At 44.2% G+C, this 72,089-nt stretch overlaps 1 protein-coding gene and 1 long non-coding RNA gene across 2 annotated transcripts; both read left to right on the forward strand.

The window, feature by feature from the left end:
• Positions 1 to 14,268: 14,268 nt before the first annotated feature.
• On the forward strand, positions 14,269 to 17,163 carry LOC311237581. Its single transcript, XR_014620292.1, has 3 exons — positions 14,269 to 14,378; positions 16,791 to 16,852; positions 17,076 to 17,163. It is a non-coding gene; the product is annotated as an uncharacterized lncRNA (long non-coding RNA).
• A 524-nt stretch (positions 17,164 to 17,687) lies between these two features.
• On the forward strand, positions 17,688 to 36,716 carry LOC311237578 (large ribosomal subunit protein uL13-like; the record flags this gene model as incomplete). The annotated part of the gene is made up of 3 exons (XM_084338421.1): positions 17,688 to 17,707; positions 19,603 to 19,636; positions 36,513 to 36,716. The coding sequence occupies 3 exons, from the start codon at positions 17,688 to 17,690 to the stop codon at positions 36,714 to 36,716; spliced, it is 258 nt and encodes an 85-aa protein (XP_084194547.1).
• Positions 36,717 to 72,089: the final 35,373 nt, after the last annotated feature.

Here is a 72,089-nt window from a genome sequence, read left to right on the forward strand (position 1 = left end):
CACCGTGGGTGCGCTAAAAATGAACTTCTCCGGGTTGAGGACTATTCCATTCCGGCCGCATATGTCCAGCCACTGGACTGCCTGGAAGTAGCTCTCCTCAATCGTATCTGACCATAGTAGCGTGTCGTCTATGCACTTAGTTTTGTTGCCTATGTCCGCGACAACCTCGTCATACCGTCGCGAGTAACCGTCCCCCGATGCCATGTACCCCTGCGGGGCCGACAGGTACCGGTAGCGGCCCCATGGGGTTATGAACGTCGTCTTGTGGCGATCGTCCTTGTGTAATGGGACGCTGTGGTAACCATTCCAGGCATCGAACACAGTCTTGAGTTTCCCGTTAGGCACACATCTCGCTTGGTGGAATGGAGATTGGGTGTGGTGGGTCTCGCGGAGTGCATACTTGTTCAGGGCCTGGAAGTCGACAGTGCGTCGCGGTTTGCCTGTCTTCTTCGCGCAGATCACCATGCGATGACACCACGTCACCGGTGTACCGATTGGTACTTCCTCCAACACACCGAGGCGGACGTCCTGGTCGAGGCCTGCCTTTACCTCCTCTTGCCAGTGTAGGGCCACGGGGATGGGGGTGTGACAGGCAACCGGTGTCGCATCCTCATTAAGCATGAGGCGGAGTGGTGGGCCGGTCATTTTCGGTAATGTCTGGTGGGGGCATGTGTTAAATGTGCTCTGAGCGTACAGTTCTAACAAGTGTCTCCGTAACGCCTTCCTGTTAGCCTCGATCGCCAACATGGGGAGTGTGGTTGGCCTGGTCGGCGGCTCTGCACGCCGCGGGCAGTCACATACTTCTGATGTCGCCAGATTCACCTCCCCGAGTGTTGGGAACTGGGCGGAGATCATTCCCAGGTCCACGCAGGCTGCGCGGGAGAGAAATATGCGGTCTGAGGTGTCCGTCACATACGCGATTTGGCGTGTCTCCAACCTTCGAGCGTCACCACTGTTGCCGGCGAATCTGACTACCGCAGCTCCGAGGATCCGAATTCCCTTATTGTTCGCAGCTTTCATGGTCATGGATACAGGGATGAGGTCCTCTGTGCTTAGGCCCATTTGTTGAGCGACTTTAATGCCGATCAGGCAGCTTTGGCATCCCGTATCGGCCATAGCAGGCAGGGATACTGCACGGGTGCGTTTTAGGAGGTCAAAACCCAGAGCCTTGTAATCCTCGTGCTCGGTGGTGAGAGTGAGGTTGACGTATGGCTGCGGGCTGGACGCACGCTTCATCCACTTGTCTCACATATCATCGTACAGGTGGTGAGCGAGTTTTTTTATTCGTTAAAAAAAAACGAATAAAACGAATATTCTCGTGATGGGCATTCAACCCGCGGGGGGTAAACCCGAGAAATCTCGGGTGTGGCATGCAAAGTGTTAACGTGTGTTGTCGGGACTTCCAAATAAATTTGATTTGAGACAACTAATAATAAACAAACTTCTCTCCTCCACGTCGCCTGTGGTGCTTTTTTTCTTATTGCTAGGTTTTTCATTGGGGAAAGTCTGGGAGTGTCGCATATTTGGATTTTATGGTGGATTCTTTTTCTTGATTTATTGTGATGTTTCTTCTTGACTTGTTTAACACTTTCAGTGCCAGCCATTTTATCCATCCTTATGTCAATGGGCCACGCTTTAAAAGATAGGGATTTTCGTGGCGCCCTCGTGGCGCACCGCATAGTGCCTCGCACACCTACGCGGCCGTCCCGGTGCGTGAATATTAAAGGCAACCAACTTGCGTCTAGCCACGCCCCCGCATTATGCAGCTGTAATTCCCCCTCTTTTAACATCGACGACTAGCTCAACTGGTTTGCCGCCTTGCTGTGGATCCTGCGGTGCGGTGGTGACAAGTTCGATTCCCTTCATTATTTATTTTTTTTATCTTATCGTGCATTCTTTCGCCGGTTAAGTTTAGGCATTGTTTCGGAGTTGGTTAAGGTTAGAGTTTGTCTTAGAGCATGGCAATATTCTTTCGGAGTTGGTTAAGGTTATGGTTAAGTTTAGGCATTGTTTCGGAGTTGGTTAAGGTTAGAAGGGTTAAGTTTAGGCACTGTTTCGGAGTTGGTTAAGGTTAAAGTTTGTCTTAGAGCATGGCAATATTCTTTCGGAGTTGGTTAAGGTTATGGTTAAGTTTAGGCGCTGTTTCGGAGTTGGTTAGGGTTAAGGTTAGGCATTGTTTCGGAGTTGGTTAAGGTTAGACGGGTTAAGTTTAGGCGCTGTTTCGGAGTTGGTTAAGGTTAGAGTTTGTCGCAGAGAATGGCAATAGAATGCAGCCTATTTCCGCACTGCAGCTCTCTCACGCTGCCGCAGTCACATGGGCGTAGTGGCCAATCAGAGAAACGCTGAACACAAGTTGGTTGCCTAAAATATTCACGCGTCCCGCGTTCGCCTCCCGCTCCTGGGGGATAATTTGTTGTGTAACGGTCCTTCCTGTGGCTCTGAACCGGGTTGTTTTTTATTGGGACTGAAGTCACTTGGTCGTACACCTCAGAGTAGACTGGTTCTGGGTGGTCGCCATGGAGACGGGGTTGTGGAGGAGCAGGGTAGGAATGGGGAGGGGGTGTGAGAGAGAATCCTGGCCGGATCCACGTACACTGGTGCTGCTTCTGTATGGACACAGTCCACCGGGTTGGCATACAAGGGTTCTGATTGGCCACTGTGATGACCGATGTGCGTGGGGACCAATGGGAGTGGCAGGAGCTCTGGCAGGTGATATTTTATCTACCGGTTGGGAATACACACCTTCCTTCTCCAACGACGAGCCAATAGAATCTGCTGGCTGTGCGTACACATCTTCTTCTGAGCCAATAGAATTCCCAGAATCCACTTTCAATTTGTTTTCCAAAATAGCTGCCAGAGTGGCAGTTTCTGGGATTTTGGGCAGAGGAGATTGAGGAAATATATTGGTTAACAACATAACCCCCGCCCCCTCAACCTCCTTGTTGCCAGCGGTGACGGCAGAATCCTTCTGTAGTTTGATGGCGGTCTCAATGAGTGAGAAGATTCCATCTGCTTTCCTGGTCTCGATGGTGAAGGTACCTGGACCGGAGTCACAGCGCCGCCTCGAAGGTGAAGGTACCTGGACCGGAGTCACAGCGCCGCCCCGCCTCGATGGAGAAGGTACCTGGACCGGAGTCACAGCGCCGCCTCGATGGAGAAGGTACCTGGACCGGAGTCACAGCGCCGCCCCGCCTCGATGGAGAAGGTACCTGGACCGGAGTCACAGCACCGCCCCGCCTCGATGGAGAAGGTACCTGGACCGGAGTCACAGCGCCGCCTCGAAGGTGAAGGTACCTGGACCGGAGTCACAGCGCCGCCCCGCCTCGATGGAGAAGGTACCTGGACTGGAGTCACAGCGCCACCTCGATGGAGAAGGTACCTGGACCGGAGTCACAGCGCCGCCCCGCCTCGATGGAGAAGGTACCTGGACCGGAGTCACAGCACCGCCCCGCCTCGAAGGAGAAGGTACCTGGACCGGAGTCACAGCGCCGCCTCGAAGGTGAAGGTACCTGGACCGGAGTCACAGCGCCGCCCCGCCTCGATGGAGAAGGTACCTGGACCGGAGTCACAGCGCCGCGCCGCCTCGATGGAGAAGGTACCTGGACCGGAGTCACAGCGCCGCCCCGCCTCGATGGAGAAGGTACCTGGACCGGAGTCACAGCACCGCCCCGCCTCGATGGAGAAGGTACCTGGACCGGAGTCACAGCGCCGCCCCGCCTCGATGGAGAAGGTACCTGGACCGGAGTCACAGCGCCACCTCGATGGAGAAGGTACCTGGACCGGAGTCACAGCGCCGCCCCGCCTCGATGGAGAAGGTACCTGGACCGGAGTCACAGCGCCGCCCCGCCTCGAAGGTGAAGGTACCTGGACCGGAGTCACAGCGCCACCCTGCCTCGATGGAGAAGGTACCTGGACCGGAGTCACAGCGCCGCCCCGCCTCGAAGGAGAAGGTACCTGGACCGGAGTCACAGCGCCGCCCCGCCTCGATGGAGAAGGTACCTGGACCGGAGTCACAGCGCCGCCCCGCCTCGATGGAGAAGGTACCTGGACCGGAGTCACAGCGCCGCCCCGCCTCGAAGGAGAAGGTACCTGGACCGGAGTCACAGCGCCGCCTCGATGGAGAAGGTACCTGGACCGGAGTCACAGCGCCGCCCCGCCTCGAAGGAGAAGGTACCTGGACCGGAGTCACAGCGCCGCCCGGCCTCGATGGAGAAGGTACCTGGACCGGAGTCACAGCACCGCCCCGCCTCGAAGGAGAAGGTACCTGGACCGGAGTCACAGCGCCCCCCGCCTCGAAGGAGAAGGTACCTGGACCGGAGTCACAGCGCCGCCCCGCCTCGATGGAGAAGGTACCTGGACCGGAGTCACAGCGCCGCCCCGCCTCGAAGGAGAAGGTACCTGGACCGGAGTCACAGCACCGCGCCGCCTCGATGGAGAAGGTACCTGGACCGGAGTCACAGCGCCGCCCCGCCTCGATGGAGAAGGTACCTGGACCGGAGTCACAGCGCCGCCCCGCCTCGATGGAGAAGGTACCTGGACCGGAGTCACAGCGCCGCCCCGCCTCGATGGAGAAGGTACCTGGACCGGAGTCACAGCGCCGCCCCGCCTCGAAGGAGAAGGTACCTGGACCGGAGTCACAGCGCCGCCCCGCCTCGATGGAGAAGGTACCTGGACCGGAGTCACAGCGCCGCCCCGCCTCGATGGAGAAGGTACCTCTGCTACTGCTACTGCTTGACCTTACTCCTAGAACCCACCTCACCCCTGCCCACTTTGACAACCTAGGATGGCTTAGAGTAGACGACAGAGTACAGCAACTTGCAATGGGCCTGGTCTACAAGATACACTACACGACCAAGGTACCCATGTACATGTCAAAATACTTCCCAAAGGTCAGTGAATACCACGATCACAACACCAGAGGGAGCTCCACAAATCATGTTAAACCCAGATTCGGCTCAAACAAGGGACTAAACACGTTTTGCAATTATGCCACATCAATGTGGAACGCCTTACCCAAAGCTGTAAAGGAATGTGAATCACTACCCACTTTCAAAAACACTCTCAAAAAACACCTACGGGAGACTGCAATTCGAAACTGGCCCCTGTAAATGTCCTAACACAACCCCCTCCAATGTACAGTAAATTACCAAGTATGGTCTTGTCAATATTCCAATGTACACTTTTGTTTGTACAGTTGTACAGTGTCCCCCACCCACCCATCCTACCCAACCTCCCCCCCCCCCCCCACTCCTACCCAACCTCCCCCCCACCAACCCAACCACCTCCAATGTACAGTCAACCCCCCCCCCCCCCCCCACCTACCCAACCTCCTCCGATGTACAGTTTCTACGTCAAATGTATATACTTTTTCTTCTGGACTCTTTCTGTATCACAAACTACTGTATTTGCAAATCTGGTATGTCATAAATGTATAGATGTAGCAGTACTGTCTATCTGTATGTCATGTATGTCATATATGTCATTATGAATTGAAAATGGGGGACCCTGATGTAAACAAGACGAAAGTCTTTCTCTGGTCTGCATCCCCTTAACAATTGTATGTATTGAGCTGTACTGTACTGTACCCATTCTGCAATCTGTTAATAAAGTTTTCAATCAATCAATCAAACCTGGACCGGAGTCACAGCGCCGCCTCGAAGGTGAAGGTACCTGGACCGGAGTCACAGCACCGCCCCGCCTCGATGGAGAAGGTACCTGGACCGGAGTCACAGCGCCGCCTCGATGGAGAAGGTACCTGGACCGGAGTCACAGCACCGCCTCGAAGGTGAAGGTACCTGGACCGGAGTCACAGCGCCGCCCCGCCTCGATGGAGAAGGTACCTGGACCGGAGTCACAGCACCGCCCCGCCTCGATGGAGAAGGTACCTGGACCGGAGTCACAGCGCCGCCCCGCCTCGATGGAGAAGGTACCTGGACCGGAGTCACAGCACCGCCCCGCCTCGATGGAGAAGGTACCTGGACCGGAGTCACAGCACCGCCCCGCCTCGATGGAGAAGGTACCTGGACCGGAGTCACAGCGCCGCCCCGCCTCGATGGAGAAGGTACCTGGACCGGAGTCACAGCACCGCCCCGCCTCGATGGAGAAGGTACCTGGACCGGAGTCACAGCGCCGCCCCGCCTCGATGGAGAAGGTACCTGGACCGGAGTCACAGCGCCGCCCCGCCTCGATGGAGAAGGTACCTGGACCGGAGTCACAGCACCGCCCCGCCTCGATGGAGAAGGTACCTGGACCGGAGTCACAGCGCCGCCTCGATGGAGAAGGTACCTGGACCGGAGTCACAGCACCGCCTCGATGGTGAAGGTACCTGGACCGGAGTCACAGCGCCCCCCGCCTCGATGGAGAAGGTACCTGGACCGGAGTCACAGCGCCGCCCCGCCTCGATGGAGAAGGTACCTGGACCGGAGTCACAGCGCCGCCCGGCCTCGAAGGTGAAGGTACCTGGACCGGAGTCACAGCGCCGCCTCGATGGAGAAGGTACCTGGACCGGAGTCACAGCACCGCCCCGCCTCGAAGGAGAAGGTACCTGGACCGGAGTCACAGCGCCGCCCCGCCTCGAAGGAGAAGGTACCTGGACCGGAGTCACAGCGCCGCCCCGCCTCGATGGAGAAGGTACCTGGACCGGAGTCACAGCGCCGCCCCGCCTCGATGGAGAAGGTCAACGAGAGAGAGAGAGAGAGAGAGAGAGAGAGAGAGAGAGAGAGAGAGAGAGAGAGAGAGAGAGAGAGAGAGAGAACACAGAGTTAGACTGACAAAACACTGAAGAAACTATCTGTCTCTAAGTGAAACTACTGCCCACTATCCTTTACAAATGAAAAGTGTGATTCAAGATTTAGTTTAGTGTAATTTATTTTGTACTTCCATACTTAAAAAACTAAATATTGTTCCCCCAGCCCGGAGAAATTCAACAAGAAAGCTTAAAATAGAAACTAAAATGTATCTGCATATAAAAGTCGACATATAGTACATACAGTACCTATAAGACACTCAATCAGTGATTAAATAAAAACATAAATCGACATACAAGACACTCAATGATTAAATAAAAAACTAAATTTTTTTATGAATTTTGTGACCTTCAATGTTGGCATTATGTTGTCTGTGTCTGTCTGTTACCTTATCTTTGCCATATCTCCTCAGCAGTCTGTAGGGCCATCCCTGGACACTGTGCTTCTTCTCTGGTTGATTTGATTTGATTTGAAATCTTTATTTTTCGAACATGCAATGAATACAAACAAACAATAACAAAAGCAAAACACAACTCAATCTACATGTTCGAAAAGGAGTAGGAAGAAGTATACACTTATTTAATCCTACCCCTTTTCCACTAGTGTACTATTTTAAAACATAAAAGAAAATGTATATATATATATATATGCAAAACAAAAAAACAAAAACTATATGTAAAACATGAAAGAAATTAAATAAAAATGTAAACACCCGTGAATATCAAGTCCCTTCCTCATCCCTGTACCTTGTGTGAACATCATTTCCTTATACATCAGTTTGAATTGTCTCATGTTTGGACATTGCTTTAGCACCACATTTAGACTGTTCCACAGTTTCACTCCACATATCGAGATGCAGTGTCTTCTCATGGTAGTGCATACATTTAGCACTTTTAAATTGTGTTCTCCCCTCAGATTATAACCCCCCTCCCTATCAAAGAACAATTCTTGGAAGTGCATGACTTTTTGCTTTATACATTAATTGTGCCGTTTTAAATTCCACAAGATCATTTAACTTCAATGTCTTTGACTCCAAAAACAATATGTTAGTGTGATCACGATAACCTGCAATGTGAACTATCCTTATGGCCCTTTTTTGGAGTATAAAAAGTGGTTGTAGTGTAGACTTATAATTGTTTCCCCAGACTTCAGCACAGTAATTTAAATATGGTAAAACTAGTGAACAGTAGATAATGTAGAGTGATTTTCTATCCAGAATGTGCTTTACTTTACTCATGACTGAAATGCTTTGTGAGAGTTTAGACATGTTTTATGTGAGGTTTCCAACAGATTTGGTCTATTATTACACCTAGGAATTTATTTTCATAAACTCTTTCAATAATCACATCATTTATTTTAACTTGTACCTGAGTATCCAATCTACAGTTTCCAAACAACATAATTTTAGTTTTGCTCAAGTTCAATGATCATTTGTTTCTATCAAACCATTCCTTCAATTTCTTCATTTCAGATGTGATGACCTCTAAAAGCTGCTGGACATTCTCACCAGAAAAAAAAAGATTAGTGTCATCCGCAAATAAAATACATTTAAATATATTGGATACTTTACATATCTCGTTAATGTACAAGATGAATAGTTTTGGACCCAACACTGACCCCTGGGGGACACCACAAGCAATGTCCAAACATTCAGATTTATAATCTCTCATTGTCACAAATTGTTGTCTTTTATTTAGATAGCTTCTCACCCAGTCCAATACTACCCCCCTGATCCCATATCTCTCCAATTTCCTGATTAATATATCGTGATTAATAGTATCAAATGCTTTTTTTTAGGTCAATGAATACTCCAGCTACATGTTTTTTTTGTGAATTTGTGATTTTTTTTCAATGAGTTCTATTAATGCTAGTGATGTTGACCGGTGTGTTCTGAATCCATACTGGCTATCGGTGAGTAAATTATGTTTATCAATGAATTTATCTAATCTGTTGTTGAAGAGTTTTTCTAATATTTTTGAAAACTGAGGAAGTAGAGAAACAGGCTTATAATTTGTGAAGTGGTGTTTATCTCCAGTCTTGAACAGAGGTATGACTTTTGCTATTTTCATTTTATTCGGAAATCGACCAGTTTTGATGTGCGTGAGTGGTTTTGAAATCCCACTAATGACATTTTTTACTATTTTCATATCTATTTCATTACTGTCTGTAGATGTCTTGTTTTTACATTTATTAGTAGTTTCTATAATTTCATTTTCATCTACCGCTTCCAGAAACATTGAACTAGGATTTCTTTCAATATAATTGTCTTTTATGCCTTCAGGAGTCACTGGATCTGGGATTTTTCCCGCTAACTCTGGTCCAATATTTACAAAACATTTATTAAAGTTGTTAACCACATCATCCATATTGCTAATAGTTTGCTAATCAGTGTCTTCCTCTTTATATACTATCTCCCAATTTTGTAGTAGCAAATCATTTTTGAAAGCGTTCATTGATTCTTCAGACCACATCATCCATATTGCTAATAGTTTGATCATTTTCCATAAAATACTGAGGATAGTTTATTTGTCTTGATCCATTCCTGATAATACCATTTAATATATTCCAAACACCTTTTAATATTATATTTGTTGTTATCTAATATTCTACTATAATGATCCTTCTTAAATCTTCTCATAATATTAGTCATCTTATTTTTATATTTCTTATATTTATTTTCTGCCTCTTTAGTTCTATGTTTTATAAATTCTCTATATAGTGTATTTTTCTTTTTACATGCATTCTGTAATCCCCTTGTGATCCCCATGGGCTGTCTGAGTGTTTATGTTTACTGCTATATTCTTTTATTGGACAATGTTTGTGATATAATAAGTTAAATATAGATAAGAATGTTTCATATGCTTTATCAGTGTCTTCCTCTTTATATACTATCTCCCAATTTTGTAGTAGCAAATAATTTTTGAAAGCGTTCATTGATTCTTCAGTCCTTACTCGTTTAAATTGTAGTTTATTGTCCTGCTTGTTTTCTGTGTAGTTGTTGTCATAAACTGTAAAAACTGGTAAATGGTCGCTGATGTCATTTATTAGTAATCCACTCACTGTATTGTTTTCTATAATGTTCGTAAATATATTGTCTATCAGAGTGGCACAATGGGATGTGATTCGGCTGGGTCTTGTGATTTTTGGATAAAGGCTCAAACTATACAATGTGTTGATGAATTCCTCAGTCATTTTATGTTTGTTTGGATTTAAAAGATCAATGTTAAAATCCCCACAGATGAAAATAGCCTTTTGATTATTTGGTTGATTTTGGTTCTCTCAGCACCAGGCCTTCCTGGCCCACCTGGAGCCACTCCGCCCCCTGCAGGCCACACCGTGTCGCTGCATCTGTCTGGTGCACCACCACCCAGAATTCACTCACTGAGGAGAGGAGGGAAGGAGGGAGGGAGGGAAAGAGGAGGAATGAGATGGATGGAGAGAGGGATAAAGGAATGAGAGTGTCAATTAGGGATGCATGAAATACCATAACTACTTAACATGTATACTGGTATGAGATATCAAGCTATAGACTGTTTCAACTTGAGAACATGTACAGTATACTGGTATGAGATATCAAGCTATAATAATATCATTTATTTGGATAGCACCATTCATACAGGAATTCCAGTCCAACCCCACAATTGACTGAGAGTACAGCGTGGTACACCAGTACCCCTAAGTACACCGGTACCCCTAAGTACACAGTACATCACAGCAAAACTACAGACATCCAAAAATAAATGGATTTGGACTTAATTCATCGTCCCGTACCCATGTTGGCCACTCCCAGTTCTTAGAACTAAATTGGTTGTCAGTTGAAGACAGAATCAATCATTTGAAGCTGAGTATTATCCAAATTTTTTTCCAAAGTATTTAAAAGATGATTTTAAACTCGTCAGGGAGACCCATGGCCATGCTGCCAGCAGAGCCAGTGGAGCGGATAGTGTCCCCTGTAGGATTAACCTGTTCCACACCATGTGAAAATCTGCCTAAAATATATACCTAGGTAAATGGAATATTGCTCCACTTCTACAAGGGCTATTTGCATGTTCTTGGTATCTAGGTACATCTATGGACCTCAGGGAATGTATTCACAGTGTCAGAAATATTGTGTCTATTACTAGGCTTGCTTAAATTGTGATGAAACAAAGGAGAATATGAATTATGATTTTTCTTTGCATCTTTGACAGTGAATAACACCATGATGGTAATGACCAAACTTAAAAAACTGCCACTGATCTTGTTCATTACCCTCTTGAGATCATGTGTACAAAAAAATCTAAGGAAATTAATAAAGGGAAGATGATTAAACCGAAGGTTCTGTGGATACAGTACTGAATTCTCCCATCCGGACCAATGCAATTTGAAATATTATTATAGAATATGATGCTTATAAATTACCTTATTATAGCCAATTCGCACATTTATATATATATATATTATCTTTCAAATGCCCGAGTTCAATTTGGATTTAGTATCACCAGGCGTGTAATAACAGATAATGAAATCTACTGTAATCTAGTGTACTTTTTAATTTCCCCCACAGTGCAACCGTTTTGAAACTAATTTCAGATCTAATTGTTCCTACATGCTAACACTAGGGAAGAGAAACTAACTGCGTTTCAATATTTGTCAAAAACGTTATCTTTTGTGGCTTATTATCGCGAATCATAACAGTTATTGATATGATTAATTCAGAACGCTTAACTTTGAACCCCCACAGTATTCAATCAATCAATCCTACGTGTATTCAGTCATGGTCCCGGGTAGTCATAGCAACGAGGACGCCTTGGTGATGACGTCATCTTCAAGCGTCATTGTTTACAGCAGCTGGGGAAGCACGCTGGATACTTGGAGTCAGACAGTAGCTACTGTAGCTCCTCCCGAGCTGAGCTGAGCTGGGATTCCTGTACATAGTTCCATCAATTGATTGATTGATTGAAAAGTTTATTAACAGATTGCAGAATGGTACAGTACAGTACAGCTCAATACATACAATTGTTAAGGGGATGCAGACCAGAGAAAGACTTTCGTCTTGTTTACATCAGGGTCCCCCATTTTCAATTCATCATAACATATATGACATACATGACATACAGATAGACAGTACTGCTACATCTATACATTTATGACATATCAGATTTGCAAATACAGTACTGTTTGTGATACAAAAGTGTCCAGAAAAGGAGTGTATATACATTTGGCATAGAAACTGTACATTGGAGGAGGTTGGTTGGGTGGGGTGGGGTTGGGTGGGTTGGGTGAGGGCTGTACATTGGAGGTGGGGGGGGGGGGGGGGGGGGGTTGGGAAGGGGACACACACACATTTTACACTGTACATTGGAATATTGACAAAGCCTTACTTGGTCATTTACTGTACAACTAGGTTAGGACATTTGTAGGGGCCAGTTTCGAATTGCAGTCTCACGTAGGTGTTTTTTGAGAGTGTTTTTGAAGGTGGGTAGTGATTCACATTCCTTTACAGCTTTAGGCAGGGCGTTCCACATTGATGTGGCATAATTGCGAAACGTGTTTAGTCCCTTGTTTGATCCGAATCTGGGTTTTACATGATTTGTGGAGCTCCCTCTGGTGTTGTGATCGTGGTATTCACTGACCTTTGGGAAGTATTTTGACATGTACATGGGTACCTTGGTCGCGTAGTGTATCTTGTAGACCAGGCCCATTGCAAGTTGCTGTACTCTGTCGTCTACTCTAAGCCATCCTAGGTTGTCAAAGTGGGCAGGGGTGAGGTGGGTTCTAGGAGTCAGGTCAAGTAGTAGTCTGACTAGCTTGTTTTGAGATGTTTGTAATTTGTTTTTTAGTGCCTTTGAGGTGCTTTGGTACCATGAGGTGCAAGCATAGTCGTAGTACCCTTGAATGAGTGCTCCTGCTAGAGTCTTCAGGGTATTCTTGTTTACCAGAGAGGAGATCCGGTACAAGAATCGCGTTCGTTGGTTGACTTTTTTTATTACATTGGATGCCATTTTGTCACAGGAAAGATTAGCCTCTAGGATGGAACCCAGGTAGGTAATTTCATCTTTCCTTGTGATAATATTGTCACCCACTGTAACCGAGAAGCCGTCGGTCTTGCTGAGTTTGTTATTTGAACCGAAGAGAATGGACTCTGTTTTGCCCATGTGTAATGATAGTTTGTTGTCGGCGAGCCATATGCAGATTTTGCCTAGTTCCGAGCTGAGGGCTTTTTCAACCTGTAACTTGTTCTTGTCAGAGACCAGCAGGGCTGAGTCGTCCGCAAACAGGAACAAGTTGCAGTCACAAGCTGACGACATGTCATTTGCATAAATTAGGAATAGTAGCGGTCCTAGTATGCTTCCTTGTGGAACACCACAGCTCACTGTGAGGGGGGGGGGATAGTGTACCGTTTACTTCCACCATCTGTTCCCTCCCCTCCAGGTAGGATTGTATCCAGCTCACTGATAAACTATCAAAACCAATTGCTTTTAGCTTGTCAATCAGAATGGTGTGATTGACAGTGTCGAAGGCCTTTTGTAGGTCCAGCATGACCATGCCGCAGTATTTGCCCGCGTCCACCTCTTGTTTGATGTGGTCGTTCAAGTAGAGAAGGCATGTGTCAGTGGAGTGGGATGTTCTGAAGCCAGATTGGAATTCGTAGATTAGATTTTTTTCCGCGAGGTACTTTTCGATCTGTTCGTATACTATTTTTTCCATGACTTTCGAGATGGATGTAAGGATAGAAACAGGGCGGTAGTTACCCGGGTCTAATTTGCTGCCCTTTTTGTGCAGGGGTGTTACTCTCGCAATTTTGAAGTCCTTGGGGACGTGTCCCTGTTTTATGGAGAGGTTTATTATGTGTGTGATGACTGGGGTGATGGCTGCTGCTGAGTCTCTGAGGAATTTGGAGGGGATGTTGTCATGGCCAGTGGCCTTGTTTGGTTGGAGGGCGCTCAGTTTTTTGAGTACCTCATCTGTAGTTACTATTTCCAGTTTGAAGTCGTCTTTGTGGACGCCTAGGTTCTTGTAGTATGCTACTATGTGTTCTACCCCATACTGCCCTGAGTGGGAGGGTAGTTTGTTTACCAGTGTTGTGGCTATGTTTGTGAAGAAAGTGTTTAAGTAATTGGCTACATCCAGCTTGTCTGTGATGAGCGTGTTGTCCGTCTTTATGTTTATGTTTGAGAACCTGGTTTTGAGTTTTTTACTGCAGCCTAGTTGATTGTTGAGTAATTTCCAAAGTTCACGTGGTTTATTTTTGTTTTCCTCGGTTTTGTCATTGATGAAATTTTTTTTAGCAGTTTTGATCATGGAGTTTACGTCATTTCTTAGTAATATAAAGTGTATCCATGAACATACGAGCATTCCGTTTGTTTCTCCTCGCATCCGCCATGACCGGGTAGAGCAGCCTGCGTCTACTCATGATCTCTGAACTGGTCACTGATGGAATCTTATGATCCTTTCAGCTCTCTACCGTTGGACATAATAGCAGATTTCATCTTTGAATCGATGACTGGCCACGATGGGACAGGGCCTCTGCTGGTCGACTTCGGCTTTCCCCAGGCGATGGACTCTGGAAAAGCGGATAGCTTCGGTTTCACCCGACTTCATGTTCAGGTTATCTGACAGGAATAACCTAAAAAGTTCCTCGGATTTCTGGTGAGTTTCATTTTTAGTTCCAGGAAGTCGTGAATTATTATGTTGTCTCTCATGCTTCTACATTGTAGGTCAAGAATGTTATTAGCCATGTTGAAATGTTCTTTTTGGAGATCACCCGTCAGACTGATTGATTGATTGATTGAAAACTTTATTAACAGATTTCGTCTTGTTTACATCAGGGTCCCCCATTTTCAATTCATCAGGACATATATGACATGAATGAATGAATGAATGAATGAATGAATGAATGAATGAAAACTTTATTTAACAGATTGCAGAATGGGTACAATACAGTACGGCTCAATACACACAAATTTTGTTAATGGAATGCAGACCTGAGAAAGACGTTTGTCTTGTTTCCATCAGGGTCCCCCATTTTCAATTCATATAGACATTTATGACATACACAACATACATGACATTTATGGCATAGGGACATACAGGTATTTAGTACTGATACATTTGTGACATAAACGGTATTCAAATATACAGTACTGTTACCCCTAGATCCTGACAGAGTATATACATATGATGGGGAGGGGACTGTACAATTAGGAGGGGGTGGTTGGGGGGTAGAGAAATATACATACGGCGGGGAGGAGACTGTCTATTAGGAGGTGGTGGGATTTTGGTGGGGTTTTGGACATTTACAGGGGCCAGTTTCGAATTGCAGCCTCCCGTAGGTGCTCTTTAAGAGCGGTTTTGAATGTGGGTAGGGATTCACACTCCTTTACAGCTTTGGGTAGGGCGTTCCACATTGATGTGGCATAATTGCGAAACGTGTTTAGTCCCTTGTTTGAGCCGAATCTGGGTTTAACATGATTTGTGGAGCTCCCTCTGGTGTTGTGATCGTGGTATTCACTGACCTTTGGGAAGTATTTTGACATGTACATGGGTACCTTGGTCGTGTAGTGTATCTTGTAGACCAGGCCCATTGCAAGTTGCTGTACTCTGTCGTCTACTCTAAGCCATCCTAGGTTGTCAAAGTGGGTTCTAGGAGTAAGGTCAAGCAGTAGTCTGAACAGTTTGTTTTGAGATGTTTGTAATTTTGTTTTTAGCGCCTTTGAGGTGCTTTGGTACCATGAGGTGCAAGCATAGTCGTAGTACCCTTGAATGAGACGTTGTAGTTTGTTTAAGTCGATCCTGAGTGAGGCATTGTCTGCCTTTAGCACCTCGATGAGTGAGTTGTTGTACTCTACAAATGTATTGTGCCAAAGAACATTTACAGTAGCCAAAATGTATATTGCCTTAAATTGTATGTGTACTCTTCCCTGCCTTGCTTGAGTTGATAACATGACTACTACCCGAGACTGGTGATCATAATATACCTAAAGTATTGACTTGGCTTTGTTGGGCCATCAAAATGCAGCGTCACTACGTCTGCCACAACGGCTGCCACAACGGCTGCCCCTTGCTTAGCGGTGATGACATTATCCCCAAACTGATCATCTCTTGATGAGACATCACTTTTCGGATCTGATTTCTGAGCCAAGTAGTTTATGTTTATGTTTATTGCTATCTGCACTTACAAACATACATTCTGGAATAAAAGAAGTCAAAGAAGAATAGTTTAAAATGTGCAGGAAAGGTAAAAAAAACCCAAGGGCTTATAAGCGCCCTCCCCTCTTAAACCTATATATGATAACTGCACAAATCCCCCCCCCCCCCACATTATGCACAAACACATGCGCATATCCCTCTCTCATACACAGATACATACAATACAGCATTATACAACTATTATAATGTTGGGGGAATTTTTTTTAAAGACTTTACACAAATACACATGGATACTATCGACACGATCTGTAGTTCTTTTTTAAGCTTACTTTTTAAATATATAAAGTGGAACATGTTTCTATTAGATTTTGTATATCATTCCACATCACTGCACCTTGATAAACAAATGAGAATTTGGCAACAGAGGTCCTACAGAAAGGAATGTACAGTTTCCAGCTATTGTAATTTTGTTGAACCAAGCAATTTTGGACAGTTGGCCCTTACATTTATTTTGCAATCGCAGTAAAAGTCCTGTGCCTTTGTTCCAGAAGATGTCCTTTGTGTTTCTAAGTGAAGTAGGCTATTTAACCAGCTTAAATACCACATTATAACATGGACATGAGAACTTGCCGGAAGTTAAGATGACAACGTTAATATTTTGGGTGTGCTTGCGATTATGAAGATGTGGGGTCATGGAGGCGGCAGAGCATGTTATAAATGGAGGATTCTGATTACATAAATGTAATTTTTACCTTGTGTTTGTTCAAACTTAATTTGGGGGAAATGACAGTCTCTACCGCTTGACATTAGAAAACCAAGTATTTTGTGCGTTGTGAAGTGCTAGCATCTCTTGATAACATCACTACTACCTGAGACTGGCTATTGAACAGAACAAAAATGTTTTCCTCTCAGGAAAGGCGTCGTGGTGAGATGCGAGGGGATCAACATCTCTGGCAATTTCTACCGCAACAAACGTGAGTAAATGTTGTCATATCTCCGGGTTGCAGAGTTGCTTATCGTCAGTGATGTTTAACCACAGTAAATTATTCGAGTCTAACAACCATGATAATACTTTACATGCACTACCATCTGAGACATAAGCATTGCATACTAAATCAGTGTCTTTCACATTACTGGCTGTTGGGCATAGCTTTAATTTGATTGAAGTAGTCTTTTTGTGTCCATGTGTCTGAACAGTGAAGCACCTGTCCTCCCTGCGTAAAAGGATGAACACCAATCCTTGTCGTGGACCGTACCACTTCAGAGCTCCCAGCAGAATCTTCTGCAGGTAACTGTCCGAGCTAACATTTTAAAACAACCACCCACCCCCAAACTGTAGCAAACTTTTATTTTTATAAATGGTAGGAAAAGGTTTCCCCTTCCAAAGCAATCATGGACTAGGCAAATGACAACATCATGTTTATATTTTTGCTGCATTTAAATGGATTTAATGTAATTTGACTGAGGAAAGTAGCAGGATTTTAAGATTGGCATGGAGGGATCAAAAGATACTAGATATTATGAGGATAAACGAGGCTTTTGGACCTTGTTGCAAGATTTATTCATTCAGAATTCATGTTAGCCGGCACATTTGTCCAGTGCTCTACTGTGATGAGCACTTTATCCCAAAACTGATCATCTACTGATGAGACAACGGATCTGATTGCTGAGTTGAGTTCAGGACGTAATGTGCTCGGGTCAAAGAACATCACCACTGTAACATCATGCATGCATGGTATTGCTATTGAATTTCTAACTAGCGATTTAGAATCCTAATCTTGTTCTGTTCTGCGTCTGTACAAACCAGGCATGCTCCCTCACAAGACCAAGTGAGGACAGGCTGCCCTGGAGGCGTGAATATTTTAGGCAACCAACTTGTGTTTAGCGTTTCTCTGATTGGCCACTACGCCCATGTGACCGCGGCAGCACGAGAGAGCTGCAGCGCGGAAATAGGCTGTCTATTGCCATTCTCTAAGACAAACTCTAACCTTAACCAGCTCCTTAACAGCGCCTAAACTTAACCCTTCTAACCTTAACCAACTCCGAAACAATGCCTAACCTTAACCTTAACCTTAACCAACTCCGAAACAATGCCTAACCTTAACCTTAACCTTAACCAACTCCGAAACAATGCCTAACCTTAACCTTAATAACCAACTCCGAAAGAATATTGCCATTCTCTAAGACAAACTCTAACCTTAACCAGCTCCATAACAGCGCCTAAACTTAACCCTTCTAACCTTAATCAACTCCGAAACAATGCCTAACCTTAACCTTAACCAACTCCGAAACAATGCTTAAAGTTAACATGCCTAAACTTAACCGGCGAAAGAATGCACGTTAATTTTTTTTTAACTGTTGTTTGCCTCTGTGTCTGATGTTGATTTCTGTTCCACAGAGGAAGCCTATAGTGGTCCCAGCTGCACTTAACACTTCCGGCGCCAACAGCAGAGGGCGCTGATGGCCCTTCAGCGCCAGTGCTTTATCCAATGTAGGATAGGACTTATTTGCGAGTGCTTAAAATTAGGGATGCTCGATATTGGCTTTTTTACCGATATACCGATATTGTCCAACTCTTAATTTCCGATACCGATATCAACCGATACCGATATATGCAGAGTTCCCCCCCCCCCCCCCCCCCAAAAACGGAATAATTTCAGGTAATTAACATTACATATCTTTCGTCGTGTAATTAACACAACATTATGCATACTTTGACAATAAATAAAATAATAATTGGTTCTTACTTGCTTGCCTGGGTAAATAAAGGTTAAATAAATGTAAAAAGAAAAAAAACCCGATACCGATATTTTCCGATATCACATTTTTATGCCAATATCGGCCAATAATATCGGTAGGCCGATAATATCGGACATCCCTACTTAAAATATATGAAATATAATAGCAATAGATCTAAATAACACAGTGATTGTCAGTGAGTTGCTTCCAGTCAACATGCACGAAACAGATAATTTTTTCATACATACATTTCCGTTTTATACCGTGATGAATATGAATATATTTCTAGAGCGTTCTGTCTCATCTCAATAAACTCCAGCAAATCGAGCTTCAATGTATTTAGTTAGAAATCGTGCCATTTGTCGCTTGATTTATGATCGTTTTCAAATAAACGCTAGATTATCAATATTATATGTGTCATCATGGGCGAACAGAAGCGGGGTCTGAAAAATCGCTTCTCCGTACTTTGGTTGGCGCGAACCTCACACACACACACACACACACACGCTCTGATGGCGGTGAAAAGAACATCTGATTAACCCAAGATTGGTAACATAGATTCCTTACCTGACATCTGATGTAGTGCAAAAAGATTAATCCAATTCCTGATCGCCATTCCAAATATTGATCGCGTTTATTGATCCAACGTTATATGTCCAAAACACATAATCCACGCTGCTCCGATTGTCCCCAGTCAATGTGTTATATGCCCGAGAAGGAAAACCTTGACCGGACTTCTTAGATTGATGCACAGCCCCAGCCAGAGGGATTCCAATGATGTGCAATACCATCAGGGAGACGTTAGGCGGCGGTATTTGCGCTTTGCGAGCTCAGACCCATTCCCAATGATAACGTCAGGCTGGATGGATGAAAAAAGAATGGATATAGCAAAAAAAGAAATATTGATTAAAACCCGGGATTTCTCGGGTTTGGCGCCCAGAGCATGGCGAGTTAACCCGACTTATCTCGGGTTTGGCCTCCAAAGGGTTAAAATAGTGAGTCTGAAGCCCACTCGCAAGGTGACATCATAATAGACAAAGTATTTACTTGGTTTTGTTGGGCCATCAAAATGGAGCGTCACTACATCTGCTACAACGGCTGCCCCTTGCTTAGCGGTGATGACATCTTTATCCCAAAACTGATCATCTCTTGATGAGACATAACTTTTCGGATCTTGATTCCTGAGCAGTCTGGGACGATGTAGTTTCCAGCTATTGTAATTTAGTTGAACCATTAAATTGTCCAATCTTTCGCCGTCGATTAACACATTCCCGGCCAACCACGGACATGTCCGTGTTTCGGATCCAACGGTTGAGGGCCAACCACGGGTTGTTTTGGCTTTTATTCCATTGTAATATCCCACTCAATGTCACCCTGCAGCACTGCAGATTTACCCTACTCTTGGAATTCGGAAAAGTGCATTACCGGCCAGATCCTCGTAGGGGCGCTGTCTCAATAATGCAGTGTTCCCTGTGGCAGAACAGATGAAGTTTTTTTTCATCATGCAGTGAATTTTCCTGCTAGCCTGAAGCTATGCCTGTAGCATGTAGCTTGGAATACCTTTTGCGACGCCGAATTCAGTATGCAGTAAAGGAATATATCATCAGCCAATGGACATATGGATCTACCAGGCGATCGATAACTGGGAAATCCTTTTTGCAGTCCAACCGGTCACAGGTAAGAGCTATTTGACGTCAATTACAGCCCAATCGGGCCTTGCTTTGATAGCCATCCACCCGGTCAGCGAATTAGGCTACTGAGGCTAATGCCGTTATTGGTAATCAATAATCAGAAACGACGTCCCCCGCCCCCACCCCCTTTCATGCAGTCATGGTGGACCATGATACCGATCAAATGCATTTAGATTTTTATCTCTAGCTGGTCTATGGCCGAAATGCCATTCGATTTAACGTTATTAGCTTAGCGCCGTGTAACTCGCCTTCCAGGAAATACCCCAGAACATTTTGCTATATAGTTCATATTCACAACGCTATAAAATGGGAACGTATTGATGAAAAAATTATTTGTATAAGGCATATTGAAGGGACGGTTTATAGTGTCAATTGACAATGAGAATGGACAGATAGCAATACTATAAAGTATAAATTTAGCTCTACAAACAGCCTCACGCACAGGGAACAAAATAAGCACCCGCCAAACGCCAATGGCGTGTAGATTTCCTCTTTGGCTGGTCAATTACAGAGGCTACTCAGCCACTCTGGCGTGTAAAATAATTGGGAGCCATATGAGCATATTAGAGTATTATATCAGGGCTATACAGTGCGAGCATTTCACTCGTATTTGCCTCTAAAAATAGATTTGTGCGAACCGGAAAAATCATTTAGGAGCACAGTGTGCGAGTAATAGTCTTGCGTAGTTGGCGTGTCAACAACTGCGCAATTGTCATTTCATAATAGAGACGGAGCAGCGCGGATCAGCTCTGTAACAACTCATCTCGAGGCACGCTATGTGCAACAAAAACTCAGCGAGCAGCAGTTCCAATTGTCTAACATGCTTTGCATCCTCGCCAGTTATTCCCACGTCGCACTAAAAAACAATAACTACTGTAATGTTATCTGCTAACTGAGTACTCTAACTAAGCTAACCTGCTACCGCTAACTACTGCTAACGCTAATCACTGGGGACGATCAGAGGCATAGTGAGGGAAGGGAGGGCTGAGAATCTGTCTCTCTCCGTCTATCTCTGTGTGTGTGTGTCTCGCTCTCTCTCCCTCTCCCTCTCTCCATCTCTCTCCTGAACCTATTTCATTAAAAAGGAAGATATTGATGGACAGTAGCTATAGTATATAGCTCAGTAGCTGTAACAGAATAATTGTATTATGTACTATTGATTAACTATTATTCAATAGCGTTTAAATTATAATGAATTAAATAATTGTATAAAGAATTTTCCATGTTCTGTCATCTAATAATATATTCCATTACCTTTCCTATCTGTATCAAAGTCAAAATGTTGGTATCGTGACAACAGTACAACATACAAAAGCAGCTTGACAACGGATATCCTTTGTGTCTAGTAGGCATGTGGGCCAATGTGTGATTTTGGTGATATGTGCTATTGCACAGATGTTGACCCTTAGTATGCACACGCACGCACAGTATAATATGGATGTAATAAATAGTGTGTTAATAAACTCTGTTACTTGAAAAAATTTCACTGTGCTCCTAAATTGTGCTCCTAATTTTTTTTTTTATTTAGGAGCACATGTGCTCCCTGGGGAAAAGGTTAGCATAGAGCCCTGTATATAGTAATAATAATAACACATGGCGATATACTAAAAAGCTATTTCGAATTTTTGGTTGGTAAAAAAAAAGTTAATTTTGTTCCCTGCTCACGCACAATGAAAGTTTGTTTTGATTTGCTGGCCGTATAGAGTGGGATTAGACGGATCCAAATGGCCCCGAATGTGTTAAAGACGCACTTCTTCAATCATTATCTGAAATAATAATAAAAGAAAAACTAGTGCTGTCAGGTGATTAAAAAAATGTATCTAATTAATTACAGGATTTGTAATTAATTAATCGCATATTTTCTTATTTAAAAAAATAAATCTTTTTCCCCCTCCTTTTTTCCGTTTTTCTCCCATCCCAATGTTAATCGTTATGCCAATTCCCAATCCCCTTCCTGGTCGTTGCGCACCTACCCCCATACAGTCGGTCTGGGAGGGGGCGGAGACTGTCACATGCTTCCTCCGACACATGTGTAGCCAATCAACCGCTTCTTTTCACCTGGCAACGCGGACTCTCACTGAGAGAGTGTAACGTGTGGAAGGATCACACTACCTCTCTTAGATCCTTCCCTCGCTGAGCAGGCGCCCCGACAGAACTGTAGGAGTCGCTGTTTACAACGACCCGGACCCACCCTCTAACACTGCCAATTGTGTTAGTATGATGGCCGGCCAAGCCGGTAGCAACGCCGAGAGCTGGGCTCGATACCAGTATCTCCTGCGTTGGTGACGAGCGACTTGCCCACTGCGCCACCCAGCCGCCCTTAATTAATCGCATTTTAATCGCATAACCATTTTAGGCCTGATATTCTATATTCTATAATCATATTTCAAATTGTAGGGCGGCTACGTGGCGTAGTGGGCAAGGCGCTCGCCACGAATGACGGAGACGCTGGGCTTGCCTGTTCGAGCCCAGCGCTCCACATTGCTTTCAGTTTAGCTGGCCGTCCGTACTAATACACATTGGCCGTATTAGGGGGTGGGAAACTGTAGGGTGGGGATCGGGCGTTGTGGACAGCGACTCCTACAGGTCGGTTGGTGCGCCTGCGCAGTAGAATCAGGAAGTGTCGGGGGCAGCGTGAGCCTCCCACGCGTTACTCCTCGCCACTGAGAGATCGAGCTGCGCAGGTGAAAAGATGCGACTGCTGTTACCTCAAGTACCGGAGGGGACTTGTGCTATGTATGACTTAGTCCACATTGCAGCCGGCTTGTGGGAGGCAAGAAACAGCGTTCGTGACAGGGGAGGGTTGAATTGGATGATACGAAATTGGGATGGGAGAAAATATAGAAAATGGGAGAAAAAGTGGATCAAAAAAAATAAATCATATTTCAAATTGCATGTGTCCGGATGGCAGAATTCAGTACTGTATCTACAAAACCTTCTGTTTAATCATCTTCCCTTCATTAATTTGCTTAGATTTTTCACGTCTGGTAAATTTTTGCATGGTGTTCTTCACAGCCAAAACAATTTAAAATTTAAATTGAATTGATATTCTTATTTGGTTCATTACAATTTACTCACGCCTAGTAACAGTGTCGTATATTTATCTAAATAAAACCTGTAAATTAAACAATAGAAATTATGCACATATATGAAATAGCAAAGAACTAGGTTATTTTCTCTTAGAAAAATAGAGACTCACAGCCATGCCAAATCACCTGTTAGGTTAACCATACATTTGAGTCAACAAGAAGGCTGTTAACTGGCCTCAGTCGAAATTGATCAAAATGACCCGTATAAGCATTACAGGAGGGATTAAAATCATCTAGCGGTTTCTGGAAAAGGCCACAGGAGAATTCAGTCAAAAGCTAATAGTGCAACCCTTCACCCTTCACCTAGCAGCTATAGGAAAAAGCCCAGAGTGCCATAAAAATAAGAACAGATCAAATGGCAAACAGATGACACATCTTCCTCCACAACGAACAGGGATGGTGCGCCAAATAACTAAACTTTTAAGTCAAGAAGTGACGGCCTGAAGGCCAACATCCGAGTTCTGTTTACTTTAGCTAAGCAGACCAAACAGGCCATTCTGTGATACCCACTGTTAGGTTGAATGGGTACTATATTTCCATCTGTATGAGGGTCGCATTCAGGGACACTTGGGTAAATCATTCTAAAAGGAAACTAGTTCATATCCCCTCTGTAAGGTCACCTTGTAACGCTGTTTCGCAAGACCCAAATCACTGAGAGGGGAGACCTTCTAGCCAATAGGAAAGCAGGCTCTCTGGGGTGACGGCACTGGATGGCGCAAGGGCTGGGGGGGGTTCTCTCTTCTCTATAAAACCTACAGGTTGAATGATGGAGGTGACACAGAGACACCGAGACACCGAGACGCAGAGAGACACGCAGGGAGAACGGAAAAGCAGAGACGGAGAATCCACCCCACCAGTTCGAGAATAAGAGACGCCACTAAGAAGCCCTCCGGGAAAAGCTGATTAGAGATAGAAAATAATTGATGCTGTGAACCAGATAATTTAAGCTGTTGGATATTCCAATAAAACAACGGTCAGAACCGTTTTCACCCGCAGCGCTGTCTCCGCCTCCACGTGATTTCCAAAGGACCACATTTGAATGAACTGTTACTTTAACGGGAAACACAACGAGCAGAGTAAGCTATTCCACTATACATTAGAGAAAGATCATATAGCTATAACATAGAATCATTGAGAAGATACATTAATCTGGCGCCGTGACTACCGGTCTGTACATCCGAACGGGACCCAGGACAAGGACAACAGAACTTCAAAAACTCTCAGAGCAGAGCAGCGACGCCTGACTACACCATCCTCGAGCAACAACAACCAGCAGAGGCCAAACGGTGAGTTGAAGATGTGTCTGTATTGTCGGGGTTTGTTTGGGCAGATTTCGAACAGGGGTAGAGAATGGTTGCATTGGCGCGATCGAATTAAAACGATTGAGCGCACAGCCGTATCGGCACTAATGAAATGAAGGGGATTGGCGCGATCGGGTTGGACAATAAAATAGTTCAGGTCGCGCACTGCTGAGGGGCTAGAGGATTGCGCCAGGTTAGGCGACAGATACTCTTGTTTAGAATCGTAGGTTCAAATGCAATGACAATAACTGGAGACGTCTGGTTTGTACGTTGCTAAAGACAAATCGACGTCGTACGAATCCGTTTAGTTCTTACGGAACAAGAGCTCTGGAGCGCGTAAGGTAGTCCTCTTAAACCTCGGAAAAATTAGCACTTGTGCACTGGGGGGTTATAAAGATCTGCGCTTATGTTCGAACTAAAAAACTGCACTTAGAAGCGATGAGGCATTATATAAGGACTTTAGTATGTAACAATGTATATATGTTGTTTAGATGAAATAGGATGACACATGTATGGTATCATGGCTATAATCAAACGTACGTCATCATAACGCTAAACGTCGCGGATTACTATATTACAACCAATACGGAATAAAGCCGTTTTATACCCGGGAAGCTACTGCTATACAAAGCAGGGCTAATACATGCTAAGCTACGTTGCAAGCTAACGGGGAATGCTGGGGGTTACTAATGTTTAGTACGACTGTTGTGTTGAGATGACGGAAATTATAGCTTCATCCATGGTGGCTGAAAAAGGCTACCAAATGATGCTACATGATGTGCAAGGTTGACCAGTGCTAAGAATGATTATGTTGCTGAATGGAAGTATGAGTGTAACTGTGTGGATGAGAGAGGATGTGTGTGAATGAGTCTGCTAGAGGTTATGGAGTGGATGCCGGTATTTTTTGTATTATTATGAACCAGCTGGTGGCCAAGGCTGCAACGGAGAAACCACACCCCTGTCCTGCCAGCATTAGCTGGCGCGACGGGACTAGCGTGTGGACGCTGTGTTGCGTTTTCGAGTGAATTGAATGAATGACATGTGAGATGGAACCTAGGAGATGTGTAATGTGCGTTGAAATTTTTCAAATCGGGGCTGTAGAAGTTTAAAAGTAATGTAGTAAAGATCAAAGAAAACGGGGATTTTAGAGCTGGTGACGTCATAGGGAGCGTCGGAGCTTGGGGTGCGTTAGATTTGTAATACGGGGCTAGATCGGGAGCGTTATATTTAAAATACGGAGCCGGCCGGGGCCGGACGGGCGTACAAACGAGAAAATGATACTGTAAGGTTTATGAACGAATGCTTAATAAATTTAAAGTTATGTTACGGGGTGTAGCTGGGGTTGTGTAAACGTCGCGATGTGTTGTGCCGCTCAAATCAACAGGATAGTGGGCCGTATAGGAAACGCTATTGTAAGGGGCTAGGCTAAGCTAACTAGCCGTGCTAGGCTAATCGAGCGATAGCAACATTGAGCTAAGCTAATTGGGATAACAGTATTAAGCTAATGGTGTTAGCAGTGGACAGCTAACTATGCTAAAAATGCTAAGCTAACTATGCTAACATGCTAAAGCTACCTGTGCTAACAATGTTGCATGCTGGGAGTCTCGGGGAATATCGCGTGATGCTATTTTGGCTGACAGCGGGACCTTGTGTGTGTAAACGTGACGTAAGCCTGTGGCGACGTCTCGCGGGAAGCCATCCTTAATGCCGGACTACGATTCGGTACAGGGAATTCTGGGAATTGGGGTTCATGTTGTGTGAGCACGTCGGCTGACGTCATGGGAGGAGTGGCTGCGTGATGACGCACTTGTCGAATAGAGACAGCAGGGGGCGGTGTTGTCTTTGAAATGGATACACCTCTGCTGTTGCTTCGCCCTCTCTCCCTAGGTTGCCCCCCTCCCTCCCTCCCTCCCTCCCTCCCTCTCTCTCTCTCTCTCTCCCTCCCTCCTTCTCCTCTCCTCTCCTCTCTCTCTCTCCCTCCCTCACCTCCTTTTCTTCCTCCATCCCTCCCTCCCATTTCCACTCCCTCCCTCCTTTTTCCCCCTTTTATGGCTAAAATGGTACAGTATATGAGAGGATACTAGGAGTTTCATCAGGGCCCCCCCTCCCCACTGTAGCCTTCCCTATAGGGTGTGCCCCCTCCTGCACTATTATAATGGGTGCCATCCTGCACTATTATAATGGGTGCCATCCTGCACTATTATAATGGGCCATCCTGCACTATTATAATGGGTGCCATCCTGCATTATCATAGTGTGTGCCCCCTTCCCCTCCCCCCTTCCATCCATCCTGCACTATCATAGTGGGTACCACATTCCATTCCATCCTTCCATTTATTATATGGTGTGAGCTCCCTATGGTACAGCTCCTTCCCTGGAATGCTTCCTTTCTCCCTTCATAGCTTCTATGGTGTGTGCCCCCCCCCCCCCCCCCCCGCCCCACTGTAGAGATGAGATATCATCTCCCTCTATACCATAGTGTGTGCCCCCCCATGCAGATATAGTACTCTTTTCCCTCCCTCCCTCCCTCCCTCCCTCCCTCCCTCCCTCCCTCCCTCCCTCCCTCCCTCCCTCCCTCCTTCCCTCTCCTCTCTCTCCCTCCCTCCCTCCCTCCCTCCCTCTCCTCTCTCTCCCTCCCTCCCTCCCTCCCTCCCTGCCACCCTCTCTCCCTCCCTCTCTCCCTCCCTCCCTCTCTCCCGTTCCTGTGTGCGTATGAGTCACGTGTCTGTTCTAATGTTTGCAAACAATGCACCTTTAGATGTAGTTGTGATGCGCTCTGCTCACGGGGACAAGTTTGTAACATGAGACGCACAGGAGGTCTTGTTTCGCATTTAATTTAACCAGATGTGTGGAGGCTTATTTCCTGATACGGGTTCGAAGATAACTTCACAGTTATTGGCAATTTGTTTCCTTATGTCGCTTCCTCCAGGGTTCCAACTTGTGTTGACAGACGGCAACCCTGCTCAAATACGGAGCGTCGGCGCTCTCGCTGGACTAGAAGGGTGCACTCGGTAGAGCACAGATGTCCGCCAGGACGGCAGCCACACATGATAGTGATAATAATGGATTGGATTTGTGATGCGCTTTTTGTTCGATGGGATCCCAGAGTGCTACGCTACAGGTTTAAAACAGTTATAGGGAAGAAATAGAACATGGTTAATTAGAAACATAGAATAAACGGAGGATTTAAAAAACGAGGGCGATAAAGTTAAAGTAGGAGGCTGACAGTCGAAGGCCTTTTTGAACAGGTGGAGTTTCGGCCTGCCTTCTCCCTCCCCCGTCCCCCCCTCCTCCCTTCGTCTCGCCGTCTCTCTTCTTCTTTCCCTCTCTCCCTCCCTCCCTCCCTCTCTCCCTGCATCCCTCCCTCCCCCATTCCCTTCTCCCTCTCTCCGTCCCTTGGGGTATAGTGGTGGCTTTTAGGAACTCCATGCAAAGACCATTAGTTGTATTAAGCTGTGGGTTAACTGGACCAGGCTGTACGGTGAAGTCTGCTGGGAATAGAAAGAAAATAAATAAATCTCCCTTCATAGCATCCCCCCCTCCTTCCCTCTCTGTGCCCCCCCCCCTCCCTTCATCTGTCTGTGCCCCCCCCTCCCTTCATCTGTCCTCCCTCTCTCCCTCCCTGTCTTCCTCCCGCTCTCTCTCCCTCCCTCCCTCCCGGTATCTCCCCTTCCCTCTGTCTATCCCTCTCTCCCAGATGGACTCTGTTGATTGATTGGTTGATTGAAAACTTTATCAGAATGGGTGCAATACAGTACGGCTCAATGCACACGATTGTTAAGGGGATGCAGACCAGAGAAAGACTTTCGTCTTGTTTACATCAGGGTCCCCCATTTTCGGTTCATCAGGACATACATGGCATGCAGTTAGTTAGAGTATTCGAGTTAGGTTGCCCTTATGGTGGGCTTGAGGCAGTGGTTGTATTTAAAATAGTGTTTACTTTACGGAAGGATAGGGTAATATTCATGGTCGTTTGGGAACTCCTCTTCCGTATGTATGTCTCTCCTTCTCTCCCTCCCTTCATTTCTCCACGTGCGCCCCCCCTCGATGCCTTGCCTTCAGATGGATTGTGGGTACGTTACGGACCGTTTCTAGTTGGGGTCCCTCCAACCCCCAGACTGGCCCTCTTGAGAGTGGCGTGTGTGTTTGGGCTGGGGGCAAGGAGTTGGAGCATTTGTTATAAGGGAGATGGGTTTTACATTAGATTGGTTTTGGTTAGAGACGGTTGTGGCGTGTTTTTTGTTTTTCATTTTAGGGAAGGTGCCAGTCCCCTGGTTTCCCCCTTCGGTTGGGGTCCTTGGAGGCAGGGTTGGCTTTGCGTCTTGTTGTGTGTTATTGGTTGGGTGGTTGTTTTAAACTATGTAGCTGTTATGTATGTGAAATAGGTGCCGGTACAGGTGGTGGTTGGACGAGTTGTGATATTCCTTGGAAGGGGGCTTGGGGTGTTTTCATTCAGGTTCGAAACTGAGGGAAGATGCTTTGGGCTGTGAGAAGACGGGTCTCTGTGGATTCAGGGATCATGGGAAATGTTGCGGTGGGTATAGTACTGGGGTTCATGAATTTAATAACGTGGACAACTGGGCTATGTAACGGTCAGGGGTTTAGTGACCTAAGTTGCTAAAGATAAATTTTTTCCCGTGATAGTGGTTGGAAGCAGTGACGCCACCAAAAGGTTTTTTTGGTGGTGTGAGGGGGTATGTGTGGAAATATAATGTAGAATGATGTTGTATGAAGAATGTGATGAAGGCGTGAGATGTAAATGTGGTGAGAAATGTAGGAAGAAGTATAGTTTTTGATTTTCATAGTAGAAAGCAAGTAGGGAAGTTAATATTACATTTATACATAGTTAATACGCGGAGCAGTCATTTAAAGTATAAATTATGACAATTTCAACAAGGCAAAAAGAAATTGGAACAGATGGCTAACCAAGTTTACCATTTGTTAGAATTGATAGGTTGTGTGGAACTTAATGATTATGTTCCCCAGAGAACCAAAGGTGAAGGGAACACACAAAGGATTGGAACCTCCAGTTTCCGGTTGGACAAATGGACAAAAACAAGTAAAGCCGTATCGTTATATTCAAGTAGATCACACCGAATCTCTCTAGAAGAATTAGTATAGGAATGCCCGACATTTCCAATGCATAAATATTGAGGAAATGACAAGGGAAATGCCACTGTATTAAGTGTTATGTTTTTGCTTTCTTTTTGCACAGGCTCGGCGAGGACTAGGGCTCTGGCGATTTCAATACCAATTGGGGAAATGGCTATATGAGCCTTGGTATAGTATGAATGATAAGAAAATTGTCAATCCCTGTCTGCACCGGTATAAATCTGATAGTGTGGGTGAATTTTAACTCAAGTAGCGAAAAATAGGTTTGGACACAGAGAAACTTGTTCTTCCAAACGGTGATTAAGTGGTGAGAATGTCGGGTACACAGGAAGTTCACCTTAGTGGAACATTGATAGAGACAACTGAAGGTTTAGAAGCAATAACGATAGCAAAAGTAGACAATCTGTCTATGTCAATGACTGGAAATATTACAATAGAAGTGAAGAAGCCATGGCCAAAGAGATTCAGGCCTTTACAAGACCTTGTATTTAAGTATAAAAAAGGAGGCTGTTATAGATTGAGAAACAAAAATAAAAAACAGAAAAGGAGAGCACGAAAAGCGATGAAAAGAAGTAATGCCGACAATAGCAATAGGCTGACAACCTTTGCAGACACTCCCGTAGAAAGATTGATATCTGAAGTTAATCTGATTGAGTGGGATGTGATGGAATTTCCTCAGGTGACCAGTATAACAGAGGGACTGGAAATAATGACTTTGATTCCAATACAGGAGGTCTTACAGGAGAGAGAACCAGAGACAACGGTTTTACTCCAACCAGAACCGAGCCACACTGGGGTGTCCATTGCAGGCGACTGCAGTTTAACCAAGGGACAGAGAAAGAGACTGAGAAGAGCGGCGTTGTTACAGCCGTCCCACGAAGTCCACTCTGGCCGTACGGCTGAAACAGGGACCGATAGCAGGTATGGAAATGTACACAAACAGTTTCCACAGCCCAGTCCAGTCGTCCCTCGAGACCAAAGCCAGGATGAGAGGCGTGGGCCAGTGACGAGGAGCCAGACAGCGGGGGCCAGGGTGGAGGTAGAGAGGATGACGTGCCTCTCTCCAGAAAGACAAAGAGCATTCACGGAAGCGTCCGAAAGACATGAGACAGTCCGTAGAAAACTGGTGGAGAAGCAGCTGGCGGTTGACCAAGTCACACGCGAGAGGGAGGTGCTAGAACAAGAGCTGGCGAAACAGACTGTGATCATGAGTGATGTAATTTTGGAAATCATGTTTCGTACTGCAGAACAAGGACTCAGTGAACAAGAGAAGTCACTTGCCCTGTTACCTGAACAGGGAGCGGAGCAGCGAGGGAATGATGACAGCCGCAGGGGGGGTGAGTTTCCAGGCCCCTCCCAACAACAAAAGGCCCAAGGTGCGGCGGCTGGGAAGAACAGGTATGTCCCTCTCTCATCCAGACAACAGAACTGGCAGCCCCAAGGAGGAAATGGACGACAAAGAGGGGGACCGCTTGGATGGCCGGCATCAACTGAGTGCTGGAAATGTGGGGAAATCGGCCATCTCGCTCGATCATGTGGCAAAGGGTGGCGGGCTCAGCCAGAGTCCAATAGAAAGCAAGCGTCCATCAGAAAACAGAGTTGCTGGACATGTGGAAAGTTGGGACATTTTCAGAAGGGGTGTAAAGAGGGTGTGTCTGCAAAGGCCATAGGTTGAATAAGAACGAGGCAGGAATGCACAAGCGAAGCTCATAGTGCTCGGGAAAATAGAGGTATTAATAAGTTAAAATGGGAAAAAGGACTGATTGGAATAAAAATAGAATAAAAAAAATATATATATATATGTATATATAGAAGCGTTGGTACATTAGGTTATGAGTGGAAGCGACTAAGATGGATGTGCAACTAACAGGGAGAGATGAAATGACTGACAGATGCATGAGCCAATCGTACTAACAGTTAATTAATAGACCAATCATGGGTTTTCCTTTTTGCTACAGTGTGTCTGATCAACTCTTGCTGTGGCAGTGAGGAAAACGTAAGGGAGAAGGGTATGGTGGACGATTTTTGGTATCTCCCACCTGTACAGCCTGGCCCGGCTGCACAGATTGGAGAGAGAGAGAAAAATGGTCACCGCAATGGCTCTTGTGGTCATGTGAACTCTGAACCAGACGGTGTCAGAGAAGGGTTAAACAGTTGATATTTAGACATAATATTAAACAGAGTTAATAACAAAGGACTATTTTAGTAGTGATTATACATACTTGATCCAAGGGTGGTCAAGGAGACTTTAAAAAAAAAAAAAAAAAAAATAATAAAAATTAATTTCTTTACTTAATTTCTTTTTAATTTTTAATTTTTATTTCTTAGTGGTTATGCGGGGGTATTTATGCCTCTAGCTGATAGTTTAGTTCTGTTGATGGGTGTGTTGCATGAAGGCACTCACGAATTTTTGTTTATGTTTGTTTGCAATTTTTTTTTTTTTTTTTTTTGACACTCTATTTTTTTAGGAACTGACTGGCTGGGAGGGATCTCTCGCCGGTCAGGGATAGCAGGTGGTGGTGACACAGCGGGACTGGTAGGAATGTCTAAAATAATGGGCTGGAAACTAAGGGTGGACGGGAGCTGGTTCATGATTTAGTTTTCCGCTCATTGAGAGTCCAGGAGTAGTATCTGGGGAGTTGTGTCACGTTTTTGGGTTTGGTAAGTGTTGGGCGAACGTGTTTCTCTGTTTATAGGTAAGCTCTGTAGATTTTGGTCACCATTGGCCAAATAGTTTACAAGTAGGGTGCAGACGTGTGAAATTGATAATTGGCTTATGGGAGACTCTGCACCGGCTTGTTGAAGGCTGGCAGAGTGTGTGGGATGTGTGTTTAAAGGGACTGTGGTTTGTTACCATGCACATAGGTTCTGTTGGTGGTTGGCCTCGTCTAGAGCTGGCTGTCCGGACCGAGGAGGCTGTCTGGAAACAAGGTATTGATAGTGTAATAAATGGTTATTCCACTTTCAAGGGTGGAAGTGGTGATTGTGTTGAACTTGAGATAATTGATCTAGTAAGATAGTACAGCACAAAAATGAATGAGACAAAGGTGATTTGATTGAATATTAACAATTGAAGCTGTGGAATATATAGATAACGAATTTGGAAAAAGAGTGTTGTCAAATACAGAACAGTAAAGATGTATCTGTGCGGAAAAGAGAACTTCCAATCCATTGTGTGTTTGTAAATAACAATCCAAAATGCAAAAAAGGACAGAGGGAAAATCGTTTCCTTCTGTGGAAAATCGGAGCAGTACCAAAAACTGCATACAACAAAGAAGAGGCTGTGGTTAGCACAAAATACAACAAGAAGAAAACAGTCAAAACGAGGTAGCCGTAAAGACCTCAGGAGGTTTAAACAGGGATAACTGACAGGGATGAAAGCGAAGAATAATTGAGGCCTCAGTGGTATTTTCAAGGAGAAGAGATGATTTATGTTTGCTTGTTTGAATCTCCCTCGATGTTTAGAGTGTTAATCTTTTGGGTAGGATGTATTAATCTTTTCTTGCAGAGTCAATTACACAAAACAGACACATTGAAGATAAGTAAACATGGATAAAATAGTCTAAACAAAAAAGCTGTTATTGAAAGAGTGTTTCCTTGTAAAAACAGGAACAGCTTTCTTAGTCTAGAGTCATAGTAATAACTGATATTGTGTGTGACTGGGGAAGAAGCCAACGGAAAGAGTGAATGATGATTTTGTAACTGTACAGACGGAAATGGGTTTGGTAGTTCGATTTGTGTAAATTTTGGATTTTTTGAATTTTTTGAAAATATTAGCAAAAATGATAATTATGGTTTAACATATTTAATTTAGAACATATTGGTGCTATATAGTGGGTTATGAAACCCACTAAGGGTGGATTGTCGTATATTTATCTAAATAAAACCTGTAAATTAAACAATAGAAATTATGCACATATATGAAATAGCAAAGAACTAGGTTATTTTCTCTTAGAAAAATAGAGACTCACAGCCATGCCAAATCACCTGTTAGGTTAACCATACATTTGAGTCAACAAGAAGGCTGTTAACTGGCCTCAGTCGAAATTGATCAAAATGACCCGTATAAGCATTACAGGAGGGATTAAAATCATCTAGCGGTTTCTGGAAAAGGCCACAGGAGAATTCAGTCAAAAGCTAATAGTGCAACCCTTCACCCTTCACCTAGCAGCTATAGGAAAAAGCCCAGAGTGCCATAAAAATAAGAACAGATCAAATGGCAAACAGATGACACATCTTCCTCCACAACGAACAGGGATGGTGCGCCAAATAACTAAACTTTTAAGTCAAGAAGTGACGGCCTGAAGGCCAACATCCGAGTTCTGTTTACTTTAGCTAAGCAGACCAAACAGGCCATTCTGTGATACCCACTGTTAGGTTGAATGGGTACTATATTTCCATCTGTATGAGGGTCGCATTCAGGGACACTTGGGTAAATCATTCTAAAAGGAAACTAGTTCATATCCCCTCTGTAAGGTCACCTTGTAACGCTGTTTCGCAAGACCCAAATCACTGAGAGGGGAGACCTTCTAGCCAATAGGAAAGCAGGCTCTCTGGGGTGACGGCACTGGATGGCGCAAGGGCTGGGGGGGGTTCTCTCTTCTCTATAAAACCTACAGGTTGAATGATGGAGGTGACACAGAGACACCGAGACACCGAGACGCAGAGAGACACGCAGGGAGAACGGAAAAGCAGAGACGGAGAATCCACCCCACCAGTTCGAGAATAAGAGACGCCACTAAGAAGCCCTCCGGGAAAAGCTGATTAGAGATAGAAAATAATTGATGCTGTGAACCAGATAATTTAAGCTGTTGGATATTCCAATAAAACAACGGTCAGAACCGTTTTCACCCGCAGCGCTGTCTCCGCCTCCACGTGATTTCCAAAGGACCACATTTGAATGAACTGTTACTTTAACGGGAAACACAACGAGCAGAGTAAGCTATTCCACTATACATTAGAGAAAGATCATATAGCTATAACATAGAATCATTGAGAAGATACATTAACAGGCACAGTATTTCTGACACTGGGAATACATTCCCTGAGATCCATAGATGTCCCTAGAATCAGATACCGAGAACATGCAAATGATTAGGGTTCTTTTTGGTGACCCCACACTTTATGTATCGCGTAATTTCAACATGAAAATAAGGAATATCAAAATAAAAGCACACGTCGTTGAACTTGATCATGCATAATTATTAGAAAATGAAATGACAGCACTATGTTACCATGTTACCAATGAAATTAATGAATATTATCAACAAAAGCAACGGAATTGTTTCTGTCTGCACATTTATAAAACAAGGCATATTTAGCCAAAATATGATGCCAGAACATGAAAAGAAAATGTGTTCATGTGCGCTTTGGCAGAGATCCGCTTCTACTCTGAAAATCCGGCAACATAGAGGTATGTTGATGAGAAGAGGACAAGCTTTCTCAGCGCAGCATTACACAACACTGGGTAGTCGTTCCGGACTGATATCCAGAACTTTGCGAGGGCCTGTCCAGTGAACTTGACTTTCAGTAGCTCGTCACACGAAAGATCATTGAGCGCTTCCTGCTCAGACAGTGGGAGGCCTTCTGCGTCATGCGTAATGAACGGATCTTTGATCCAGTTGTCCAAATTGTCCGTGCTCTCTCTCCGAAATTGTTGAAAGAGCCCTTCTAGTGGCTACAGATGATGGGCTTAAAATATTTTTTTGCAACATTCTGTTCCTACAAAAAGCCATCAAGCAGAGTAAATACCCCAAAATCTGCGTTCAAAATGGCGATTTAATACTCTGCCTCGAGATAGCCACCTCACTTCTGTGTGGTATAGCAGCTGATTATGCGCAGAGCCCATTTAATCGCATCCAACCGGCACCGCTTCTGACAACAAACCTATCCATTGCGAGTCCAGGTTACACACAAAAGACCAGACCCCCCTCCTGCGATTATACATGTGCAGGATGTAGTGAGGTGTGTATTGGAATACTGTGTCGGCCTCCGTTGATGAAGGGGCGACACATGGCAAATACACACAGCTGCCAGGTGGAAAACTCTATCTGAGTTTTTTTTGTTGCCAATGCGCACAGTCACCTACCTGTGACCCCACTTTGGGCCGCGACCCATAGTTTGAGAACCACTGTTCTATGCTATCCTCTTGAGAGCTATTGTAGAGTGCATTGGCACAGCCAGGCGGCTGCGTGAACACAAACTTGGCAGTTAGGAGTGTGATCACCATTTAGATGATTATCAATCGTGACTTTCTTTGACCAGAAACGAATGCATGTGTAATTAATCTGCGCTCTGTACTATCCAAACATTATCATAAACGTGAACTTGCCAGAAGTTAAGATGTCAACGTTAATATTTTGGGTGTGATTATGAAGACGTGGGCTCATGGGAGGGGCAGAGCATGTTATAAATGGGAGAATTCTGATTAACATGAATGTTAATTATTTTACTTTGTTCAAACTTAATTTGGGGGAAATGACGGCTTCTCCCGCTTGACATTAGAAAACCAAGCATTTTGTGTTGAAGTGCTAGCATCTCCTTTTCAACATGAGAAATGGTGCTAATTGTCGTAAGCATCTTTTGGGAACAAAGTGTATTCAGATGTAACTTGAGCATCTTTACAAACCCTCCAAAGGGAGTGATTGATTGTATGTATTATTTTTTAAACCATAATTGATGGTTCTTTCTCCTTGGTCCTCAGTTGGCCCTCCTTGGTCGCCTGGCCCACGAGGTCGGCTGGAAGTACCAGGCTATCACAGCCACCCTGGAGGAGAAGAGGAAAGAGAAGCTCCACTATAGCCAGAAAAAGACCCTGCTCAAGATGACCAAGCTGGCGGAGAAGAACGTGGAGAGCAACATCTCTAAATACACAGATGTTCTCAAACTATATGGAGTCCTTGTCTGAGCTGGTTTCCTTTGGCCAATACATGTTTATATAAAGTATTGACTTTGTCTATTCCTGTTTGAGAGTTGCACTTTATCATAAAGTGAATTGTTGCATGGGTATCAATGCAATTGCTAGCTTGTTAGTAGTTAATGACAAAAGAAATCTAAGAAAAGGTTCCTATTCAAAATATACAGCATGAAATGAAGTGTGCTTGTGTGACGAAATGCCTCATGGTGTACTGGCACTGAGCAATATGTCATTTAAGTAGGTCTGTCCACTAAATACATTCTTCCTCCACTAGTAGCCTAGTAGATAGGACTTTGTCAACTAATTGATGTATTGATTTAAATCCACACATTCATAACTTGTGTCTCCTGCAGTCGTCAGAACGACCTCTTTAAAACCGAGTGCTTACCAGAGATATACTTTAAAAAGATTTAAATAACTCATTCAGAATGGGGGGGGGGGGGCATAAAAATAACAACAAAGACCTAATTGACTAAGACGGTGCCGTCCTCTTGACACATAAGATAAGATAAACGGTGAGGCTTGTGTGCATCAATATACGACTTGATGAATTGGAATCGAGCAAATGTATTTGAAACATACATATCATTATGTAACAATAATAATACACTTTATTTGTATAGCACCTTTCATACAAAAAATGCAGCTCAAATAGCTTCAGAAAACAGAAAAAGATAAAAAATGAGCACATAAGTGCAAATATATAAAATCACAGTTTTTCACATTAGGATCCAACATCCCAATAGGCCACCTTGTTTATGGTTTGATTCAGTAAAAAAAAGTAAAATAGTAGAATATAATAGACATAAAATGAGCACATAAAGTGCAGACATATAGAATCATTTATTTTTGGGCTTTCTATATTTTTCACCCATCCCAATTTAGTCGTTATGCCAATTCCCTTCCTGGTCGTTGCGCACATTGCTCCACTGTGGGCCTGGGGAGGGTGTAGAACTACCACACGCCTCCTCCGATACATGTGGAGTCGCCAGCCGCTTCTTAAATAAACGAACAACAAACTAAATAAATGTTGCATCAACCTCAAACATCGCAATTAGCCAGTGAGATGCAGGACAGATAGGAAGTGATGTCGCCTCCACATTTACATAAATACGCCTCCCGGTACCTGCAGGAGCGAGGCTCTCTCTCTCTCTCTCTCTCTCCCCCCTCCCTCTCTCCCCCCCTCTCTCTCTCTCTCTCTCCCTCCCTCTCTCTCTCCTCTCTCCCCCCTCTCCCTCTCTCTCTCTCTCTCTCTCTCTCTCTCTCTCTCTCTCTCTCTCTCTCTCTCTCTCTCTCTCTCTCTCTCTCTCTCTCACTGAAGGTGGTAACGGCAGGAGCCCTCTCTCTCTCTCTCCCCCCTCTCTCTCTCTCTCTCTCTCTCTCTCTCTCTCTCTCTCTCTCGCTGACTGAATGTGGTAACTGCAGGAGCCCTCTCTCTCCTCGACGACAAGGACACGGGGATATTCAAAGTAAGCATTTAGTTTTGGTATAAAAATGTTCAGCAAATTAATTTGTAGATGTCTTGTCTTTGTTAGCATCGTAAGTTTAAACTGACGTCAACATGTCTTAAGGTGTTGCTCTCATGTTAAAACCATCAAGTTACCGTGGCTGCAGAATGAAAAGTAGCCCCACGTGGGTTGCAATGGCTGAATTGGAGTATTGCAGTGTGCGGGCACAGCTGTGAGATCCGCGCGAGGCCAGAGGATGTACATACTGTATGAGTAAATTAACTATACTTTTGCTCACACAATATCTTGAATTAATGCGTTTATTTATTTCGAACATAAATTGAAAATAAATAATAATAAAAAAACAAGTAATAAACAGATTAAAAAACAACCTTGATTGATTGATTGATTGATTGATTGAAAACTTTATTAACAGATAGTATAACCGTTGCGCATATACATTTACATTTAGTAATTTAGCTGACGCTTTTATCCAAAGCGACTTACAAGTTCTGTACGACAGGTCATCAGGAATGGTACAACTCTATCAGCTGAGTAACAATATTCATCAAAGTGTTGCGTGTTACAGTGTAGGTTAGTTTATTAGGACAAGTGCATGACAGTAAGTTTATTATTATTATTTTTTTATAAATTATTATTTCAGAAAATGGTTGAAGAAGTGCGTCTTTAGTCGACGGTGAAAGATTGGACGGGATTCGGTTGTCCTAACTGGGGTGGGTAGTTCATTCCACCATTGTGGGACAAGGACTGAGAATAGGCAGCTTCTCTTTGATGACCGTCCCGGAGCTTGGATAGGAGTGGGTCTGAGGCGGCCAGAAGATGCAGAGCGTAGGGGTCTTGAGGGTGTGTAGTTAGAGACCATTGACCGGAGGTAGGCGGGAGCGGTTCCCTTTGCTGCACGGTATGCTAGGTCGAGGGCCTTGGAGCGGATTCGTGCAGCAATGTGAGCCAGTGCAGGTCCCTAAGAAGTGGGGTGACATGGGCCGACTTCGGTAGGTTTGAGATCAGGCGGGCCGCTGCGTTTTGAATGAGTTGAAGAGGCTTGGTAGCAGTGGCCGGGAGGCCAGCAAGCAGTGCGTTGCAGTAGTCGAGGCGGGAGATGACTGTTGATTGGATGAGGAGTTGGGTGGCTTCTTTTGTCAGGACGGGGCGGATCCTTCTGACGTTGCTCAGGAGGAATCTGCAGGTTCTGGTTGTCGCTGCGATGTGAGCAGAGAAGTTCAACTGGTCGTCGAGGACAACACCAAGGTTCTTGGCGGTCGGGGACGCGGTCACAGCTGCATTCTCGACTGTGATGGAGAGGTCAGTCAGGGGGGAGGATTTGGCCGGCAGGTGGAGCAATTCTGTTTTGCTTAGGTTCAGTTTGAGGTGGTTGGTCGTCATCCAGGCGGAGATGTCGGACAGACAGGCCGAGATCCGCTCAGAGACGTGGATATCTGAGGGAGGGAAGGAGAGGAAGAGTTGAGTATCGTCGGCATAACAATGATATGAGAAGCCATGAGACGTGATAATGTTACCCAGTGATTTAGTGTAGAGGGAGAAGAGAAGGGGTCCTAGGACCGAGCCCTGGGGGCATATAGACTGCCCTTCCAACTGAAATATGTCAGGATAGGACCCCACCTACCCAACCCCCCCCCCACCCCACCTACCCAACCCCCTCCAATGTATATACTATCAAATGTATATAATGTATATACTTTCTTTTTAGAAACTGTCTAATCAGAGTTTCCAACGCCAGGGTCTATATGACAGGCGTTGTACTCTTAAATACTACTGTATTATTTGTAGATCTGGTATGTCATATATGTCATTATGAATAGAAAATGTGGGACCCTGATGTAAACAAGACGAAAGTCTTTCTCTGGTCTGCATCCCCTTAACAATTGTGTGTATTGAGCTGTACTGTATTGTACCCATTCTGCAATCTGTTAATACACTTTTCTATCAATCAATCAATATCTCCACTCTGGCCATGCTGGTGCTGGAAGGTTTGTGGTTTAATAGTTGGATTTTGAGAAGGACAGTGGAAAAGCGGTGGCAGGTAGTATCCTGGTTCGGCCATGGTGCACGTAGCAACTCTTTTTGCCGTAAAAAGTTGCATTGATCAAATTAATTCGCTCACAATTCGACTTGGCAGTGCAGCCTTGAGCCTTGCGGGTACGTCACTTCCGTGAGATCAGGACAAGGACATTGGGATTGGGCAGCACAAACAGTGTTTAACTTGTTCATCTCCGTTGGGTCTTCACTGACTGTACAAGCTGGCAATAAGGTTGTGCACAATCGTCGTAACAAATGTGTGCGATGTAGTGGCGTAAGTATTAAACATGTTCAATAGGTAAATACATCTTCTCGCAAGCTTTTGAATGAAAGCCGTAGGGTTGCCAGGTAGATGAAAAATCTCATGAAATATTTTATGTCTGTGAAGGTCAATTCATATGTGGTTGAATGATTTATTAGTAAGTGAGTATGTTTATTACCATGCTTCGAATTATATATGCTGTATTCTGCCCGCATAACGAACTGAAAAGGAGTAGTAGTAGGTGTGCCTAAGTCATAAGGGGGCTAAAGGTCAGTGAAGTCCACGACCACAACACCAGAGGGAGCTCCACAAATCACGTTCAACCCAGATTCGGCTCAAACAAGGGACTAAACACGTTTAGCAATTATGCCACAATAATGTGGAAGGCCCTACCCACATCCGTAAAGGAATGATGTATGTAGATACTAGATAGTGAGAGACAAGTAAAAAAATCTGTCTTGAGACATGGACTTATTTGTATTTATTCATTAGGGAATTCGTTTTGCAACATCACCCATACAAAGTTGAATTTGTGGTTGGATAAGTAGGGAAAAGTTAAACAAATTTAAATTAACTAAAGTAATTTTCTTCCTAGCTAAACGAATGAATAATTATGTAATAGAGCTAATAATTGAGTAACTAACTAGTTTAACTTTAACAAAACGTTTGTAATGCAGGGCTGTACGTTAACTTTTTTTGCACATAGCACTGGTGCTACAGAGGTTGATAGTTTTGTAGCACAGGCCAAAATCTTGTAGCACAAGTATAAAACTTGTTATATTTGTAACAGTCACAAATGTGCCTATTGTATTTGTGTTATTTAGTTGCAGTGCCATGTTTGGCTGTCATTTAGTATATCGCCATGTGTTATTATTACTATGATACTCTCATATGCTATTTTCAATTAATATCATAAACAACATAAGGAATATTAGCATAATTTTGAGTGGACTGAAGGAATGAGTCAGCGTTAATAGTTTTAAATGCAAATAATTTATTGAAACATAGAAGTGGGGTCGGTTGGGACACACACACACACACACACACACAATGGGGGACCCTGATGTAAACAAGACAAACGTCTTTCTCAGGTCTGCATCCCCTTAACAATTGTGTGTATTGAGCCATACTGTACTGTACCCATTCTGCAATCTGTTAAATAAAGTTCTCATTCATTCATTCACACACACTGTTTCAACTCACCACCCCCGCATCATATTGTAGTCTAGTCTGTCTTCAAACTTCCACTCCTCTCGAAACTTGTTTATTTGAATATCAACATTATCTGTCCATCCTCAGTTTACTATAATATACTCCTGTCCTGACTAGTGACTTCATCATCTTTCCAAACGCACGCACGCACACACACACAGGGAAGGGGAGAGAGTGCCCCCCCATTTCCCTTTCCACACTGTGTCTGCTGGCTCTGCCTGTGATCAGGATTAGCGTGTTAGCTTGCTAACGTTGTAGTGATTGTAATGGTACATAAACGTTAATTTCGGGCGATGTGCGCATAAAGGAATGGCGACGGTGCAAAGCATGTAGATGCATTTGACCCGTTGCGAGAAGAAAAAAACACCACGGACTTATTTCGGGACGTGTAGGCGCACTGCTGTGTTAACGCAGCAACCGACCAACGCGCTGCTCTGCTTGCAGAAGGCGCACGGATAGGGCGGATATGACTCGTCGAGTTGTCACAAGAGTTTTTTCAAAATAAGATTATCATATGCACCTGAACGTTGCTAGCTTTCGGAGCCTAGCTGGAGCTGCGCGTGGGCAGAAATGAGACCCGCTACAGGATTTTCAAAATAAGAGTATCTATATGAACCGAATCCCTATCGCACCAGTGCTACTGAAGTAAATCCATCCATCGCACAGACCGCTGTTGCTGTAGCACGTGCGAGATATATGTCGCACTGTACAGGCCTGTAATGAATGCTTTAGTTTATGTCTTAAACTAACAATAGTGTAAATAAACAAACAAACAAACAAATAAATGCTGCCATCAACCTCAAACATCGCAATGAGCCAGTGAGATGCAGGACCCTCAGCTCTGAACTAGGCAGAATCTGCATATGGCTCGCTGATAACAAACTATCATTACACATGGGCAAAACAGAGTCCATTCTCTTTGGTTCAAATAACAAACTCGGCAATACCGACGGCTTCTCAGTTACAGTGGGTGACAATATTGTCACAAGGAAGGATGAAATTACCTACCTGGGTTCCATCCTAGAGGCTAATCTTTCCTGTGACAAAATGGCATCCAATGTAATAAAAAAAAGTCAACAAACAAACTAGATTCTTGTACCGGATCTCCTTTCTGGTAAACAAGAATACCCTGAAGACTCTGGCAGGAGCACTCATTCAAGGGTACTACGACTATGCTTGCACCTCATGGTACCAAAGCACCTCAAAGGCACTAAAAACAAAATTACAAACATCTCAAAACAAACTGGTCAGACTACTGCTTGACCTTACTCCTAGAACCCACCTCACCCCTGCACACTTTGACAACCTAGGATGGCTTAGAGTAGATGACAGAGTACAGCAGCTTGCAATGGGCCTGGTCTACAGGATACACTACACGACCAAGGTACCCATGAACATGTCAAAATACTTCCCAAAGGTCAGTGAATACCATGATCACAACACCAGAGGGAGCTCCACAAATCATGTTAAACCCAGATTCGGCTCAAACAAGGGACTAAACACGTTTCGCAATTATGCCACATCAATGTGGAATGCCCTACCCAAGGAATGTGAATCACTACCCACTTTCAAAACCACTCTCAAAGAACACCTACGGGAGACTGCAATTCGAAACTGGCCCCTGCAAATGTCCTAACCCAACCCCCTCCAATGTACAGTAACTGACCAAGTATGGCTTTGTCAATATTCCAATGTACAGTTTTGCTTGTATAGACATATATCATATATCAGTATAGACATATGTACAATGTTCGATGCAGAATAGACGTAACTGAGTTACCATATAATATACAATACTATGCAGTGTACTAATGTACAGTACTATATAGTGCAAAGCAGAAATGGGATGAGGTACAATTTAGGTACAATTTACAGTAAGGTGTACGAGTTGTAGTGCAATCCTTCATCAATAAATATAAAGTGTGCCTTCTAGATGCCATTATTCAGAGGAAGCATTTCGTTTTGGTATCAAAATGTTCAGCAAATTAATTAGTAGATTTCTCTGCTTGTTGCAAAGTGCCACAGTGTGAGTGAGTGTGACTATGGCCACTCAGCTAGTTTGGTCTCTTAGTCGTTTGCACATCTTTCATGTGAGTTGTTTGAGTACTATAGTATTGGGCGCTCATGACTCATGAATAGTCGAATTACGAACAACTTGATTGTGTAAATGAAGCATTGCCAAGTGACTGTTAAACTCGAACATGTATGGAGTCAGTAAATCAACACGCACGCTAATGACGCCACGTGCACGCCCGCTCCCGGGCGCGTTCGCGCGCTCCCGCGCATGCGCATAAATGTCCCCTCGCTTACGCACAGACTAAAGACCAGTGGTGCAGTCGTAATATGGGAACTGCACAGACGCCTGCGCGTGCACGCGCACACATGTTCCCTCGCTTACGCACAGACTAAAGACAATGGGTCTCATTCCCGAACGAAGTTACGACAAAAAATTTCATCTTAGCCAGATTTCTGCCCATTTAAGACATATTAGGGCTGGGAGTGGGAGTCCCCAAATTTTCCTGAGATCAGATGAGCTCAGGAGCACTCAGCCACGATTCTCAGCCACGATCAAATCTCATGATTGATTGACTAATTTAAAATGTCATTATAACTTGACAGACTGTGTTCTCATAGTGATTCCTTCACGTCAACGCTACAGGCCTCCTTGGAATTAATTACTTAATCATAATTAAAATAAATATGACAATATTTGTACGATAAGAAATTACGCATTTGATGTCGGAAAAATAAATAATATGGATTCATCTGATCACAGGGCAGCTGCTTAATGATTGAAAATAATTATTATTTAATGCCTTCTGTGGAATTTGTATTTCTTATTTGTTACACATCTGTTTTAATGATTAATTATATACATTTGAAAGAATGCAGGTCAATGGGACAGACCTTTGTTTGATTGATTGATTGATTGATTGATTGATTGATTGATTGAAAACTTTATTAACAGATTGCAGAATGGGTACAGTACAGTACAGCTCAATTACATAAGGGGATGCAGACCAGAGAAAGAATTTCGTCTTGTTTACATCAGGGTCCCCCATTTTCAATTCATCATAACATATATGACACACACGACACAGATAGACAGTACTGCTACATCTATACATTTATGACATACCAGATTTGCAAATACAGTACTGAGAAAAGTGAGTACATTTGACGTAGAAACTGTTGGAGGAGGTTGGGTAGGGATGGGTGGGGGATAGACTTACACTGTACAAGCAAAACTGTACATTGGAATATTGACAAAACCATACTTGGTCATTTACTGTACATTGGAGGGGGTTGATATAGCTATAAACCTGCATTCCTTCGAATATATCATTAATCAATTAAACTTATATTGAAATACACTATATAGCCTATACACCAACACTGAAATGACAGTGGATAAATAAATAAGAACTAAAGCTAATCGGTGGAAATAGACTGCATTAATATTCCATAACAAGTCTTGTGTGCGCCTACGAATGAACAGTAGCCTATAGGCTTAATTATGGAATAATAAGCCATACTGCGTTCATTCATTACGCCCGCCGTAGGCTATATATATTATATTTCATTCATATACAGTACTGCGCGCGCGCGTGTTTGTGTGTGTGTGCGCGCGCTGCGGCAGGTGTACCGAGAGCTGTATATGATGCCAATACATTAGTCTAATCTAGTTTTGATGGCGCGCAAGCGTGATTACGAAACCTAGCCGCATTTCTCGGAGACGCTCTCTGATTGGCACTGACTGACGCTAGGTTTCGTAATCACGCGGCTCGCAAGACTCGCAAAGCACTTCCGCCATTCCATTTGCACACAGCTGCGTCACTAGTTGCCTTATAAGGAGCTATGGAGGCGTTGTTTTGTATGCAAATGACCTGAACGGGAACGCGCTTTCGAGTTTAAGACAGAATGCCATTCTCCAAGCAGATATCAGATCATATAATTTGTGCAACCTTTTCAGCCACTTAAGACATATTACCAGCACGTTCAGGACTCAGAATGAACTTGTCATTGATTATGTCTCAGTGGTTCCAAGATAAGTCTTCCAGAATATATTATCTTATATATTAAGACTTATCTTGGGGGCGGCTACGTGGCGCAGTGGACAAGGCGCTCGCAACGAATGCTGGAGACTAGGCTCGAACAGGATGCCTCCTGTTCGAGCCCCGCTCTCCACATTGCTTTCAGTTTAGCTGGTCGTCCACAGTAATACACATTGGCCGTATTACGGGGAGGGAAACTGAAGGGTGGGGATCGGGCGTTATGGACAGCGACTCCTACAGGTCGGTTGGTGCGCCTGCACAGTAGAATCAAGAAGCGACGGGGGCGGGGCCCCTCCAAAGCCCAGACCCCCGACGCTGAAAGATCGAGCCGCGCAGGTGAAAAAATGCGACGGCTGTTACCTCGAGTATCGGAGGGGACTCGTGCTATGTATGACTTAGTCCACATTGCAGCCGGCTTGTGGGAGGCAAGAAACAACGTTCAAAGACAGGGGAGGGTTATATTGGACGATATGAAAATCGGGATGGGAGAAAAATAGAAAATGGGAGAAAAAGTGGATCAAAAAAATATTAAGACTTATCTTGGAACCGACTGAGACAGAATCAATGACAAGTTCACTCAGAGAGAGATGGCGCCGCAACGAACGGCTGCCTGTCTGTGCGCTCCGTCGAGACTGTGCTTACTTTTGTTAATATTTATAGTTTTTAGAGTTTTGTTTGTACCAACTGTTGGTGCATTTAATGTGTATGACCGGCAGTCACTCATAGACATTGGATTACGGGAAACTTACCAACTGGATTACTCACTGGACCAGCTTTCCGAACCGCAACAATGGCCTGAAGAAATTCTCCGGAGATTAGGACCAGATCCTTTGTTCCTTGATCCCAGGAACAGAGGACCCAGACGGCGAGGAAAGAGAGCTGGAGTCCGTAACAGGCTGAGAACCAGGCGGCACAGGACACCACTACCCAGTATATTGCTAGCCAATGTACAATCAATTGACAATAAACTGGATGACATCCGAGCAAGGATTCAATACCAAAGAGACGTTAGGGACTGCAACGTTCTCTGCTTCACTGAAACGTGGCTCACGCCGGAGGTTCCAGACCACGCAATTCAACCAGCCGATCACTTCTTTATCCATCGCAAGGATCGGACATCAGAGTCCGGTAAACAACGTGGAGGAGGTATTGCCTTCATGTTTAACAAAAATTGGAGCGATCCAACTAACGTGAAGGAATTATCCAACCACTGCTCCCCAGACCTGGAATATATAACCATCAAGTGTCGTCCTTTCTTCCTCCCGAGGGAGTTAACGGCGATCATCCTGATCGGAGTGTATATTCCACCGCAAGCCAGCAACAACGCCGCGCTCTCCAGACTCCACGACGAGGTAAATAGAATACAAGCGACGAACGTTAACGCCGCCATTTTGGTGCTGGGCGATTTCAACAGCGCCAATCTGAGAAAGGTATTACCTGACTTCTATCAGCATGTGACTTGCAACACCAGAGGCGGTAACATCCTAGATCACTGTTACACGCAATTTAAAGGTGGCTACAAGGCTCATTCTGATAGTGGCTTTGGTAAATCAGATCACGCGTCAATCTTTCTTTCACCAAAGTACAAACAGAGAATTAAAAGTACTCCTGTAGTCTCGCGAGAGGTGCAGAAATGGGATTTGACGTCAGAGGAGACGCTCCGGTCTGTGTTTCACTGCACAGACTGGAATGTGTTCCGCGACACAGATAACATTAATGTCTACACGGAGACAGTGCTGGACTATGTTTGTACTAGGGTGGAAGAAACAATCCCCACTACCAAAATGAGAGTTTACCCAAATCAAAAACCCTGGGTAGACAAATCCGTCCGTGAAGCTCTGAGAGAGCGCACCAAAGCATACAACGACGGCCTAGTGGCAGGCAACATGAATGACCACAAGGTGGCGCGATACAACGTAAGGAGGACAGTGTCAGAGGCCAAACGGCGCTACAGGGATAAAATTGAACTCCAGTTTGAACAAGCTGACTCTAGAGCAGGGGTCAGCAACCTTTTTGACATGGAGTGCCTATTTGAAATATAGTTGTAACTAGTGTGCCTCAACAATATTCCATGCATCGTATTTTTTTTTCTCTCATAATCAGGTCTTTTTAATGATAATTCTTACATTATTACATCATTATTGTTATTGTTATTATTAACAATATTATTATGATGGTTGTATCAACCCTAAATCTGAGTTGGGGAGGGGGGGGGGGGGGGTGCAATGCAGACAAACAGCTGCATACAGTGCGACCATTTCACTCACATTTGCCCATTCATTTTTGGACACAGCACACACCATAGCTCCACCTACAGGCCTAATGGAGAACTGTACAAAAATAAATAATAATAAGTTACCCAAACTTAAAAATATTGAGTTCAGTTACTGTGCTCAGTTTTCAATCCATAATAAGTTAACAGAAAAATAAGTACACAACCACATTATTTCAACCTAATAAAACTATGTTTATTGTCATTGTTTTAAGAACACAAGTTGACTTGGTAATACTCACATTTTGAGTAAGAAAAATGGCTTTTAACATGTTCAATGAAATAATAGAAAAATAAATAATAAAATGTGTTGATTAAGCACTGGTCACAATGGTGACCGTAATAATGTTTTTGTTATAAGGCTCTGCAAATGTTACTGAATGATGTAGCAATGTATTTCCAGCTAAATTGAAATAATAAACAAATAAAGGGTTTCAATTAAATATGTGTACTATTGTCACATGACACAGCTCAGAAGCTCAGAACACCTCAGAACACAGCTTCATCTAACGAGGCGTCGCAAGGTTTAAGTTTAACTGAGGCTAACGTTAACATGATGGCACACACACAGTGCACACGCAAAGCACACTGTGCTCCACGAGAGAGAGAGAGAGAGAGAGAGAGAGAGAGAGAGAGAGAGAGAGAGAGAGAGAGAGAGAGAGAGAGAGAGAGAGAGAGAGAGAGAGAGGTTCAGCACCACATGCACAGTGGACAGCTCCCCTGCACATACACATGCCGCGTAATAATAATAATAATAATATATGCGCGATTGTGCGTATGATCTATTATGCGTAGAGCCCTGCATATGCACGTTCAAGTTCAAGTTAACATGCAAACCGATGTACAGGAAAATAAACAGCAGCCTACCTGTCGCGTCAGTGTTTTGCCTGGCTGAGCTCCGGTTATTTGGGGGGTGTAATTAGTCACTTTAAGCTGGACACATGCTTCGGAGTGGTCGGTTGTCAATCGACTCCGGGAGGGGTTGAGCACGTACTTCATGTGCGAAAAGATCTGCTCACAGAGGTATGTTGACCCGAAGACCGTCAGCAAAGCCATTGCAACGTTCCGTTGACATGGTGGGGATATCTTTTATCCTTGCTTTTATTGTCTCTTTATTTGGCAAGCCTTCAAACAAAACATATGAGGTACAGATAAAAGCCTATATACGTCGCCATCCGTGAATGGCTTTCCACGTTTTGCAATGCAATGAGCAATGCGATAGCAATTGCTTCAGTTGCGTGTTTTTTAGCGCTTGTGAACACTTTGAGGGTGCTGGCTTGCTTCCCATACCTGGCGACGGCACGTTTAATGGATTCTGCCTTATCCGCCTGATCCTTGAAACTTGTTTTATGCTTAGTCTCGAAATGGCGTTTCACAGATGATGTTTGGCAAACTACATTTTCCAAACAGAAAGAACACATAGCACGGTCCTTCTGACGGTCCACAAACCCGTAATCGTCTGTCCACGAGGGCTGGAATGTGCGAATTTGCTTTGATTTCTTAGCGGGGGTTGATCATGACACAGCACAGAATGCAACCTCAGCACTGTGTGTTACCTGGCGCGACTGCTGCGGGAGGCCGGCGGGAGGCCGGCTACAGCGGAGCACATGGGAACAGCTGATTGCTGTCATAATATAGGGGTGTGCAGAACAGTCGACTTACAAAAAAGAACCTGTGGGAGGATTTCAACAAGAGATATGCGACAACAGTGCAAAACATTTCACAATAATATTTCAAAGCGAAGTAAAAAAAAAAAAAAAAAAATAATAATAATAATAATAATAATATTTTTTTTTTTTTTTTTTTTATGCTGCCCCCCCCCCCCCCCCCCGCGTGCCTATGGAAATGGTCCCGCGTGCCTAAGCAGGCACGCGTGCCTAGGGTTGCCGACCCCTGCTCTAGAGCTATGTGGCAGGGGCTCAAAACGATGACAGACTACAAAGGCGCCTCCCTCAAACTGAACAGTGACATCTCCTTAGCAAATGACCTCAATACCTTCTATGCGAGGTTTGATGCTGGTAATAACAACACCAGCTCACAAGCCACGGCAATGGGGGGGGGGGGGGGGGTCGGCTGCTGATGGAGGCGCAGTGTTCAGGGTAACAGAGCATGAGGTGAGGCGGACCTTTAAGAAAGTGAATATCAGGAAGGCAGCAGGTCCGGACGGCATCCCCGGCCGCGTCCTAAAAGTCTGTGCCGACCAACTGGCCCCAGTATTCACTGACATATTTAACCTGTCCTTAGAACAGGCTGTCATCCCCACCTGCCTGAAGAAGTCCACTATTATCCCTGTACCCAAAAAATCCAAGCCTGCTTGCCTCAACGACTACCGCCCTGTAGCTCTCACCTCCATAGCCATGAAGTGCTTTGAGAAGCTAGTAAAGGGCTACATCTGCTCCTCCCTCCCCATCAACATGGACCCCCTGCAATTTGCATACCGCCCCAACAGGTCCACGGAGGACGCCATAGCCCATGTGCTGCACACAGCAGCATCACACCTGGACAAGAGGCAGGGGAACTATGTGAGAATGCTATTCATCGACTACAGCCCGGTATTCAATACCATAGTCCCCTCCATACTCATAGCCAAGCTCAGGGACCTGGGCTTGGGCTATGACCTCTGCCAGTGGGTCTTGGACTTCCTGACTGGCAGACCCCAGGTGGTGAGAGCAGGCAACTGCACCTCCTCATCCATCACCCTCAACATAGGGGCCCCCCAGGGCTGTGTTCTGAGTCCCCTCCTCTACTCCCTGTACACACACGACTGTGTGGCTCAGCGGAGTAGCAATACAATCATCAAATTTGCTGACGACACAGTGGTGGTGGGCCTGATCTCTGCCAACGACGAGAGGGCCTACCTGGAAGAGGTCAAGGTCCTGGCGGGATGGTGCCAGGAAAACAGCCTCTCCCTGAACGTCAGCAAAACAAAGGAGATGATTGTGGACTTCAGGAGGTCGGGGGTCAAGGACTACAGCCCCCTCAGCATCGACGGGGCACCGGTTGAGAGAGTCAACAGCTTTAAGTACCTCGGAGCCTACATATCCGAGGACTTGACATGGACCACACACATTGACAGTGTTGTGAAGAAGGCACGACAACGCCTCTACTTCCTCAGGCGCCTAAGGAAGTTCCAAGTCAGTCAGAAGATCCTTAAGAACTTCTACTCATGTACAATAGAGAGCATCTTGACCGGCAACATCACCTCCTGGTTTGGGAATAGCACTGCACAAGACCGAAGCAGACTACAAAGAGTGACACGTTCAGCCGAACGCACAATTGGAGGGGGGCTCCCCACCCTCCAGAACATTTACAACAAGCGTTGCAAGGGCAAGGCTAAGAGAATCATTAAAGACTCCAGTCACCCGAACAACTGCCTCTTTGAACTGCTGCGGTCAGGCAAGCGATACCGGAGTCTCAAGGCGAGCACAGAAAGACTCAGAAGAAGCTTCTATCCCCAGGCCATCAGGCTGCTAAACGAACAATGAATGAACACTACACAACAACAACCACCAAACGCACATAGCACACACATCCACACGCACACACTCACTTTAAACAAACACACTGTAGCACCCACTCCACACACTTTATAGCACACACCCACTCTAAACAAACACACTGTAGCACCCACTCCCCACACTTTATATTTATTGATGAAGGATTGCACTACAACTCGTACACCTTACTGTAAATTGTACCTAAAATTGTACCTCATCCCATTTCTGCTTTGCACTAGATAGTACTGTACATTAGTACACTGCATAGTATTGTATATTATATGGTAACTCAGAACATTGTACATATGTCTATACCGAACACTGTGACCTCATTTTTCTTCTTCTAAATTACATGCTATATTATGTTATTTGATACTATCTTGTCTAGCACAGTCTCTGGAGCGTAACAGTAAGAAGCATTTTGTATGAAAGTATTCTGTACTTCTGTATGACAACTATTAAAGAACTTGAACTTGAGTCCCCAACGTGCTGGTAATATGTCTTAACACTTTCAGCGCCAGCAGGGGGCGCACGATTTAGTGCTTGAATGCCCAGCATCCACTTCAATGTTAGCGTTAATAACGCCTAATCTATGTTTTTAATTATGTGTCTAATCTGCCCGTCGCTTATCAATGACTAATTTTCCAGTCAACATTGTCGAAGCGGATAGTTTTTTTATCGGTTCATTTCCGTTTTATCGCATTTTGAAAAGCCCTCGTTTTCAAGGAAAATAAAAAGATTCCGTGATAAACACCCTGTACTGGAATATTCTAGAACGTTGTCATTTTTCGGCCTATTTATGAATCGTTTTCAAATAAACGCTAGATTATCGATAGTATATGTGTACGTATGCACGCTGGTGCCGCGAGCTGAAAATCGAGTCTCTTAGTTCCTGATCGCTCGCACAGCCACAGATCAGATGTTATCCAAAAAGATCATTCCAATTCCTGATCGCCATTCCAAAAATCGATTGCTTTTATTGATCCAACGCTACATACTGTAAACACATATTCCACGCTGTTCTGAAGCTCCACAATGAATCCGATCGGCTCGGGGTACATGCCTGAGAAGTAAAATGTGGATTCCGGATTTTTCTTTTCTCATCCATTTTCATTGAGTCCATTCCAAAAGGGTGCATTACCATCTGGGAGATGATAGGGGGCGGTTTTTTCACATCTGAACTCCTGATGGGGCTGGTTTACCAACGGGAGACTCCGTTGATGAAATATGAATTCAGAGCGCTAATAAAAAAATAACACGCAAATTGTCGTGGTGGGCATTCAGGGGACGGGCTGATAACACGTGTTATGTCGTTTTGGGCATTCAAAGTGTTAAGGGTCTCATTCCCCAACATTTTCCAAAGAGTTCTCTTGGAAGACTTATCTTGGAACCGACTGAGACAGAATCAATGACAAGTTCACTCTGAGTCCCCAACGTGCTGGTAATATGTCTTAACACTTTGGCGACCACAGTCTTGCGGCGATTTATGCTTCAGAGGACAGAGGTTTGTTTACAAACCGATGTACTTTCTAAGAGCTATATATATAATTTATTGTATTGCTATCTGTCCATTCTCATTGTCACTTGAGTGCATAAACCGTGCCTTCATAATGGCTTAAAGAAAATAAAAATCCATCAGTTGGTTGTCATTTTATAGCGTCGTGAATATAAGGTTTATCGCGCTTTTCGTCTCGTCTTTTTTCCAGGAAGCTAGATAATAGGCTAAACATTGGCGCCGTTATATCAAACGCCATTTCTGCTGTATATATACGAATGAAATAAAACAAACTGCGTAGCATCCGGACTATTACAGAGCATCTATGGATGAAATGGGGGCGGCGGGGAACGCCGATTAGTATTATTGATTAGCAATAGAGTGTGCGTTCAGGTAGCCAATGTCAGTGATCAATCACGTTAGGTTTTAAAACAATGTCCAATCCAGCTGTAATTTGGGGGAATAGTATCCTACCGTCAGGCCATGTGATAGCCGGCAGCATTTCTTCATTAGTCATCGGATTCTGGTAGATCGATATGTCCATTGGCTAATCATAAATCCCATTATTCCAGGCTGAAATATGCGTTCGGTAACGGGATCAAAGATGGAGGGTCTTCGTTTGGAATCGAGGCTCATATGATCCGCCCACAGACTGTAAAAGTTTTTTTTTTACAATCGCCCTCAATGATACTGCAGTGGAGCGATGGCGCCCCTAAGCGGATCTGGCCGGTATTACATGTTTCAAAAATCAAATATGTGGGTAGGTCATGCATCTCGATCGTGGACGTTAATAGCGTTATAAATATGGAATAAAACAATAACAACTTGCCACGGCTATATACGTGGCTCTGGTCCACAACGCATGGAATCGAAACACGTATATATACGTGGACGGTCCTTAAAGTGTTAAGGGGCTGAAACGGTCGCACCTGTGATATGATCTGATATCTGCTTGGGGAATGGCATTATGTCTTAAACGCGAAAGTGCGTCCCCGTTCAGGTAATTTGCATACAAAACAACGCCTCCAGAGCACTGGCGGATTTAGGATTGTAGGAGATCCGGGGCATAGATTTTTTTACTTCGACACCACAACCTTTAACTTATACACTTAAATTCTCATCCTTTAAAGGGGAACTATCTTATAAATGGCCTTTTTGAGTGTTTAGCATTGTTTCCTAGCTATGTGAACTTATATTAATATGATCTATGTCTCAAAATTCTCATATTGGCGCATTCTTCCAATTCTCCTCTCACAATATTCACCCTCACTGAACTGAGTCGTTTGAAAATGTGCCTATATGTGATGTCAGAAAGACACCGCTGCATGTTAATGTTCAGGCGAACACGACGCTCCGCAGTGGTTTAGGAGCCCAGGCTCAAAACAGCTTGAGATCTTGAGGTAGAAAAATGCTGTTTTTGAGGACTTGATTAGAAATACAAAACAATGAATAAAAAAAATATATATATTACAGAGGTGTTCCATAGACTCACAGGAATTGTGTAAAAGTGCCCAAATAGTGAAAGAAATAGTAAAATAGTTCCCCTTTAATTAATGAAGCAAACAATAATAATAATTAATAATAATAATAATAATAATAATAATAATAATAATAATAATAATAATAATAATAATAATAATAATAATAATAATAATAATAATAATAATAATAATAATAATAATACACTGTATTTGTATAGCACCTTTCATACAAGAATTGCAGCTCAAAGTGCTTCACAGCAGTAAAAAAAGACAGGCATAAAATGAGCACAACATTGGCAGATAAAGACCAATGCATAAAGTGCAGACATAAAGCATAAAATAGATACAGTAGCAGCAAAATAGTCAAAGTCAAGGTAAGACATAGAACATTAAATCACATCGTTTTTCATATTAGGATCTAAGATCTAGGGTTAACTCACCGAACGCTGAGCGCCAGGACCCCCGAAAACCAGAGTATAGTCGGGTTTTCATCGTTGTTTCTTTTATTCGATATTTCCATTCATAAAGACATGCCGGCAGCCTGTGTTATCACTGGGGATGGGTCTGAGATCTCAAAAGTCCAATACCGCCGCCCAACGCCTTGCGGCCGCTATTGCACTCTATTTGAAACGATGTGGCTTGGTGTCTGGGCCGAGCTGCGGCCTGCGGGCAGGGTCTAACTACTCGGTCAAGCCAAACGCTTATAACGCATGCATCGACGAGGGTCGGGTTCATGTTCAATGCTGGATTACGTTGGCACCTTGATCGACATCAGTACTTGGAATGGCGATCAGATAATTGGAATATTCTTTTCGGGACAGATCCTGGTCAAGGTAAGGACTATATGGTATCAATATTGCGTTGATCCAAAAATTCCTCCATGCTGATCGGGGCGTGTGTGTGTGTGTGGCGTGTTCCGTTGGTTGCGATCAAAGCACGGAGGGCCCCCCCCCCCTTCATGCATCCATGATGAAACATAATACAGATAATCTAAATATGATTTGAGAACAGTAGCTAGTCCAGGGAAGAAACGATAACGCGTTTACTAGAATACACGTTGCCGGCCATTACCGAAGCATTTTGGAAATGACACCAGACCACCCTGAAACTACACTCATATTCACAACGGTATAAAACGGAAATGTATGGATGAAAAAATTATCAGTCTATTGCAGTAAACAGCGCCATCTGGCGCTGAAAGTGTTAATAGGCGTCTTTGTTTACGGTTTGATTATCACTGATAAAAAGTAAAATAGTGCAGTGCAATAAAATAGTTAGTAAAATAGAATAAAATAATGCAATAGTGCATTGCAATAAAATAGTTATCATCGTATTTTTTCGGGAGGCCGGTAAGGAGTGCATTACAGTAGTCGAGTCGGCTTGAGATAAAGGCATGGATCTGGTTTTCAGCGTCCTTTTGATTTATAAATGGCCGTACTTTAGCTATGTTTCTAAGGTGGAAGACATTATGTTTTTGTCAACTTGTTGATTGTGATTTAAAGCTTAGGTCTGAGTCTACCATAACGCCAAAACTTAACTCACTCAAATATAGCTAGCAGCTGGATAGACTACAGATGGAAATTAGCTTCTGCTAAATCTGGTGCAAACATATTTTCATGTAACAATGATTAATTGTCAAATATTTATATTTTTTTTGAAAGTCGATTCGGGGCTTTTCAGAAAACATTTGGGGCTTGAGCCCAAGTAGCCACCCCCTAGCCCCGCCCCTGCTCCAGAGCTCCTTATAAGCAAAGTAATGACGCAGCTGTTTGGAAATGGATGCGGAAGTGATTGATTGATTGATTGATTTATTGATTGAAAACGTTATTAACAGATTGCAGAATGGGTACAGTACAGTACAGCTCAATACATACAATTGTTAAGGGGATGCAGACCAGAGAAAGACTTTTATCTTGTTTACATCAGGGTCCCCCATTTTCAATTCATCGTAACATATATGACATACATGACATACAGATAGACAGTACTGCTACATCTATACATTTATGACATACCAGATTTGCAAATACAGTACTGTTTGTGATACGAAAAGAGTCCAGAAAAAAGAGTATATACATTTGACGTAAAAACTGTACATTGGAGGAGGTTGGGTAGGTGGGGGGGGGGGGGGGGGGTGTTTTTTGAGAGTGTTTTTGAAAGTGGGTAGTAATTCACATTCCTTTACAGCTTTGGGTAGGGCGTTCCACATTGATGTGGCATAATTGGGAAACGTGTTTAGTCCCTTGTTTGAGCCGAATCTGGGTTTAACATGATTTGTGGAGCTCCCTCTGGTGTTGTGATCGTGGTATTCACTGACCTTTGGGAAGTATTTTGACATGTACATGGGTACCTTGGTCGTGTAGTGTATCTTGTAGACCAGGCCCATTGCAAGTTGCTGTACTCTGTCATCTACTCTAAGCCATCCTAGGTTGTCAAAGTGGGCAGGGGTGAGGTGAAGTGCCTTGCGAGTCTTGCGCGACCCATCGAAATGAGATTAGATTATTGTATTGTCATCATATATAGTACAGCAGGGCTGTACACTGCGACGAGGTTATCGCAAATTGCCCCTTAATTTGGCCCGTGCAAGTGGTAAATAATATTTGGGGGCAACCTTGCGAGTAGTGATTTCAACCCTTCATTCGCATTTCACTCCTAAATTAATCCATACAAATTGGATACATTTTTTTTTAAACATTAGCCTACAAACAGGGCTGTACAGTGCGACATAATGACGCAGTGCTATGAAAAAATCTGCGATCTGCGATGAATGAATTTACTGCGTAGCCCCCGTGCGAGAAAAAAAGATTTGCGTGTACTGTGAAGTGAATCTGGGCCACGCTATTCTACTTGGTAGTGCTAGTCTATCGTGCGATTAAATACCATGTCCCCGTCTGCATAGAGTCCATACATCCAACACCCCCTCCGGGGATCAATAAAGTATCAACCTATCTATCTATCTATCTAATAATGAGACAATATGCAAATAAGATAATACTAATAATTGTCACGGTTCCCCGTATGAAAGTGGCTTGCAACTTACTGCTGGTAAAATCACTGTTTATTTCTCGTTTTGCATAGTATTACATTCCACTTCTATAAACAATCAAAGTCCTACCGTAAGAGCCTCATACGGGTCAATTAAACCTTTTTGATTTGAGTCTTTCCTTCGAGCTAAGTTGAACTGAACATTTCACTGTCAAAAGCGCAAATGTAAACAAGGTTGCGTCGCAACACGGTTTTCAAAATAAAGGTCACATATACAAATACCGTAGTAGGCCTCTCAATTCTTATTAAAAAAAGTCCCGGATATACATAAACATTAATTGGCATAGATCTCTATAAACGGCCCAACACATTGATCACTTTAGGCACACCCTGAAACCAGTAACATCACAAATATGAAGCGGGTAATTACCCATAAAAATAGTAAACCTTTCATGGGGTTATTTACAATAATAATAATTCATTTTATTTATAAAGCACTTTTCATTGTGAAACAAAGGTATGCAGAGTTTCTTGTCCTCCTGATTAATGCAATGGTGTGTGTGTTGTGATGATCTCATTCAAGGAGCACTACAAGCGCGCACACACACACAGTTTGTTGTTTTTGTTCTATTAGTGATTTACACACTTTCTCAGTTGGTTCATTATAAAATATACAAACCTGAAAACAAAAGCACTTAAATGTTAAATAAAAGGACCACAGTAATGAGGCAGGAGGAACATATTTTGCACTATAATGGTAAAATTGTTATAAAAAAATGTGCCCCTAAAAAATATTCTGTGCCCCTAAATTTCTCATTTAGGGGCAACTGTGCCCCTAGTGAAAAAGCTTAGCGTACAGCCCTGTACAGCTTGTGGACGTGGTACACCTGCCGCACACACACACACACACACACACACACACACACACACACACACACACACACACACACACACACACACACACACACACACACACACACACACACACACACACACACACACACACACACACTAAGGCTGAGCCCGAACGTTCGAACGTTCGTTCGTTATGCTGACATTCAGACTTTATTAATGGGTTAGAACGTTCGGTGAAAAAAAAATAAAGCAGGCGCGCGACGGTGAGGCGATGTGAAGCGGCGCGTCCCCCGAGGCGCTCGGCTCAACCAGTATGGTCTCTGCCGGGCTGTTGCTGGATACTCAACCAGAGCTCTAGTCTCAACCAATGCAATAGAACAATTTTGATTGAATGACAGGCGATTCTGCCAATTACGTCACACCGCTTGCACCCGCCTCTGCTGTTACCACCAATCGGCAAGCGTTTATTATTTTTTTTACTTCCGGCAATGCCGCCATTGATCTGCTTGCGAGAAGCATTAACGTAGCATTAGCTCCCTGCAGAGGAAGTAAAAGTCGTAACAAGGTTTCCATAGGTGAAGGATCATTAATGAATACCAGCCTTTTTCGGCCACGGAGCGCGAGCTTCATGGCGGGAGGTGGTTGCGTTGGAAACAACTCTGGCGGACGGGCGGTGTCTCTCTGTCTCTCTGCCGTCCCCCTTTCCGAGGTAGACGGTGGACGGGTCTGTTGAGGAGCCGAGGCGCGCGCCTCTCCCCTTCCCGTCGACCAAGAGTGAATACCTGTTATTGAACGTGTAACACTAACTATATAACGTTAATGCCACAAAACGAATGCCTTTGTTTATCTAGCCCCTTACGTGACTGCGGTGTCCAAGGGCTATTGTTTATCATAAGTAGTAACTTTGATGCAGTAGCTTGTTTATTTTCTTCTGAGTGCTTTGTTTAATTACATGTTTACATGAACAGCCACCACTGTAAACAACATGTTTTTCACCAATAGACTATGCAATGCCGCCCTCCGTAGGATCTATAATAATACAATAAAAAATAAAAAAAATTATTATAAAAAAAATGAAAAAAAAATGTATTAAAAAAATAATTTAATTAAAATTAAAAAAAATAAAAGAACGTTCGAACGTTCGTTCGATAGACCCTGGCGAACGTTCGAACCCTAAAAACAGGGTTCGGGGACAGCCTTAACACACACACACACACACACACCAATAAAAATGGAATCAACTGCAAAACGTGGAATATTGCAGAATTTGGCCTAATCTGGACTGAAATTCCATTTTTGGGTGGAACGTTTGGTGCAAAGCAAACATGACCGGGGATGCGGGGACCGCTGCGTGTTACATTTCTGAGTTGCAGCACTTAAAAACATTAAATGGACTGTTATATCTTATTCAATTGTGGACATTTATTCATTCCCATTTATTAGACACAATTTCTGATGGTAAAATGAGCATAAAAAAACAAAATACAGAATTCTGAAATATTAAAACGGAAAAAACGGAATTTGGGAAAAAATAAAATGGAATTTGGAAAATAATAAAACGGATTTCATATGGCTCTAACACACACACACGCGCAGTATACTGTAGCCTACGGCGTAATGAATGAACGCAGTATAGGCTTATTATTCCATTAATGCATACGGCGTAAGGAATGAACGCAGTATAGGCTTATTATTCCATTAATGCATACGGCGTAATGAATGAACGCAGTATAGGCTTATTATTCCATTAATGACTTGTTGCATTAGGATTTAGTAGATACTATATGCTCTGCCCTACGTACAGTATACATACAGTCTGTACTTATACTGTACGTAGGGCAGAGGCAGAGCATATATATAGTATCTACTAAATCCTAATGAAACAAGTAACTAGAATATATTAAGCCTATACTGTTTATTAGACACGTAGGCCATACTGGCGCACACAAGACTTGTTATGGAAAGTCTATTTCCATGCGATTAGCTTTAGTTCTTATTTATTTATTTATTTATTTATCCACTGTCATTTCAGTGTTGGTGTATAGGCTATATAGTGTATTTCAATATAACTTTAATTGATTAATGATATATTCGAAGGAATGCAGGTTTATAGCTATATCAAACAAAGGTCTGTCCCATTGTATACCATTAAAACAGATATGTAACAAATAAGAAATACAAATTCCACAGAAGGCATTAAATAATTATTATTTTCAATCATTTCACAATAATTGTGTTTTAATATCTGAGTAATTAAAGTAATTATACAGTAATTATACATTTGTCCAAAATAGCTGGTTCAGATATGGTTAATCCAGATGCCCTGTAGGGCTGACCTTTGATTTTTTTTGGAATTCGAAGCTTCGGGGGCCGAGATTAGATTTGAATTCGAAGCTTCGAAATGTAAAAAAAATATTTAAAAAATAATAATTAATTTTTTTTTTTTTTTTTATTATTAAATGTTTTATGTTGTGGGACTTGTACAGCACTTTGTTCAACTTTGTCAGTGCTGTAAACTTTAAACCTTTTTAAATCTTAGACAAACTAAACACTTTGCTTTCATGAAATATTGTAAGCCGTCATTTGAGGCTTTATAAAAGCAGCACAATGAACACAAATCTGTCAGTGCAGAGTCCAGAGGTGCGTTCCTGGCACACTGGCACGCACGCTAATGACGGCACGTGCACGCACGGAACGAAATTAGAGCCCGCCACCCGCCATCGGCGGGCAGATTTTACGTTTGGCGAGTGAGACTGAGAGGTCTGTCCGCCATGTGGCGGGCAATCAAATAGTCATGTGAAAACTGATCGAAAAACATGATCCAATTCTTAGCGGAGTTCTCACTCGCTGTCTCAAGCACACAGACATGCAGCGCACTGCTCCTCCTACTCCTCCTGCCCCTCCCGCACCCGTGTAAACACAGAGGCTATTGCCTCGGGCAGTCACCGTGACGTTAGTCTCTAGTGGGACCTCCGTGAGCTAACGTTAGCTACCGTTACAAAATGACCCAGTCAACTATTCACTTTTAGTTTAATACATGAGGCATTGTGTAACGTTATCTAGCCGGCTAGCTACTGATAGCTCCTGATATAAACAAATGCTCCAGCAAGTCTAGTAGTGCATAATACCTCCGTTGGCTAGGTAGCTCACGTTAGCTCACGTTAGCTCACTAGTCACTACGAAATTTCCCAGTAAACTAAATAGTTCACTGAGGCGTTGTCTTAACGTTATCTAGCCGGCTAGCAGTAGCTACAGATAGCTCTTGATATCAATGTATTGATTCGATGCGTATTCGAGCCCCTGGCTTCCATCGCATGAGGGCATGCTGAATGTAGGGCCCAGCTGCAGCGCCGGAGAATCCTTGCATGCTGAATGTAGAGTATAGGGTCCAGCTGCAGTGCCGGAGAATCCTTGCTGGAGCTGGAGGCTACTCAAGTATACACACAGACAGTGGAGCTGTTTGCAGATAGCGAGCATTTTGACTTGTTGCGTGGTGGCGATGTCTCGCAGATAATACAACTACAAGTATGATTATATAATATATATATTTTATTAAAAAAAATATTGGCTGGTAAGAAATATGCTTGGCGGGTAGATTTTTCCCATCTACCCGCCACTGGCCGGTGATTAATTTCGTGCCCTGCACGCATGCGCGTGCGCATAAATGTTACCCTGCGCACATGTATAATAATAAACTTTATTTGTATAGCCTTTCATACAGAAACTGCAGCTCAAAGTGCCACCTTGTTTATGGTTTGATTCAGTTTTAAATAGACATAAATAAAAAGCCACTGTGTAGTGTGGTAGATACAGCTCCCTGCCTCTCTGCCCCCTCCCCTCAGGTTTGGTGTGAACTAGGGGTGCACCGATGTATCGGTCGGGTATCGGTATCGGCCGATACGCTCAAATGTGCCGATGGCAGTAGCCGATAAATATCCATCAATTTGTGTCGCGTCAATCTGGCCCACATGTTCAAACTTTGAAAAAAGTTTCAGTCAAGCGATCTGCACAACGCCGCCCCCCCACACACACACACACACACGCTACTGCATCAAAGTTACTACTTATGATTAACAAAGGCATTCGTTTTGTGGCATTAACGTTATATAGTTACACGTTCAATAACATCAGCATATTATTTACCCGACCAGATAGCAAGCATTACTCATTCATCTCTCACGTCCTTCCTTTGCTCAGAGAGCCTGTACTGAGTTGTACCCATTCTGCAATCTGTTAATAAAGTTTTCAATTAGACACATTTATAGAAAAGCTTTTATTATTCCATTCGTTGCAGTAAAATCATTATGATTATGCCTCGTTTAGTCATCCTGCGGAGCGCTGGTAGTCTACTCGGGGACCGCGGGGAGCTAACGATATTAGCTCCGGTAGGTTTGTTGTGGTTCTGTCGTCGAAATCAATTGCGGACGTCCCGGAAGTAAAAAACGAATAAATGCTTGTCGATTGGTGATAAGAACAGCAGGAGGTGGGTGCTAGCGGTGTGACGTAATTGGCAGAATCGACTGTCAATCAAAATGGTTCTCTTGTTCCTGACACGACACATGCATTGCAAACTCAGATTATGGCGATATTACTGGAGAACATGGAGCTTTGTTTGAGAGAGATACAGTGAGTGCTGTCTCTTAAACTCTTAAAACTCATACACTTTTTTGTCTTTTTAGTCAAGTTAGTCTGTTGACGATGAAAGCCAGTGGGTATTGTTATGACTCAGACTTCAGCAATAAGCATGAGCATTATAAAATATATAAAAAACACACATGGCATGATGGAATACCATAAACATTAGAGCTGGGCATAGATACTTTTTTTTAATCTAGATTAATCTATATGCAATCCTGGAATTAATCTAGATTAATCTAGATTAAAATGGCTAAAAAATTATTAAAAAAAAAGTCTGCCTAAGGCATTCAAATATGTGTGTTCTACCCAAATAATGACCAGAAGTAAGTCCTTACTTTTTCTTTCCTCCTTACGTTTCTCAGGCCAGGTGGCCCATTACACCATGAGCCCATCTCCCGTTTCCAAAATGCATTACAGACTGTTTGAAAAAGCTGTTTTGCTATGATAATTGGTAATGAAATATCAAAATAATGTTCAATAAGATGTACTTGTGTTTAATAAATCGTTTTATTCACACAAATAAATAATATTATCAGTACAGAACAGTACAGTATCGCATTTCAAACTTGAGAGAGAGAGAGAGAATAGCCTCTGAGTTTGTGCAGTTCTCCCTTCTTCTTCATCTCTCAGACAGCTGCAACAGAGGTGGTGAGGTGGAGCAACAGAGACACCAAGTGGTGACAGAAGGGAACAGCAGCAGACTGAATTACAGTACAGTACAGTGGTCAGGACTCCCTGGAAGAAGAGATCTTGTATCTCAATGGGATAAATCCTGGATAAATAAAGGATAGATAAAAAAAAATAAAAAGTAGCCTGGATTCACAACTGAGGTTAACTGAATGAAAAAAAAATATGCCGCTGAAGTGCTCTTGAGCAAGGCACTTAACCCCCAACTGCTCCAGTGGAGTTGCTCAGTGGCCTACCTTGTACCTCTCCCCAGGATTGGGCACTGGTGAGTCATCATCCGACTCCGACTCTGATCCCATCACTAGTGTTTTCTTTTCAGGTGGCTCAGGGTTCTCCTCCCTCGGTGGCTGCAGAGCAGGTCCTTCTGCCTTCACCACCCCACTCAGTGTTGCCCACACTGGCCCCCTCTCTGCCTTCACCAGCCCACTCAGTGTTGCCCACACTGGCCCCCTCTCTGCCTTCACCACCTCACTCAGTGTTGCCCACACTGGCCCCCTCTCTGCCTTCACCACCTCACTCAGTGTTGCCCACACTGGCCCCCTCTCTGCCTTCACCACCTCACTCAGTGTTGCCCACACTGGCCCCCTCTCTGCCTTCACCACCTCACTCAGTGTTGCCCACACTGGCCCCCTCTCTGCCTTCACCACCTCACTCAGTGTTGCCCACACTGGCCCCCTCTCTGCCTTCACCAACCCACTCAGTGTTGCCCACACTGGCCCCCTCTCTGCCTTCACCACCTCACTCAGTGTTGCCCACACTGGCCCCCTCTCTGCCTTCACCACCTCACTCAGTGTTGCCCACACTGGCCCCCTCTCTGCCTTCACCACCTCACTCAGTGTTGCCCACACTGGCCCCCTCTCTGCCTTCACCACCTCACTCAGTGTTGCCCACACTGGCCCCCTCTCTGCCTTCACCAGCCCACTCAGTGTTGCCCACACTGGCCCCCTCTCTGCCTTCACCACCTCACTCAGTGTTGCCCACACTGGCCCCCTCTCTGCCTTCACCAACCCACTCAGTGTTGCCCACACTGGCCCCCTCTCTGCCTTCACCAACCCACTCAGTGTTGCCCACACTGGCCCCCTCTCTGCCTTCACCACCTCACTCAGTGTTGCCCACACTGGCCCCCTCTCTGCCTTCACCACCTCACTCAGTGTTGCCCACACTGGCCCCCTCTCTGCCTTCACCAACCCACTCAGTGTTGCCCACACTGGCCCCCTCTCTGCCTTCACCAACCCACTCAGTGTTGCCCACACTGGCCCCCTCTCTGCCTTCACCAACCCACTCAGTGTTGCCCACACTGGCCCCCTCTCTGCCTTCACCAGCCCACTCAGTGTTGCCCACACTGGCCCCCTCTCTGCCTTCACCAACCCACTCAGTGTTGCCCACACTGGCCCCCTCTCTGCCTTCACCAACCCACTCAGTGTTGCCCACACTGGCCCCCTCCATGCTTTGGGCAGGCATTTGAGGTCCTTCGACAGCAGTAGCTACCTTTGATGAACAAAAATAAATAATAATTAATTGATTGATGAAAAAAATTAAAAATAAAGTAACTTTGCAAATCCAACCACCATATTTCTTCATGACTCATTCATCTATCCATTGATCAATCTACTGGCTTAACAGTCTATAATGGTCAGACAATACAGTTATTTTCTGGTCAGTCTCACATACCTTCAGCCATTCCAGGTTACTTTTCTCCCTCCGCTGGTTGAGGTCCTGGGTGAAGGCATTCTTGAATCGCACAATGTAGGCAGGATCATCATCTGAGATCTTCATTGCGTGCTGGAGGTGGCGCAGGGCAGGTAGAACCACAGAGCAGGATACATACTTTTCCCCACCCAGGAGCTCAGTGATGTACCTACACACACACAAAATATGGCCAATTAATTTAACTCAGATTACACTATTTTTTTAAGTTCTGAAACACACACACACACACACACACACACACACACACACACACACACACACACACACACACACACACACACACACACACACACACACACACACACACACACACACTTTAACTAAGATAAGTTCTGATTCTGAATCATTTATAGTATTTAAGGGCATGCATTTCTTAATTAAATACAAAGTGCCAATTTAAGAACACGCTATCTTTGTAGACCATACCTGCATGGCTCCAGCAGTTTCTCCAGCTTTGCCAGCTTCTCATATTCAGCATCTGTTGGGAGGACCAGCTTGTGTTCATGCTGGGCCAGCGCTGTGTGGGACACTGTTGGGAGGACCAGCTTGTGTTCATGCTGGGCCAGCGCTGTGTGCACTGGGACTCTGTTGGGAGGACCAGCTTGTGTTCATGCTGGGCCAGCGCTGTGTGCACTGGGACTCTGTTGGGAGGACCAGCTTGTGTTCATGTGGGCCAGCGCTGTGTGCACTGGGACTCTGTTGGGAGGACCAGCTTGTGTTCATGCTGGGCCAGCGTTGCGTGCACTGGGACTCTGTTGGGAGGACCAGCTTGTGTTTATGCTGGGCCAGCGCTGTGTGCACTGGGACTCTGTTGGGAGGACCAGCTTGTGTTCATGCTGGGCCAGCGTTGCGTGCACTGGGACTCTGTTGGGAGGACCAGCTTGTGTTCATGCTGGGCCAGCGCTGTGTGCACTGGGACTCTGTTGGGAGGACCAGCTTGTGTTCATGCTGGGCCAGCGTTGCGTGCACTGGGACTCTGTTGGGAGGACCAGCTTGTGTTCATGCTGGGCCAGCGCTGTGTGCAATGGGACTCTGTTGGGAGGACCAGCTTGTGTTCATGCTGGGCCAGCGATGTGTGCACTGGGACTCTGTTGGGAGGACCAGCTTGTGTTCATGCTGGGCCAGCGTTGCGTGCACTGGGACTCTGTTGCGCCTCAAACGCTTGATCATCTCAAGGGTGGAATTCCAACGTGTTGGAACATCTTGCACGAGTGACTCTGGCTCTTGTTCACTGGATGCTTGCTGGACATTTAGCTCATCTGTGTTGGCCGGACTGTGTTTGAAATGTTCGACCACTTTTCGACACTTGGCCAGGACACCATCAAAACCACTATCCTGAAGGGACATTACAATGGCCCTCTGTATAAGGTGCGCAATGCAGGGCATGTGCTTGAATGGCAGTATCCTCCCTGCTGCTATCATGTTGGGAGCGCTGTCTGTCCCAATGGTGGTGATTTTGTCGGCTATCTCCCACTGATTAGCGACGTCCAGAAACTGCCTGGCACACGCCTCTGCAAAGTGGTGCTCCTCTGTTTTAATCACACCTACAGACAAAGTAGATCAGAATAAGTTTGCTAGTAAAAAATGTATACCATATACAAGAAAAACAATCCACAGTTTAAACATGGACAAATTAAATGATAATAATAATAAAGAATAAAAGAAAGAAAAGAAAATATCTCACTATTCAGATCACATTTGACTTTCATACTGACAATTTTTAAAATGTATTATTACATCCCTTAAGCTCGCTATGGAAAATTCCAAAACTTTACACCAATAACTGAAGGACACATCTGTTTAAGTTTATAAATTTTATTTAATACTACATGCCGCGGTGGGTTGGTTTCAGGTTGGAATGAATATTCAGCCAGTCGGATGGTTATATGCTATGGTTGGATGGCTGGGTATCCAGCCTGAAACCAACTTAACCGTGGTAAATTAAATAAATTAAATTACATAAACGTACCCAAGGCGAACGAGTGAAGTTCCCAGCTGGCATCGATGTAGTGTACAGTAACGCCTAGGTAGTTATCGTTGCTGACAGATGTCCAATGGTCCCCAGTCAGTGCTACACACGCCGCCGCTGCCAACTTCTCTTCTTTCACAACTTTCTCTGTGGCGTGTTGGTCATGGATTCTCTGCATGATAGTTCGCCTCGCAGGTAGCTTGTGGCCTGTTGCCGCCCGGAGAAGAAGCTCGAGTCCATCATCTTCAACCATGCTGATAGGCCGGCAATTGATGGCAATCCACTGGGCTAGGAGGTTAGTTAGCTTGGCTGATACAGCTGTGCTGATGGGCTTGCCTCCGTTGCACTCAAACAGTGTAGTTTGACGAGCACTTTTCCCCGGTGCAGCTCTGCTTGGTCCGGCGGCACCTTCCTTGATAACATCAATTTGATGCTTTTTGCTCAGGTGGTATTTGAGACTCGAGGAACTCCTACAGTACGTCATTTGCGCTTTGCACAAAGTGCAAATCACCTTGGTCTTGTCGAGGTTTCCATCGGGAAGCTTTTTGAAAATGAAATAGCCCTGAAGCAAACCGTGCTTAACTTTACTGCTCACAGCGTCCTCCATTGTCATGCAGATCAGCTGATGTTTATATGGTAATTATTTTCACGCATGCCCCGCTCGCACGTGTTCACGCCCCTCCCCCCCCCCCCCACACACACACAGAGTAGTTCGACCAGACGAGACCCAACGTTGAGAAAAAGTATAGCGGCGTCAATTATATTATCGCGCAACACTAGTCTCGCGATAACGCAGCACGTTAACGCCGTTAACGGCCCAGCTCTAATAAACATATTTCTTGATGTTTCCTTTTTTAAGTAAGTAAAGAGGCCTATGTTGATATCAGTGAGCACATTTTGTAACACAAAAAGAGAGACGTGTAGCCTATTTATTTATTTAATATTTTATTTATTCATTTTATTATTATTATTTTATTTGTTGCCATGCCTAAAATAATAGTCAAGCATAGGGCTAACACATTTTCATAAACAATAATATCATTTTTTGTTATATGGTTATAATAAAAGCTTTTCTATACATTTGTCTGATTGATTGAAAACTTTATTAACACTTTGGGTGCCGGGAAACGCTTTACAGCGTCATTCCCGGCCATGCTCAAGTTGCCGAAGACGCTTTACAGCGTATTTGATCTGTTTACATCTTTTTTCGATTTTCCCCGTCTGAACTTCACCGCAGAGCTTTTGGCAGAAAGTTTGAACAGGAAACTGCATTTCCTCTCAAATTACACTAGGTGGCAGTGTCCCCCTATTTTCTAACACTATCACATGAGGGTGAATATTGTACCCCACAATGAATCTGGCATTTGATTGGCCAGCATACCTGGCCAATGTGACCACAGGTATAAAAAGTTTGCGCGATCCCAGAATCCACAAGGTTTTGTAGGGGAGAGAGAGATAGAGAGAGAGATAGATAGAGCGATAGAGAGAGAGAGATTGAGAGAGATATTTGAATTGAGATCAGCCTATAGTCTATATTTATAGTGTTATACAGTATAGTGTTAGTATCAGAATAATTGTAAGGTTTCAGCTGTGCTTTAGAAGTACTTAGTCATTGATCTGATCGATCAAATCTTATCAAAGAAGTTGCCATTGAATCCCAAGCTTTTTATTCTTGGTTTATATCCTACCACCCCACATCTACAACGCAAAGAGTTTAGATTTATAGATATGTGCATATTACAAGCAAAACGTGTAATAGCTCTTAATTGGAAAAATGTTGATGGACCAAGAATTGGTATGTGGATTAAAGAAATGGCTTCAAATATGTCAATGGAAAAGATGGTGTATATTGTTAGACGTAAACAAAACATTTTTGATAATGCCTGGGGACCATTTGTGTACTTCTTAAAGCATAATACGAATGTTGGGAACTTGCTTCAACAAGAACGGGATTAGGGGGAGTACTGTGGGACAACTCTTATCATTGTGTAAAAACGACAAGAAACACCCTTTACTTAATGTGTAAAACATTTTGGTTGTATTATTATTTATTTATGTTTATTTTTTATTTAAATCTGTATCCTTCCTATGTGAACCTGTTTTTGAAGTTAATTATTATTTTGTGGGGTGGGGTTAGGGGAGGGAGAACGGGGTGAAAATGTTTGCTGAATACTGCTCTGCTGATATACATGTTGTAATTTGCAAACTAAAACCCAATAAATATATTGTTAAAAAAAAATAAAAAAATAAGTACTTAGTCGTGCTAAGTAGTAGTACTATTGTGAGGGATTAGTTAGTATATTTCAGTAGTAGTAATAGTAGTTTGTAGTGTTAGTAGTTACATTTAGAATCAGTATGAGGAGACGTAGTGTAGCCGGTAAGAGAGGGCCAGGCGACAGACCGGCGGCGGATCGGTTTGTTCAAACTAAGCTGGCATTTGGACCCGCCGTCACCGTTGCACCAGTAGTAGCAGCAGCAGCAGCAGCACCAACGACTCCGACCGGTCCTTTGGTATCGCCGATCGGAGAGAGCCGTGAGACCGTTGCTGGGCCCAGCAACGTGTCTCGCCCCGGGACCGGGAGCGGCTCTCCCCGACGCAGTTCGAGGAAGAGGAAGGCTGCCGCTGTGGTCATAGCTTCTTCATCCGAGTCAGCGGACAGCGATTCAACCACCCATGAATCTGATGGGAGCGCCGATTGGGAACCACCAGGTAATTACACGGTCTAATATATATGTGATTGTGTGTGTGTGTGAAACGTGTATTTGATGATTTACCTAACGCTAATTGATTCATTGTATACTGTGAATATGTAACGTTAGTTCGCCAAACCAACGCCGATATGCATTTATTATATGTGATTGTGTGTGTGTGAAACGTGTATTTGATGATTTACCTAACGCTAATTGATTCATTGTATACTGTGAATATGTAACGTTAGTTCGCCAAACCAACGCCGATATGCATTTATTATATTATAGCTCCGGAGTCATCTGACGATGATCTCGATTTGGGTCGGAGGTGTTATGGGTCTGATTCATCGTACGTCATGTTTACTAATGCAATGTGAATATTGTTTTACGTGAATGTTCAAATCGATAGTTGAATGATATAGGATATAGACATGTACAGGCCACCATGTGCTACACGTTAGGTTGCATGGCCTTGTGTGTGTGTGTGTGTGTGTGTGTGTGTGTGTGTGTGTGTGTGTGTGTGTAGGTGCACGCCCTTTGATGTGTGTAGCTATCAATGTAAGTGATATAGTTGCATGCTGTGCAGGACACCATGTGCTAAGTTGGGGTGCACAGCCTTTGTTGTGTGTGTGTGTGTGTAGGTGCACGCCCTTTGATGTGTGTAGCTATCAATGTAAGTGATATAGTTGCATGCTGTGCATGCCACCATGTGCTAAGTTGGGGTGCATGGCCTGTAGGCCTGTTTGAAGAGCGATGGAGTAGGGCCTCTTTTTTTTTTACAAGGGCTTGTGTGTGTGTGTGGTGTGTGATATGCAGGCCTCGCCATAGTTCAAAGGTGTTTGAGAGGGTTCATGCCTTTGATGTGGTGTGTGTGTGTGTGTGTGTGTGTGTGTGTTGTAATCAATGCTATTTCATTTAGCATAGTCCCAATATCATTGATTACAGCACACACACACACACACACACACACACACACACACACACCACATCAAAGGCATGAACCCTCTCAAACACCTTTGAACTATGGCGAGGCCTGCATATCACACACCACACACACACACACACACACACACACAAGCCCTTGTAAAAAAAAAAAAGAGGCCCTACTCCATGCTTTGATGTACAATGGCAGCTGATTTATTTTGTGTTCATTACAGGATCTGACACCAAGTCCGGGGCTGATACACCAACATGCTTGGGTATGTACTAACTACATTTATGTATGTAAATGTATTACTATTGTGTTTTATGAGACTTACTTACTGAATGAATTTAATCCAATTCAGATTCTGGCGCAGACCCCGCAGAGAGTGACGCAGAGACTGGCAACGACATAGGATCACATTCTACTCCTGCAGGTAATTGTACATAAAATATAACACATAATGCTATATATATATATATATATATATATATCATGTAAATACAATGACAATACGTTGCCCTAGTGTAATGTATTACATCATGTGATTCTAGAACTGGATGCTAGTCTGGACATGCCGGAACCCGTTGCAGGGCGGAAATGCACATCTAAGAGCGGTAAGTTGGCCTCACTCTGCACACCACTTCCAGCTCTGACCTCTGACCCCCACACCACGTCCAGCTCTGACATCTGAACCCCACACACACTCACTCATTCACTCACACACAGTTTGTAACTACGTGGCATATGAATGTTTGTCTACAGTAGGGGTGTTATAGTATATTTGTATAATTGACAGGTCGTGGCGTGCGACGCGGAGGAGCGAAGAGCAGGGCTGCGATCCGTCAGGAAGAGGAGAATGCCTGGTCTCGTGAGGGCTGGGTGCCTCACAGGATCCCCTTCACAGCCCAACCGGGGTTGCTCCAGGACGCCGCGGCACTCAAATCGTACCGGCCTTCAAAATGGATGAATCTGTTCCTGACGGATGCTTTTCTGAATTCCATTGTTGCCCAGACCAACCTCTACGCTGATCAGTCCATTGCCCGGCTGGACCCCACGCTAACCAGTAGCAGGGCACTGCTTTGGAAGCCCCTCACATTGAAGGAGCTGAAGAAGTTCCTTGGACT

This window comes from Notolepis coatsorum (assembly GCF_963971535.1).
Source record: "Notolepis coatsorum genome assembly, contig: SUPER_11_unloc_1, whole genome shotgun sequence".
Taxonomy (NCBI): domain Eukaryota; kingdom Metazoa; phylum Chordata; class Actinopteri; order Aulopiformes; family Paralepididae; genus Notolepis; species Notolepis coatsorum.